The sequence below is a fragment of the Mesoplodon densirostris genome, chromosome 1 (assembly GCF_025265405.1).
Source record: "Mesoplodon densirostris isolate mMesDen1 chromosome 1, mMesDen1 primary haplotype, whole genome shotgun sequence".
In the NCBI taxonomy this organism is placed as follows: Eukaryota; Metazoa; Chordata; class Mammalia; order Artiodactyla; family Ziphiidae; genus Mesoplodon; species Mesoplodon densirostris.
In genome coordinates, this window is record NC_082661.1 from 68,966,503 (window position 1) to 69,027,450 (window position 60,948).

A 60,948-nucleotide genomic window follows, 5' to 3' on the forward strand; every position below is an offset into this window, starting at 1 on the left:
CACTACAACCAATGGAAAAGAAATGCACAGATGGAAGAGTCTAACATCTGAGGGTTCCACCACTTTAAGATGCTGAACTTAGAGCATTAGTCTTCATTGCACTGCCGTGGGGTCCTCCTTCCAACGTTTATCATCTTGGTACTAACAGTCCAGGTACGTCAGCCTTGGGGGCAAGACTGGATAAGCCCAGGCTCCCGGTACATACTGCCAATGTAATTAGCATGGACTTGTCCAGGAAGAAATTAAAACTAAACTCTCTTTTTCAACATCCAGAAAGTAAGACCCTCGCCTGGTCAATCTCAAGTACTCTGGAAGGGAAGAACCCTATTTCCGAGAAGTACAGAAGAAGAGAATCAGGCAGAAAAGTTGAAGATGTCCTAGGCTGTGACATGGGAGGATTGGCAGGATGAGGGTCAAACAAAACCTTCATAGACACCTGTGGGAAAGTCAAAGCCTTAGCAGCCTTCACCTTGGTTCATCAGCACAGTGTCTAAACCACTGTGACACTGGGTTAGACACTGTAGAGAAGGCAGCCGGACAAGAGTTTCAAACACACCTCACTCCTGTTTCTGATTCAATCCTGGAGTTTCAAAAGAAAAGGCAGCACTTCTCAGGCCAGGCTTGATTAGAATTCATGGTACTAAATATAATTCCCAGAGTTGGAGTTTAAGTACTTCCCTCCACCAAAAAAAAAGTAAAAAAAGAAATTCTACCAATAAAATTTATGCTATTAAAAAAACCCAAATGGATCATATTTAAGAGAGAAGTAGACATTTCTTAGAAGCTCAAGTTCTGAAAAGGGTCATTTACCAAACTTAAGGGTAATAGGACAGTTAGATAGTACTGTCCCCTAAGTGATAGGAATATAACAAATTGTGTACCATTAGAAATGCAGTAATTGACATATTAAAATATTCATACAGGAATGGAAACCTAAAATCTCAGTATCCACTTCACTGTGATACAGGAAAGAGATATTGTAGATGTTTGTCATGGAATGTTTCTTAGAAAATTCATTATATCCAAGCCAGATTGAATTTTAGATAAAACAAGAACACAGTGTTATGTCATGGATGGAAAAGAATATTTATAAAGACAAACAAAACCACTTACAGGATCCAATGAAAGTAAATGAATCTCCAGGAATCACAATTCTGAGGTATTTGATTCCGGCAGACATCACTGAGAGGCAATGATGGGACAAAGCATAAATGAGATTAGAGGTCTATAAAGAATATCTTCTCAGGAGAGGGAAAAAGACACCATAATAAGAGTATGAATGTCAGAGACATGAGCTATGGAATCGGAATAGCCTTGCTTCATGTGGACTGAGGTTTGGCGTTCTTCTTGAGTGGTAAGCGTGGCAGAGACTGGTGACATCCTCTAGACCCTTTCTTTGAGCACAACACAGCAGTGAGATGATATTCTAGATGCAAGGAGACATTATATTTTGGAGATACACAAACAAAAATCTCTGTTACCTTTCCTGGCAAGCTGGGAGCTCTTTCTCCTGAATGTGGCTCTTCTTAGACCACCTTTGAGCCACCATTTATTCCACGTGTGTGACCAGTGGCTGAAAGACAATATATCCTGGGTCACATGAGAAAAAGTGCTCTGTGGGCACCATGCACACAATAATAGGTCCCTGATCTGGGTGTTAAGGACATCATCTTCAACCTCTGGCATCCTCTTCCCCGTTCAAATGCAGCTCAGGGCTATGAATGGGAGAATAGATCTTTGCTGGGATGTCTTAGTCAAATGGACATCTCTTAGAAAACCCATCAGTGAGAATAGTCACAGCACATTCCTATGCTTCTGCCATTCCTAGACAGAGTCACTTCTAGCCTAGTCAGTAAGGAGGACACCAGAAGGAGGAGAAAATACAACGTTCTTTTAAAAGAATCTTGAAGATCAGAGAAGTTTGCTCAATCCCATGACCAGACACTCTTTACATGACCCCAGCTAACTGAGTACAACAGGGACTTAAACTTCATACAAGGTGACTCATGAGGAATGTACATGATGACCCTCTAAGTTATAGAAGTAGTCCTGCTTTACTGTTACACTCTATCTAGGACAGCTTGATGTACAGCTGTCTTCTCAATTAGGTAGCAGAGGGAAGTTTAGAAAAAAGAGGCTCAACACAAATCCGCTGAGGATAAACCACCACTCCACTGTCATCTTTCCACTGAAACATACCTTTTTAAAAAGTTTCATTCTGGGACTTCCTTGGTGGTGCAGTGGTTAAGAATCCGCCTGCCAATGCAGGGGACACGGGTTTGATCCCTGGTCCAGGAAGATCCCACATGCTGTGGAACAACTAAGCCCATGCACCACAACTACTGAGCCTACGCTCTAGACCCCACGAGCCATAACTACTGAGCCCGCATGTCACAACTACTGAAGCCCATGCACCTAGAGCCCGTGCTCCACAGCAGGAGAAGCCACCACAATGAGGAGCCTGCTCACTGCAACGAAGAGTAGCCCCAGCTCGCTGCAACTAGAGAAAGCCCACGCCCAGCAACAAAGACCCAACGCAGCCAAAAATAAAATAAATAAATTTATAAAAAAAAAAAAACAATATGGACTATGTGAATACAATTTTAAAAAATAAATGAAAAGTTTCATTCTAAGCTAGTCTGCTAGGATTTGGGGATAAGGAATATATCTCTATCTTCCAGTTTGGTGGAAGATTGCTCTGGATACATAAAATAGGAAGTACTTCTCTTCGATACTGTCTTCTAAAGATACAACTTATTCTCCAACTCAACATTACTTTCACTCATATTTGGACATGGTGGGGGTGGGTGGTGATCATCATAAGGTATCTTATTCAGGAAAGAATCCTAGAAAGAATTCAGCTCTTCATGGTAAACAACCTAGACCACACACATAAAATTCTCCATATTTTATTTATGGGGATCCTTGTGGGACAGAGGGAACAATGCCAAGGTCATACCTATAATAGAACAGCCACATCAAAATGGAAGAGAAAATGTATGGTTTAGCATTGGTGCTAACCTGTTGCTTTATGAACGGTTGAAGTCAGCATGATGTCCTCCTTATTCTAGATGATGGGAAGAAATGGAAAAAACTCAAGTCCCATTGGAGAATAATGTTCTGAAATGGTTGTAATGGAAATTAACCACATCATGAGTAATTTTTCAAAATAGTGGATCTCCTGTAACTGATGACATATCCCAAAAAAAAGAACAGGGTCTAAGTTCTGGAATTCCACATGTGAGCCCATGAGACTATCCAGCATGAGTTGATGTCATCTTGTTTATCTAAGCCAAGTGGAAATTAACTTTCTATAGTGTTTCAGAATATAAAGTTGATCAGTCTTCTGTCTCAACCAGTAGAAATAAGGACCAAGGTCTTAAAGGCCAGAAGTCATTATACTACATCAAAGTAAACAGAATGTAGTTATGGACTCAGCTGCCTGAGAGACAGCAGGAAAATTAGATTTTTTCAGGTTGACTCTGGGAACTCATGGGCCCCTTCAAGACAAGTCATGGGAACACAGGATCCTCTCTGCAACCCCCTCCTCACATCAACTACCTACATATCCTTCATCTGGATCAGGCAGTACAGGGCAGGTTAGTTTAAAAGGACGCCTGAGGGCCTCCCTGGTGGCGCAAGTGGTTGAGAGTCCGCCTGCCGATGCAGGGGATACGGGTTCGTGCCCCGGTCTGGGAGGATCCCATATGCCGCGGAGCGGCTGGGCCTGTGGGCCATGGCCGCTGAGCCTGCGCGTCCGGAGCCTGCGCGTCCGGAGCCTGTGCTCCGCAACGGGGGAGGCCACAACAGTGAGAGGCCCGCATACCGCAAAAAAATAAAAAAATAAAAAAAAATAAAAATAAAAGGACGCCTGAGCAGAAGTCCACCCAGGGAACAAAAAACCCACATAGTGGCCATCAGATGTACGGGGAAGGATATAGCCCCATTTTTCACTGTGTGGTTATTACACTCATCTAGAGCAGGAATTGCAGAAGATGGTATTTGTAAGGAGCCCAGAGAGATATTTACCTTTCTCTTCATCTACCTTATATTCATGCAAGATAGGAGGTGGGATGAAGTGAGAGAGTGGCATTGACATACATACACTACCAAATGTAAAATAGATAGCTAGTGGGAAGCAGCTGCATAGCACAGGGAGATCAGCTTGGTGCTTTGTGACCACCTAGAGGGGTGGGATAGGGAGGGTGGGAGAGAGACGCAAGAGGGAGGGGATATGGAGATATATGTATATGTATAGCTGATTCACTTTGTTATACAGCAGAAATTAATACACCATTGTAAAGCAATTATACTCCAATAAAGATGTTAAAAAAAAAAAAGATAGGAGGTAGAGTAGTCATCATAAGCTCTTTGACAAAGGAATTCTAAGACCAACCAACCAACCAACCAGGAACTAAAAGCAACAAAATTCTCCATATAATTTATGGAGGACCCTAATGAAACAATGTTGATGTCGCCAAAATACATTCAACATTAAAGAGTGAAGGCAGATGAGGAGGAGCAGCTATATCCACATGAGAAGGAAAAATCACTAGTACTAACTTGTCATTATATGAGGGGTTGAATCCCAGTGAAGGGCTCCTTGTGCCATTATAATCACAAACACGAAGGCAGCGCCACCCAGCTCACTCCGCACATCAACAGCTCTGGGCTCCTGGGGTAGGTTAAACAGAGCAAGGTTTTAGGGAAGGGTGCTAGGTTCTGTTGTTCTATAGCAAAGTACCACCTACTTAGTGGCTAAAACCAACACTCATTCATTATATCACTGTTTCTGGAGCTCAGACACCTGGGCACAGCTTAACTGGGATTTCCTCAGGGTCTCACAAGAGGCAAACAAAGGTCATAGCTGGACTGCATTCCCATATGGAAGATTGATTAGGCAAGAGTCCACTTCCAGATCCTTCAGTTATTGGTAGAATCATTTCCTTGTGACTGTCACATTGATCAAAGCCACAAGGGGGAGAGTCTGCTCATACTGGAACCTCTTCCCTCAGGGAAGACTTAGGATCTCTTTAAAGAACTTAATTAGGTCAGGCCCACTAAGTATAATCTCCCTTTTGACAGCAAATACAATACTACTGATCTTAGACCCCAGTTACATTCGCAAAATTCCATCAACCATGCCATACAAGATAATCTAATTATGGTCATTTTCCCTGCTAAGAAGATCTTTACTTAGCCCGTGACAGTGGTGAAAATCACATTTTCTGCTACCCAAGGGAAAAAAAAAAGGCACAGGATATGTGATGTAAGAATGTTGTGACTCAGTCCACAGGACAGAAAATTGAGGCAGACAGAAACTTAGAAGTGACCCAGCTGAATTAACTATTGCACTCCCAAAGGAATCACGTCGGCAAAGTCAAAGTGTGCCCATCTGGGCTATACAGTCTTTACAGCTGAAGGGTGTTGAAAGCTATGTTCAACAAGCCCACACACCCAGATAGTTTACCTGAAGAAACTGCTTCAATTTAACCTTGATGAGCAAGAGTTCAAGCACTGTTGCATCAAATGGAAAAAGCAACAGCACAAAATTCAGCAATGACTGTCATCAGAAGCAGACTATTTCAGTGGGGGAGGAAAGATTGCCTTGCCCAAAAGGCCACCAACATTTGCCCCATGTGTTCTTGAATTCTCGATGCCTTAGGACCCCGATATACCTGAGTATACTGGTACCTAAAGGGAACAGTGCCTCTATTTGGAATTTGTCATGGGATAGCCAGTGGACATGTCTGGGGCTCTCTGTACCTTGATGGGTCTCCATTTCCTGAGACATAGGGTTGCACAAGTCAACTTACACCTTCCCCAGGGAAGATGATCCCAGCATCCTAGGTAGTCTCTCTCCCCCAGTGTCCCACCTGATAGGTGGTACCAATCTTCAGTTTAGCTTCTGATCTAGCTATGTGCATCCTGACAAAGAACTGTGCTCAACAGAATGACACTTACAAACACCTTAAATGGGTAGACTTGAGACAAAGCAGACCAGAGCTCAAGGATTACACTTTTGCCATAAGAAAAAAAAGTTTCCCTCACCCCTCCTCCTCAGACTGACCTTGGTATAGAAGTCAAAGCAATAACAGCTACAAGAACTCCCCATAGCATGTAAGCACAGGGTCTAGTGAGGCCAGGTCCCAAATCATGGTCTCCCTTCTGACTGAACCATAGGGGCTTCAAATGGGAAGATCATAAAGCCTCATTAGACATAATGGGAGCCACCAGAGAAGGTGGAATGTCATAGGACAAGTTACATTCTTTCAAACTAGCATAAGTTGTTCAGATACCATTTACTTAGTGTCAGCAAGACAACAAGGCAGGGGCTTCCCTTGTGGCACAGTGGTTAAGAATCCGCCTGCCAATACAGGTGACACGGGTTTGAGCCCTGGTCTGGGAAGATCCCACATGCCACGGAGCAACTAAGCCCGTGAGCCACAACTAGAGAGCCTGCGCTCTAGAACCCATGAGCCACAACTACTGAGCCCATGAACCACAACTACTGAAGCCCGTGTGCCTAGAGCCCATGCTCCACAACAAGAGAAGCCACTGCAATGAGAAGTCCGCGCACTGCAATGAAGAGTAACCCCCACTCGCCGCAACTAGAGAAAGCCCGCCCACAGCAACGAAGACCCAACGCAGCCAAAAATAAATAAATAAAATAAATTAACTTTAAAAAAAAAAGAAAACAAGGCAATGCCAACTCCATTTCCTGTGTGGGCAGACAAAATTCTTTCTCCCAGAGGTGGCTATTTTGCAATTAATGCTGAGTCACCTTCAATATTAACTTGCTGCTGGTGCCAGAAAACCATGTATCTCAGGAAACAAAGTCAGTGGGTGTTTGGAGGGATGACCATGGACACTGTATGTTTGCCTGATCTGCATATGACAAGCACCCTACTCCACCTGAGAAACACCTTCCATCAAATGTAGGTTAGGGCCATGATAAGAAGCAGCTCTTTGCTGGGACTTTCTAACCCAGTACACATCACTTAGAAAAATGCACCAGGAAGAACAGTCAGGGGACACTCCGTTGCCTTTGCTTTGCTATTCCTAGAGGATTCACTCTTGGCCTCAGCCAGTAGCAAGGCTAATGGAGCAGAGGAAGCCATACTCTTTTAAAGGGCATGATCCCAAAGGTCAGACATCACTTCCCCTCTCACCCAATGGTCAGTATGTAGTTATGTGACTCTAGCTAATTGAAATAAACCAGGCAAATCATCTTATTTGACTATGAAGGAACACATGTGCCTGTGTAAGGTAAGCTACAGGAATATAAGCTCTTTCCCAGCGGCCCCTCTCCTGGACAGCTACTTGTAAAGTCTTCTCCTGGATCAGGCAGCACAAAACAGATTAGATAAAGAGGCTTCCAAGATAGAACTCCAACTGATAACAAAGCACACTCTGCCCATCCCACCTTCCAGACACACCTCATTTTTAAAGGTTTCACTCAAAAGTAGTCTCCTATAACCGGGGGGAAAGAGAGTAAGCCCCACTCCCTCTTCAGTGGAGGAGAATAGTGCTTGAGAGAGGAGGAAAGCAGGTCTCTTCACCGATGCTGTCCCTCCCCCAAAGCCAGTTTCTTCTTCCTAAGTTAATATATTTTCATGAAAGTTAGTCGGTGGGATGGGGGTGGGATGTCAAAAAATATATGACCAAGGGAAAATTCTGAACAACTTTCAGCAAACAGTGAAAATCTCAAGGCTTAAAATTTCCAGATCCTATTCAGCGAAGCTTCCTATCAAGGACAGGAGGAACATCAAAGTCCCTTCCTTAATAAAGAGCAGGAAGGATGCAAAAATAAAGAGCAGGTGAGGAGGGCACCAAATCAAAACAAGGATAATGTGGTTGAGCACTAGTGCAAACTGTTCCTTGTATGAGCAATTAAGGTGGAGATGAGACTTCCTGAAAGAGGAAATTCTTACTCCCTGAAAGATACTGTTTGAGATGTTGGTACAGAGGACACAAGGACATCCTTGTCATTCTACGGGAGAGAATGTGCCTCCACCTGACGGCACATCCCAAGAAGGGTAAACGGCTAAAATCCTGGGTGGGCCCAGGGGTTCCTCCAGCACAAGTGGTGTCATCTTACTGGTCCCACAGACCCACTCCTCCTGGCCACGGACTCCCCAGATGCTCAGTGTCTGGAAAAACAAAGACAGTGCTGTCATCCCAACAGTTAACAGGAAGAGGCTCTCCCATGCTGAATTCCTGATTGTGCTGATTAAGAGATGAGGATTGTGTGTTTGAGAGATGCCTCAGAACTCTTTTAAAGACTTTTTCATCTTTAAATGATGTAGTCCTTTTTTCTCTTTTTCTGGGTGTTTCCCACAGTAATCGACAGTCTTGTTGCAGGTAAGAGCCTCAGTCACCCAGCATAAGCATTTCAGGAGGCCACTCCTAGGGATGTGGGCTCATGATGACTTGAGGGATTGGAAATGAGCCCCCTGCTCCCTTACCTTCCTGCTCTAGACGCTGCCCCAACACCACGGACAGCTTTGCATGGACAAACAGGACTCCTGTCTTCTACCAGCATTCGTCAGGAACGGTGGGTGTGCATCAGGACAGGGTGCTCCGTGACCTTGTTTTCAGCACATCTGTGGAGGACAGCACCACACAGGTGCCCAGAGTCTACCAGGTGACCCTGTTGTGCTATGTGTCAGGTTCTGTCCTAAAGCTTTCCCCAAAGTCTTCTGAGAGAGCTCAGCTCAAAGCACAAAGTCCTTGACAAATGTGCAGGGATGGAATTACCTCAACCAATGGGGTGGATGGAGTTGGTGGGCGAATCCTTGGACTCCTGTCCTTCCAGAGAGGACATCCTGTGATGCATTTTACGTGGTTCTGCAGAGGGGCCCCACTGCAAATGTGACACAGGAAGAGGTAACAGCTCAATGCCATTCCCATTAGTGGCTGATCTCCCCATCCAGTCTCAAATTCACTTCTTCGACCTGTGGGCTACCTGGGAAAACATCCAAATAAAGTATCTGGCCGAAGACTATGTCTCTTCAGAATTAAGAGATCCAAACTAAGACATTCAGTTCTCCCTTTCTATTTCAAAAATGAGAACTGTTACCTATTCTTTCATCGACATGAGTGATGGGGGTAGAGAGTCAGGAGAAAGAAAAATGATAGAAATAAAGTTCAAGGCAAGTGATGAAAGAAGACATCACATGAACTTGGAATCACAGGAAAGAGCAAGACTGACTTTAACCTCCCCTACCTGTCTGAAACTACCTGGAACCATCTCTCAACCAGACCTGACATTATCACTCTAACTCTGAGCCACTTTCCACTCCATCTGTGTGACTGGTGTTGAAGCCTATAGAACTTGGAGCAAATGGGAATTGCATGCACTGGAGGGACCGGCAGATATATCCACTGTCTGGCCCTTGATCTGGAGGTTTCAGTCATTGACTTCCAGGAAACTCTTCCCCCTTCAAATGCAGCTTAGGACCACAAATGCAAAATTAGTCTTTTTGGGGACGTCCCAGCACACTGATACCTCTTAGAAAATACAGCAGCAAGAACACTCCAGGCACACCCATCTCATTTCTCTCTGCTAATTCTATTGGTGGTCACTCTGGCCTCAGTATTGAAGACATTCAAGAGGGAGGCAGGACCACCACCTTTTAAAAGGTAGGATGTTGAAGGTCAGGCATAAGTCCTGGTCATGTAGTATAGATTAATTACCTGATCCCAGCTAAGGAGGTACAGCAGGGAAAGCATGATCACTCTGGTTGACCCCAGAGGAACAAACATGATACTGCAAGATGAGTTATGGGGATATGGACTCTTCTAGGATCCCCTCCTCAGGCCAGTTCTCTCTAGTCTTCTCCTAGATCAGGCAACATAGGACAGATTAATAAAGGTGGCCAAAGCAGAAATTCGACTGATAAAAGACTCCATGTATCTGTCAGATTTAGGGAAGGAACATACCCTCATTTCCGCATCAGAGGAAGATGTGTCCTTTATAAAAGAGGAATTTGGTTACCTCAGAGAAACAGCCTTTTACAAAGAGACAATTCATTCTCAGCTCACCTACATCATACTTGCGCAAGTGCAGGGTAAGGACAGTGGTGTTTATATCTCTGATCAAGGAAGAATTCTAAGAAGAAACATCCTCATGGCACTATAAGACCTTAACACCAAACAGTTCCTCATGGACATTATCAGACCTAAATTTTTCATATTCTATTAGTGCAGGATCATAATGAGAAAGGAGAAAAGTCACAAAGATACCTCAAATAAAAATAACAGAAAAAGTAAAGCAGCTACATCAAAAGGACAAGAAAAAATGTATGGGGACTTCCCTGGTGTCCAGTGGTTAAGGCTCCATGCTTACACTGCATGGGGCTGGGTTCAATCCCTGGTCAGGGAACTAAGATTCCCCATGCCATGATGCCAAAAGAAAAAAAAATGTATGTTATTACTGGTGCTAACTTTGGTGGTTGAGATCCCAGTGAGGATCTCCCTTCAACAAACTGTGAGGATTTAGGAAAAAGAAACTAAGTCACATGACAGATTAATGCTTTGTGATGTTCTGGGAAATAATCACACCTGGGGTGATTCATCAAAGGGCTTGATAATCAACTTCCAATGGCAGGTGCCAGAAAGTGTGCAGTGTACATATTGAGGTCCCAACTTTGGTCCCATGGGATTATCTAGGAAAGCAGCTATCATCTCACTGCTCCAAACACACCCATATATACTGAGCATGTCAATCTCTAGATACTCAGTCTGATTATACCACGGTAATGTCACATACCTGTGAGCGTTTTCTAAACCCGTATTTTTGCCACTATAATTGACAGACTATCTTTCTTCAGCAAAAGAAGATTTTGCTGAAAAGTCAGTCAGTTGTGTATGAGTGTTTCCAGAGACCCTCCTAGGGATGTGAGTTAGTGATGAAATATAGGAACTGGGAATGAGATTTCTGCTCCCTCATCTTCCTGATGAAAGACTAACAGCCTTTCACCTCAGCTTTGGACAGGGACTCAGGAGCTCTTATCTTCCACTGACACATGTTTCAGAGTGCAAATATGGGTGTTAAAACTTCCAGTCCATTTTGACTCTAAGGCTATCTTCACCTTACACAAGAGAGGACTAAATTTCCATCCCATATGTGACACAACATCAAGGTGACCAGTCACCAGCAGTAGGATCCAGAAACACTAGACAAATGATGACAAAGATAAAGTACAACACGTGATGCTACAGTGAAAGTCTCAGCATGCCCCATCCATATCAAGTAATGATAAGCTGACAGCAAGGCCAGTACAACAGAACTGAAGCATCTTACTAGGAGCCAGTCTGATGTTCACTGAACAGAGCTATCACATGCCCAGACTATGTCACAAGGCCCAGCATTGAAGAATTTTCAAACAGGCTTATAACTCTGTCATCTAAGACATGAGGAAAATTTCAGAATACACACCAAGAGTATATTACAAACTCAAATCTGTTCCCATGGAATCATTAACTAGAACTCCCATCCAGCTAAACTTCTAGGCTGAACTGATCTGGCCCCTTCTGTAAGGGGAGTCATGACACAGCACTTTAGACTCACAGTGGTGTCATCCCTGAGGATCAAGTAGACTCTCAGTTCACTGGTTTATTTCTCAGCAGCTTTAGTGCCAGAGGAACTAAGATGCAGGATTCTTTGTATTTCAGTGGGTCAGTGAGGTTCTAGCATCAAACAGGCTTGTTGGTGAACAGAGCTACCAGGAGAGGCAAACCCTTCACCCTCCTATTGACAGACAGCATGTTCTTTATGAAAAACAGTCTCAGCGTTGTTCATTTTCCTTTTATCATAGTTGTTCCTTAGGAGCTCAGAAAAGCATCACCAAGATAAACCAGAAAGGGGCAAATGCCCAGAAGTTATGACCAAAAGCTGCTTCTACCACCCAAAAAAATGTCTCTGGCTTATGGTTTGGGGACAAAGGTTAGTTATTCCCAACAGCGTGAGACTGTGGGACTGTGATGGTTTCAGCATCCTGACCATGCCTCCCAGAGGAGCCTTAGTTGCACACAACAGAAGGTACAGTGTTGTCCTTGATGAGTACTGTCCCCATCTCCCTGGGACATTCTTAGTACTGTTGGTGCCAAAGGCTTTCAGAAGAAAAAAGTTAGAGGGCATCTAACTCCAACCTGCTAGCATTTAGGTTTTTGCTTCTGGGAAATTTCAAGGAGCAGCACCCGAGACATCCCAGCTTCAGAGGACAACCAGGTATAGTACAAAATAGTAGTCAACCCAGGTGGACATATGTAAGTCAGAAAACAAGTGCTCAGGAAGAAGAGTCATCACAAGAACTCAAAGATCCAAGAAAGTACCTAAAGGACACTGTATCCTAAAAAACTACTGAACCCGTATTCTATTAAAAGATTAATAGATCAAAAAATTGATGTATAGAGTCAATATCCTCAAAGACACAGGGATGGATATTAGCCAAAGAGTATACAAACAAAATACAGATGGAAATATTCAGCATAAATATAGTACTGTGTAAAGATATGGGATCAATAGTAGAATGTATATGGTTGATCATCAAATGAAGGAACTTGGAAAAGGCATGAGGAAAAACAGCTGAAGTGTGGAAGACAAAGGGGCAAAATGTTTTCATATCACTTGCTCAAACACCCTCTCTCCAGGGGCTGCCAGAGTGCAATGGGACAGAACATTCATGAGTTTGTGCTTAGGATCCCATCCATGGCCATAAACTGTGGTTTAATGCACCTAGATCTCCTGAGCACCTGTTGTGCTCAGACAGCTCATCTGACCAAGTCATAGCAAACTTCCTTAGGAACAGCGGGAGGTAATGGACAGTTCTCTATATCATATATTTAGAAAATATAGTTCTATCATTATAAAATGTCATCCTTATTAATGGGAATGCATATTTAGATCTAGATTCTAACGAGAAGTCAGGACAAAGTGTGGAACGAAACCATGCTTAAATATTAGCATTTCTAAAAACTAAAAAGGAGACTTTGAATATCCAGGGTTGAATTCATGATGGAGTCCATCTTGGAGCACGGAGGATCACACACATTATTACGGAAACCTGAGAATAGCTCTTTTCTTCTGAAGTCATTAATGCAGAAGAGCCACGGGACTGGGTTTACAGATGGAACCCATCCATTTTTAGGGAAGGAGGTAAAAGGGAAACACACCCAATCTCAACAATGAGGAGGGTCCTATGGTCCCTGATGAAGAAAGGTACCTGCCAAATGATGTGTCTAAAGGCCAGCAAGCCACAGACATTGTCCCTGCATCAGAGGAAAGCATCAGGCAAGGAGTTTTCCTAACTGGTCAAGTCCATCAATTCACCTGAACCAACTCAGCCCCGCACCAACAGGGAAAGTCAGGGCTGGTTCCATTAAGAGGACACACCTGTGTCCTGGGAACCAGGGGTAAAAAGTGAGGAACATGAATATTCAACACCAAGGGAAAAAATACTTCGAATTTGTATTGCTGTAAAATACCAATAAAATAGTTAATCCTAAAATGATTTTCCTAAAGTGATTTTTTTAAAAGGCCACATGAAACATACTTTCAATCTTCACTCAGATGGTATAGAGAGAAAGAATGCTAAGACCATACAAGGAAGACTCTAAGGCCACATCCTCCTAAAATTGTAACCACTTGAGATTTTGACCCTCTAAAGAATAAGGCTGAGCATTTAAAGAATATGTCCACAGGGGTGTCAGCAATGGTGAATTATAGTTCACACAAGGAAGCTGGAAAATGGACTTTTGAAATGCCTTCTCCTATCAAGGATTGTTGAGTCAGATCTGAAATCCTACAAGTGTTGTAGCATCAAGAGGAGAGGGAATCTTTGAAGCTGAAATTTTTGGAAGCAGCACCTTCATCACCGCTTGGGTTGTCACTGCCCTAAATGAAGAAATGCAGAGGTAATTCTGTCTTGAGACAGAATGTCTTCATTTTCACTCACCTCCCCTTTCTCCAAAGAGGCCCTCATAATGCAAATTAGAGGGTGGTTCAGTTCCTTAGAAATTTGTGTCCTGGGTCCCCCTCCAGGGCACCAGGCATGTGATACAAGCACCTATGGCCCTTGCTACTCTTGGGCAGCTCACTTGCACTTTCCGAGGTTATGACAGACTACATCAGTGTAGCCAGATGCTAGTGAAAAGTTCCAACTATATGTTATGGTATAGGAAATACATTGTCTGAATGCTTATCATCTTTCTCAATTGAATTGCAGATGTTGATCTATATATGACTGAGAAATCAGGGCTGATTTATCAAATGATGTAGAACCAAAATATATGATGAGATTAATGGCTATAGTGAGGACTAAAGAAAAGCAGGAATATCCAGTGTTAGGTTTACTGATTGAGTCACTCCTGAAACACAGCTGACTCTGGGGAGGATTAGAAAACCCTAAAACATCTCACTTTCTCATCTAAGATAAGGCATTACTCAAAGAAAACTATAGGGTAAAGTTCTGCGGTAGAATTATCAAAACACAGCTATACTTCTTCCAGAGAAGGCAGCACAGGAGGAACTGTCCAATCACAAAAGGTGAGAATTGGTATGAGATTGTTGTCTGAAGGCCAGGAGAACTGTTTGAGTATCAAGGAATACCACCAAACAAAAATTTTCCTAGTTTTACACTCAACCCATGTGGACCATCCTTCAACAGGATGGTAGTCTGGTACACATTCTAGGTGATCTCATTCCTCTAAATGTTTTCAGTCACAGTAACAAAACCAATGCAGAAATGAAACTCATAGACCAAGGAAGGTTGTCACATAAACGTAGTACTACATTAGGATACTAGTCCTATACCAAGGAAGAGAGCGCACTGCCAGGGCATCAACTTTCAATTACTGAAAAGCCAACTCTTAGAGCTCAGGGGTTATGAACCTTGGGGACAGACCTATGTGATCCAGACCCATGATAAATACTACCCTGTAATCAACAGCCAGTGACCGTGTCTAGAAATATATTGGAGCTAAACTCTCTTCCAGAGCATCAAAAAAGTGAAAAACTTCACCTGGACCTTCACAAATACTCTTGGATAGAAAGGAGCTCTTCTGACACATCAAGAACAAGAGGTTCAAGCAGACAAGTGTTAAAGGATGGCCGAGACTGTGTCCAGCAGGGCTGGCAGGATGACAAGCACACCCCAAAATAAAACCTGGGTGAGCAGTCAAAGCAAAATAGTTATGGGAGGCTTCATCTAGCGACTTCAGCACAGTTGCTAGTCCAAGTCTGCCCTCAGGTGGGACACTGCAGGCAGTGCAGCAGCAGAAGGGTTTCAAACCTATCTCACACGTCCTTCTGATTCAATCCTAGGAGGTTAAATAGAAAGCAGCAACTCCTAGTACAGGCTTCACTAGAATGCTTGGGGCTGCAGGAGGAGGTGCAATGTCACAGTGTGGAATAAACCCTTCCCTCCACAGACGAGTAATATTTGCTCATATTCAAGGGACTGACATTTCTTAGAAGCTCAAGGAGTGTGGACCAGATTCACTAATAAAAAGAATATCATTGATCATAAACTAATACTCCTAAGTGAATAGGAATATAATGAAGTGTATTCCTGGAAGGAGAAGAGGGTGTCCATAGAGCTAAGTGTACACCATTAGAAATGTAGTCACTGATATATGAAAAGACAACCCACAGAATGGGAGAAAATATTTGCAAATGAAACAACTGAAAAAGGATTGATCTCCAAAATGTACAAGCAGCTCATGCAGCTCAATATCAAAAAAAAACCAAACAACCCAATCCAAAAATGGGCAGAAGACCTAAACAGACATTTCTCCAAAGAAGACATACAGATTGCCAACAAACACAGGAAAGGATGCTCAACATCACTAAACATTAGAGAAATGCAAATCAAAACTACAATGAGTTGGACTGGAAGAATCAACATTGTGAAAATGACTATACTACCCAAAGCAATCTACAGATTCAATGCAATCCCTATCAAACTACCACTGGCATTTTTCACAGAACTAGAACAAAAAAATTCACAATTTGTATGGAAACACAAAAGACCCCAAATAGCCAAAGCAATCTTGAGAAAGAAAATGGAGCTGGAGGAATCAGGCTCCTGGACTTCAGACTATACTACAAAGGTACAGTAATCAAGACACTATGGTGTTGGCACAAAAACAGAAATATAGATCAATGTAACAGGATAGAAAGCCCAGAGATAAACCCACGCACATATGGTCACCTTATTTTTGATAAAGGAGGCAAGAATACACAATGGAGAAAAGACAGCCTCTTCAATAAGTGGTGCTGGGAAAACTGGACAGCTACATGTAAAAGAATGAAATTAGAACACTCCCTAATACCACACACAAAAATAAACTCAAAATGGATTAAAGACCTAAATGTAAGGCCAGACAGTATAAAACCCTAGAGGAAAATATAGGCAGAACACTCTATGACATAAATCACAGGAAGATCCTTTTTGACCCACCTCCTAGAGAAATGGAAATAAAAACAAAAATAAACAAATGGGACCTAATGAAACTTAAAAGCTTTTGAACAGCAAAGGAAACTGTAAACAAGACAAAAAGACAACCCTCAGAATGGGAGAAAATATTTGCAAATGAAGCAACTGACATAGGATTAATCTCCAAAATTTACAAGCAGTTCATGCAGCTCAATATCAAAAACACAAAAAACCCAATCCAAAAACAGGCAGAAGACCTAAATAGACATTTCTCCAAAGAAGACATAGAGATTGCCAACAAATACATGAAAGAATGCTCAACATCATTAATCATTAGAGAAATGCAAATCAAAACTACAATGAGATATCATCTCACACCGGTCAGAATGGCCATCATCAAAAAATCTACAAACAAAATTGCTGGAGAGGGTGTGGAGAAAAGGGAAGCCTCTTGCACTGTTGTTGGGAATGTAAATTGATACAGCCACTATGGAGAACAGTATGGAGGTTCCTTAAAAAACTAAAAATAGAACTACCATATGACCCAGGAACCCACTACTGGGCATATACCCTGAGAAAACCATACTTCAAAAAGAGTCATGTACCACAATGTTCATTGCAGCTCTATTTACAATAGCCAGGACATGGAAGCAACCTAAGTGTCCATCGATGAATGGATAAAGAAGATGTGGCACATATATATAATGGAATATTACTCAGCCATAAAAAGAAACGAGGGCCTCCCTGGTGGCGCAAGTGGTTGAGAGTCCGCCTGCCGATGCAGGGGATACGGGTTCGTGCCCCGGTCTGGGAGGATCCCATATGCCGCGGAGCGGCTGGGCCCGTGAGCCATGGCCGCTGAGCCTGCGCGTCCGGAGCCTGTGCTCCGCAACGGGGGAGGCCACAACAGTGAGAGGCCCGCATACCGCAAAAAAAAAAAAAAAAAAAAAAGAAACGAAATTGAGATATTTGTAGTGAGGTGGATGGACCTAGAGTCTTTCATACAGAGTTAAGTAATTCAGAAAGAGAAAAACAAATACCGTGTGCTAACACATATATACGGAATTTTTTAAAAAATGTCATGAAGAACCTAGGGGTAAAACGGGAATAAAGACACAGACCTACTTGAGAATGGACTTGAGGATATGGGGAGGGGGAAGGGTAAGCTGTGACAAAGTGAAAGAGCGGCATGGACATATATACACTACCAAACGTAAGGTAGATAGCTAGTGGGAAGCAGCCGCAGAGCACAGGGAGATCAGCTCGGTGCTTTGTGACCACTTGGAGCGGTGCGATAGGGAGGGTGGGAGGGAGACGCAAAAGGGAGGGGATATGGGAACATATGTATATGTATAACTGATTAAATTTGTTATAAAGCAGATTCTGGCAGACAACTGAGAGGCAAGATGGGGACAATTCTGAATGAGAAGAGGAATCTATAAGGAGTCTCTTCTCAGTAGAGGAAAAAGACACCATCACAAGAAGATGAATGTCAGATATAAGCAATGGAATTGGAATAGACTTGCTGTACTAGGACTAGACTGTACTTTTCCTGCTTAGTGGAAACATTGCCATTCTTCTGGAATAGGTGGATATGTCTGCAGAGGCTGGCGTACTATGACATCCTATAGAATTTTTGTTTAACACAATACAGCAGTGAGATATTTTACTTTAAAGGAGACATTACGTCTAAAATTTAAGATTTACAGGAAAGAAGCAAGGCAAATCTCCCTACCTTTCTTGGCACACCTAGAGCCTTCTCTCCTGATGTGGCTATTCTCAGGCTAACTCAGAGCCACTATCCACTCCACCTTGTGGCCAGTGGCTGACGACGATCCATCCTGGGTCTTATGAGAATGAGTGTTCTGTAGGGACAGACAGATACATTCAGTGACAGGTCCCTGATCTGATATTAAGGACACTCTTCTACCTCTAGAACTGTCTTCTCCCTTCGAATGTAATTTATGGGAGAGTAGATCTTTGCTGGGATGTCTTAGTCAAATGGACGTCTCTTAGAAAACCCATCAGCAGGAATGTTCAAGACACACTCCTCTACTTTTGCTCCACCATTGCTATAAGGGATCACACATATTGCCTGGTCAGTAAGGAGGACATTAGATGAGAGAGGTGAGACCATTAAGGGAATAAAATCTTTATAATGGAGGTCAACAATTAGATGAAGAAAATTCAAATGTTAAGAAAGAGAGAAAATTAAAAGAAATATTTCAAGAATACTCTGAAAAATAAAGGGCATGAGTATTCAACACCAAGGGAAAAAAATACTTCAAATTTGTGTTGCTGTGAAATTTTAGAATACCAAGGATAAGAGAAAAGTTAATGCCAAAATAAGGGAAAAGACCACATGAAACATACTTTCAGTCTTCAGACAATAGTACAGAAAGATGGCTAGGACCATGCCAAAAAGACTCTAAGGCTATATCCTCCTAAAAAAATAACCCCCTGAGATTTTTACCCTCTAAAGAACATTGTTGAGCATGTAAAAAAACATATCCACTGAGATGCTGGCAATGGTAAATGATTCTTTACTCAAAGTAGTAACAAGGAAAATTTACTTTTGAAATGCCTTTCTCCACCAAGGTTTCCTGAGACAGATCTGAAGTTCTGCAGGTAACTGAGCATCAAGAGAGGGAAGTCTTGGGCTTCCCTGGTGGTGCAGTGGTTGAGAGTCCGCCTGCCGATGCAGGAGACACGGGTTCATGCCCTGGTCCGGGAAGATCCCACATGCCATGGAGCAGCTGGGCCCGTGAGCCATAGCCGCTGAGCCTGTGCGTCCGGAGCCTGCACTCCGCAATGGGAGAGGCCACAACAGTGAGAGGCCCACGTACCGCAAAAAAATAATAATAATAAAAGAAAATAAATAATAATAATAATAATAATCAGCTGTTGTGAGAGCTGAAAAGGAAAATATCCAGTGTTGGATTCCTCATCTAGTCAATCTTGATTCACACTGGACCACTCAGAATCACAAAAACCTGAAAACTATTTTCTCTTCTAAAACATTAATCAAGAAGAACCACAGGACTGGGCTTACTGGTGGAACAATTTCTGATGGAAAACACCCATTCTTGAGAAGGCAGTACAAGGGGAAATTGCCCCATCAAGAAAAATGAGCAGTGTTCTGTGGGCCCTGGGGAAGGCAGGCACCTGCCACATGACTTTTCTGGGGGCCATGAGCCTGCATTGTTCCTGCCTCACAGGAAAGGGTCAGGCAAGCATTTTCCCTAAGTGGATAAATCCTTCAATTCATCTTCAGTCAATTCACCCTGATAAGAAATGTCAGGACTGGTTCCATGAAGAGGACACAGGTGTGTCACAACAGCCTGGCAACCTAAGATGACCAGGGCAGAGGGGGAAATGCTATCTTTCCAGAGATATGATCTACCAGGGGCTCAGCCATGCACACAGTGTGGACATTGCCGACCCCTGAGCCTCAGCCCTTCACCACCCAGCAGAGAGCCCATGGCACAGAGTAAGACCGAGATCTGGACTCACATGTGTGGTACAGGGAGGTCACCTGAGTGACCCAGGCTCACAGTAAATCCTGCCCTGGTCATCAGCATCCCTGGGGGCAAAATGGAGTGCTCTCTCCCCCAGAACAGACAGGTGGTAAGAAACCCCACCTGGACCATCTGAACCACCTAAATACTCTGGCTTGGAGATGACTCTCGTATAGGCACCAAAGACTAGGAGTTTCTGGAAGACATGGGTCAATGAAGGACCTAGGCTTTGACCCCCATCATCCCAGCCCCTGCTGGGCAAACACTACACAGCTGAGGGAGAAGCCAGAGCCCAGCACACTTGGCCGAAGCTTCCTCTAGAAGCAGCACAGGGTCTGGTCCATCCAGGCCTAGGCCTGCCAGGGACTGCCAGCGGGAGAAGGAGTTCACCACACCCCCTTTTTCCTTCTCATGCAATCTTAGGAGTTTTAAGTGGGGGAGTGGGGGAAGGCAACTTGACCAGACTAGGTTCACTAGAATTAATGGGAGCTGAGGAAGGTATACTGTCAGGAGAGAAGAAATTCTTCTCATTAAAAAAGCATCAATTGTTCCAATTCAAATGAGATGTAGACATTTCTTAGAATCTCAAAGCTGAAAATACTTAAGAAAACTAAATATTAATGAAATAAAGATTTTAGATCACATTCCCCCCTAAACAGCAGAGGTATATAGCAATGAAATGCAAGAGTTGACGTATAAAAGTATTTACATGAATGTGGAAATCTAGACCTGCTGATCTCCATCACATGCCAACAAGGAAATCAGTTCTCGAATATTTACAATATGTATCATAGAATGATTCATGACTTGTAAGGGAGATCTGCAATGAGGTAGATTTAGTTGTACATCCTTAGTATACTCTCATCTGTTTGTGGAAGAGAATGAGTCACCCTTGAATACAATGAAATTTTGTTAATTTGGGGCATCCTAATATATTAAATACAGGCAGACATTGTGGGAGGCTGAGATGGGAACAAAGCTAAATGGGATCTAAGGAGGTATAAAAAAGATTTCCCAGGGCTTCCCTGGTGGCGCAGTGGTTGATAGTCCGCCTGCCGATGCAGGGGACATGGGTTCATGCCCCAGTCCAGGAAGATCCCACATGCCGCGGAGCGGCTGGGCCCCTGAGCCATGGCCGCTGAGCCTGCGCATCCGGAGCCTGTGCTCCGCAACGGGAGAGGCCACAGCGGTGATAGGCCCGCGTACCGAAAAAAAAAAAAAAAAAAAGATTTCCCAGAAGAGGGAAAAGTCTCCATCGCAGGAAGATAAAACAGGGAGCACCTTGCTGTAAGCAGCCCTGAACTAGTCCCTCTTCTGCTAAAAGGGAAATCCAGGAGGTTGGCATCCCCTGGAAGGATTGGGCTGCCCAGTGCCACACCCTGACCCTCTCTGTCCCCTTGTTTTCATACAGAATCACATCTCAGAATCGCAGGGGAATAGATGGCTCGGGGAAGGGAGTAACTGCAAAGAACACGGCAGATAGTGGGTAAATGGCCAGACTCTTGACCCCAGGAGGCACAATTATGAGATGCATTCCACATGGCACCTCACGGGTTCCAAGTGGGGTTGAGTACCAGTCACCTGTATAGGTGACCAACTTAATAACAACCCCTTCAGAACTTACTCCCTTCAGCTGGTCTCAGGTTTCCCCCTCCTCTGGGATTCCTGGGGATCACTTCCAAATAAACTACCATAAAGTTGATAACAGCACGCCCCAAGGTTGTTAACATCCTAATCCTGGGAACCTGGAAACACATTATGTTACACGGCAAGGGGGAGTTAGTCAGAAGAGGAAATTAATTTTGTTAATCAGCCGACCTTAAACCAAGGAAATTATCCTGGATTATGCACCATGGGCCCAATGTATTCACAAGAGTGAAATAAGGCGAGTGAGAGTCAGATTTCAATATTCACTGCCAACTCTGAAGTTGAAAGAGGGTCAAGAATCTGAAGATGAAAGAAGAGGCCACAAGCCAGCAACTTCTGGGGGCCTCTAGAAAGTGGATAAGGCAGGGAAACAAACTGTCCCCTGCCACCACCAAAAAAGCTTAAAACCTGCCAATACCTTGACTTTACCCAAGAGAGGCCCATGTCAAACTCTTGATCTCCAGAATTCTGAGATAAAATTTGTCTTCACTTAGGCCCCTAACCCGGTGGTCATTTAGTTACACAAGCAATAGGAAGTTAATACAGTGCCTGTCCAAAATTGGTATTTCAGGTTCTACGTTCAAAGGAATCCATACTAGCTCACTAAAGTTTATTTCAAATAATATTTGAAAGCCTCATAGCAACATATCTTCCTAGCATCCCAACCTACAAATGAAGGTATGAAGAGTGTTCAATTTGAGTCTTTCAAGGCATTTATACCTATGCATTTGACATTTAAATTATTAAAACTTATATGCAATAAATATCAAATATTCAGTATTTCTATGAAAGGAACTAAATACATAATTGAAACCCTCCCCAAAAGAATTATGTGGGCCCAGATAACTTCCTTGTAGGATTCTACTACCAGTTCATCTAGAAACACGCCACTCATGTAACAAATTATTCACAAGAATAGAAAAAGACAAATTCCTCTAAAGGGCTCTCTTCCCTGACAACTAAGTACATTGTCTAATACTTCTGGTCTATTTCTCTACTTCCCCCGCAAAGAGAACGAGAGAGGACTTGCCTTTCAGAGTGAACCGCAAGGTACCTGCTTCACAGAAGCTATGAATCATCAGAGCTTCCAGAAGAGGTGATAAGTTTCTTACTGTGCCCTGAAAAACAGCCCTGAGTCTTCGCTGTCCTCTCCTAGGGCAGCCGTGGTCCAGGCTCCCTAACTACCTCCCCAAAGACACCTTGAAATCACAACCAAAAAGTGGAAGCCCCGGAAAGCAAAACCGGCAGCTGTTTGCCCATCATGGAAGGTACCACCAGCTCACACTTAGAATCCTGGGCTGTCAGGCTGTGGGGCAAACACTGGGGTGATAGGATCAACTCCGAAACCTGCTCCTTGGAACACTGAAGCCTTCCTGCCCAGAGAAGGTGCTAGTGGTAACCAAGATCAGTACTGTCCCAGACTTTTTGGGACACATTTCAGTTGGTACCAAAGACATCAAAGAAAGGCAGAAGTTTCCACTCTGTGCTTCCTGTATTCAGACCTTCACTTCCTCTGGGTGAATTCCCCAAATGCAGCACCCACGTGACCACTCTCAGAAAATGCCTGAGCTGATTTAAGTCTGTCACCTCCAAGAATGACCTCTGCCCCTCACAAGGTGAGCTGTGCCTAGGAGAGTCCATGATCTGCTCCACAATCCAGGGGTCACATAAGGATGGGGGTCATGGACCACCCTGCTAAAACTGACAAGACAGCTGTTCCTTGTCCAAACATAGAAGAGTTTGGCTCCAGGACTGTCCACATGCAGTTGCTTCCCCAGACCAGAGAGAATAAAGGTCAGAGGTGGGTTGGGGGCAGGATGACAGTGCAGGCAGCCTGTGACAAGTGGACTTCACATTTCAGTCTCTGGAACTAGGCTGCTGAGTAGTTTGCAAGGTCCAGGTTAAGCAATGATCCTGCACAAGTGTGGCACCTTGATGAAAATACTAAAGTGAAACTTGAAGTGCCTCTCACTGCAGAGCAGCTGGGCAGTGACTTTCAGGATTCCAAAGGATGCTCCCGTCACGTGACTCCAAGCATCCACCCACCCCTTGGGAGGTTCTAGCATGTGTTGCCATGGCTTAGTGAATGAGGGCATTCTTCAGATCCACAGGACTGTCATGACTTATATGTAGTATGGTATTGGAGCTGTAATATCTCAACTCTTCTGAAGGGAGATGCTTGCTTTTAAGTATTTTAAGTGACTGCTGACCACTGGGGCCTCCAAAGAACCATCTGGAAATGATTAATGTCCAAGCTAGAAAAACTCTCAGAGGAGAATGTTCTTAGATGATGATGGGACAGATTTACACCTCTCACCTGGAGTTGCTGCCTCTTTCACCAGATAAAGCAGGACTCAGGAATCTTCTTTGACAGCATCTGGTTACCATGCAATTCCTCCCTGGGTAGCAGCTTATGCTCTGGAGCTGGGTTCTCTGAGGGCTATTGTTGAGGCAGCTGGAGTGCTCTTGGTGGTGCTGACCAGCTGCTGCTGACCCATCATTTCCCTGCATAGAGCCCACACCACAGGACCGTCTGCAAATAGAACCCCGAATATACAACTCAGCATCCTCCATGCAAGTCAGGCGGAAACTCAATATTTCTCTTCACTATATGCAAGAGAAGGGCATTTGATTGGACTTAAGGTGAAGTGCACAGTGAAAGATGCTCAAGGCCCCCTACTTTGGCAAAGCCTAGTTCTGTATAAAATTCTTATACATTGGATGAGATTGGTAATTCTTGTGGCCATAAAAGCAGCATTTGAGCCCCATCAGGAAAGATATCAAGACTGGACACTGAGCTGGGAATATCAGGTCAGATTTAGCGCTCAGCCCAGGAATCAGAGCCCCATGTGCCATGCCCATAAGAAGGTCCTCCTCAGTGTACCAAGGTATGCAATTCCGAGAGCCACACACAGGGGTTGCACTCGTGTTCTGGGTCAGGAGAGTCCAGGGGACCAAGCTCAATGAGCTCAACTACATTGTGCAGATAAGGGCTGAGAGGCAATTACCCCAGAGGACCCATCAGTCAGACCCGAAAGTCTCACACATTTCTGAGCATCAAGAGAGGAAAGACTTGAGTCTGGATTTGAGGGAAACAGCATTTTAATAATCCCTTGGGTTGTCGCTGTCCTGAATGATTATATAAGGAAAGCAGAAACAAGTTAATATGACAGTGCTTTCATTTTGAACCCTCACATGTCCCTGCCAAGATTTAAGATAAATGCTCAAGAGCTTCTCACATTTGAGTTGTAGGGTCCCCTCCATGGCACTGGGCAGGGGGCCTGCTGTGCATTGGGCAGCTCATCTGATCCTCTGGGTTAGAGAGAACTTTGTGAGAGTTGCAGGTGGTCAGTTGCTTGGAAAGTAATTTATAACTATCAGCATAAAGTATCATCCTTATTAGTTTGCAGATTTTGATCCAAATTCACTTGTAAATCACGGTTGCTTTATCCTCACTGGACCTAGGAATACATGTCAGGTTCTTGGCTACTGTGAGAACAAAAAATGGGAAAGAAATGAAATATCTTTCATTTCTGTGTTTCTGATCTAGTCACTCCTGAAACATACCAGATGCCTCCAGGATCAGAAAACCTTTAACAAAAAAATCTCTCCTGAAATAATGCAAGCTGCTACTACTCAAGAGAGGCACAACTGATTTTCAGATGGAGGCACTTTAATGAGGAACCCATCTGCTCATCTAGAAAACACTACAAGACAAAAATGCCTGCTCATTAAGTTGCATGGGCACCTAGCACCATCACATGGCACATAACTTCTGGTGGCCAATAGGCTACAGAATCTGTTTCTGCACAAGAACATCAAGCAATGAGCATTCCTAGCTTGACATTCACTCAGTAGTCCCTCAACCCACTCACTGCATTAAAGAAAGTCAGAGCCAGGGTTCCATAGGGGGCACATACCTGTACCAAGTCCTCCAGGCGATTGGATTGCAGCTTCACCTGAGATTAGCTGAGGGGCTGGAGAACAGCCTGATCCATTGGGAGAAAACTCAGACTCAAATCAATGGGTTCCTGACTTCAGGCCTTCACCACAAAGGGAAGAAAACCAAACACCCTGAGTCTGAGAGCCAGAGGTGTGGGAGTTAACACTGATGACACAACCACACACCCAGGTTAGGTTCTGCCAAGGACTGCAAGCAAGAGAAGGGACTTAAGAACATGTTTTTCTCTTCCCTGATTCAGCCATGAGTGTTTTCAGAGGCTAATCACATACTTGAAAGACTGGAAGGAGATATTCATAGGGTACTTTGAAAAGCTCCAGAATATTTCTGGGACTTCAGAAGGCCACACACAGGTACATGGCTGTGCACATACCCAGGAAAGACCTAATAAAGCCCTAATCTCCTACTTCTTGCCAACCTTGAGACTCTCACAGTAGAGAGTAAAGGTTAAGGTAGAGTTACAACTGCCAGATAATTAAAGGTGTGTCTCACATACACAGCACTTCATCCACAACTGGAAGACTTATTGGTCCAAAACGTTTAAGGAACTAGCTGTTTTAATTGTTAAGTGATTAAGGTAACTGAGCAGAGAGTTCAGTGGCTTACCAATTAAGCCACTGAATTATGACCTTGCAGAATTACTCAGAAAAGTCACTAAACAATCAGCAACAACAAAGCCTGGATTAGAGGAATCTAATCTCCAGAGTTGCCAGTAATGTCCATAGTTGCCCATTTTAAATATCCAAGTTAACAACAAATTGAGGCATGCCAAAAAACAAAACAAACAGGCCCATACACCGGGAAAAATTCAAATCAGTAGACACTGTCCCTGAGGAAACTTAGATGTTCTACTTACTGTAAAAGAAACTTAAATCACCTATTTTAAATACATTCAAAAAGTAAAGGAAATCATATGTAAAACTGAAGTATGAGAACAATGTCTCATCAAGTAGAAAATATCAATAGAAGTTTTTAAAGAATCATATGGAAATTCTGGAGTTGAAAGATGCAAAAACAAGTTCACTTGAAAAGCTCAATTGCAGATTCATTCTTCCACCAGCCCATATCTACTAACTTGGAGATGAGTTGATTGAGATTAGTCTGAACAGAAAGAAATTAACAGAGCCTCAGACATCTGTGAATATCAGCATCAAGCATACCAACATGAACATAATGGTAGTCCAAGAAGGAGAGGATAGAGAGAAAAGAGCAGAAAAACTATTCGAAGAAATGGCTGTAAACCTCCCAAACTGATCAAACCTTTGACACATCCAAGAAGCTCAATGAACTCCAAAGTAGGATAAACTCACAACTAGACACATCACAGGCCAACTGCTGAAAGAACATTGAAAGTATCAAGAGAAAAGCAGCTCATCACATACAAAGGAGCCTCAATAAGATTAATGGCTGATTTCTCAGACACCATGGAGACCAGAAGGCATTAGAAGCGCATTGAAAATGTTGAAGGGAAATGACTTTCATGAGTTCCTTACCCAATGACACTATCCTTCAAACATAAATTAATACACTTCCAGATGAACAAAAGCTGAGGTGACAATCCCTTCTCTTGTCCCACTTTCCCATCCTTGACTAGACCAGTTGTGTTACAAAACAGGGTAATTCTAGAGCCCACATTTTCCCAATAATGGCTTCTTTTCAGACTCACAGCATGGGATAACTTGGCTCTCGAATTGATCATCCCCTCAATCTCTAGTTTATTCTTTCACAGAAAGGAATGCCAGAGAAACTGAGAGGAATGAACATGAACTCAAGCAGGCTGGACTGTCTCTGCTGACCATTCCTGCAGGACAGGAGGCATAGTTATTCTCCTCTCAAGAGAGGTGCTAGTTGTGGTAGACAACGTGGTGTGGAAAACTGTTTCATTTGCACGCCCCTTCCTTATGATCCTTTCAAGTAAGAGAGAGACACTTAAGCACTTTGGCACTTGCTCTAAGTAGTCAGACATCTGAGTCAATACACAAGAAGAGATTCGGTTTTAGTTGACTCTATTTAGAGTGCCTGCACTTGGTCCTGATGCAATCGAAGTGAAAAAAAAAGGGACGTTTTTCTGTCCAGGCAAATTGAAAAAACAGGATTACAGTGAGCAAGACTGAGGGTCATTTGTAGAAAAGCTTCATAACTAAAAAGTTCTTTTGGATGTGGCTTCTCTCTTGTATGGGACCATCAAGTTCCTCCTTGCTCAAAGTCTGACTGCTTCGTGTAGTTGGACTGCTCACTCCCATAGAGCAGATGAAGAAATAACAGGGCAAACCCAACAAAGCACCTCCCTGTTTGGAAATCCTCAGTGGAATTTGGTCATTAAACATATTTGAGTCTCAGAGGAGTGCACACGCACAGAGCTGCTTCCACCGACCCCCAGACCTGTGAGGACTAGAACAAAGAGTTCCCGTTGTAGACCCCTGAGGTTTGGGTGCTGGCTGACAAGATTCTCTCACAGACAGCTTTTGAGTCATCCAGCACTGCTGCATGGAGCTGTGGTTCATCTTCAAGTACTAGTTTCTCCCTGGAAGGATGGGTTTAAAGGAAGTCAGCTGGGCACCCAAAACAAACAACTCCTGGACAAGACAGCCTGGCACAGAAGCCCTCTGGACTTTACTGCCAAACTTCATATTCTCTAGAAACCAGGTGGGAGCCTACAGCATTCTTTCACCTATGTATCCAGGATGGAATTGGCAGCTAAACAGACAAGTTTTATACAGAAATGGATTCTTCTGAAAAACATGACCATTTTAGTTTTTCATTTTGTACATCCACTTAAAGTATTTATTCTGGGAATAAACGAGGATTATTGGTCATATAATACTGACTATCAAGCTTTGTTTTTCATGTAAATAGTTACCTGTTGTTTTAGTTACTTAGAGGACTGGTGGATTTCCCAAGATGACATCCAGGCTGGTAAGGTTTTTCCTCAATAAAGTAGGAGGCTTTCACTTGAAAATGCTACTCTGAGGATCTACTATTGGATAAGTGATAGGTTCCACTAGGCATTTTCGCTGGTTTTCTTTCTATGAGAGAAAAAAAGAAATAAACTTGCTGAAAAATGCATCACTTTGTAGAAACAAAGGATTACACTTGAATACAAGTGAGCTGTCTAACTTGACCCTCCTCAGGGACTCTACAGCCAGGGTTGAAGTCATGAGCACGGTCCTGGAATACAAAGGCAGATGAGATAACTCTTCTCTCCCCACCAACATACACAACCTGGAGCAGTGGTAGGCTGAGAAGTGTCTGTAGATGTACCCTCAAGTTTTGAGATTCTACCAGAAGATTATGACCAGCTGCAACTTCCCATGAGAGGCAGGAGGAGACAGCAAAACTCTCAGCATAAGGTAATAAAATTTCCATAGTAAATAGTGCAGTGCAGCTGATTCTGTTAATTTTGTTAATACCACACAACATTTGGTTGTGAACTTAGTTTTACCTTTGGGCAAGACAAGAGAGTAAGACACATTCCAGAGTAGAACAAAGAACACCTGGGATGCAGTAACTAGGCCACACTCCAGTGTCAGCCAAATGATTGAGAAAGGTGGAGTTGACCATATCTGACTTCAAGAGAAAACTCTCCTTCTGGTAAATGTCTTTCCCTATTGTTCCTAGAAGATTCCTGTATGTATTATGGGTCACCCTACCCTTGAAGGGCCCCACCCTGTTATCAAGGTTTTCCCTCCTTTCCTCCCAAGTATTTGGTATAATTAACATGCAATATTATTTTCAGATGTACAGCATAATAATTCAATATTCGTATGTATTGTGAAATGATCACAGTAAGTCTAGTTAACACCGGTCACTATATATAGTTACAGAATTTTTTTCTTGTGATAACTTTACAGTTTACTCTTAGCAACTTTCAAATATGTAATAAAGTATGAAGTATAGTTGCCATGCTGTACATTACATCCTCACATCTTATTTGATAACTGGAAGTTTGTACCTTTTGTCTTTCTTCAGCCGTTTTGCCTATACCATACCTCTCCTTTAGCAAAACATCCATCTGTTTTTTTAAGATTTCAGATATAAGTGAGATCATATGGTATTTTTGTTGCCCAAATTGTAGTTCCCAGGGCTCCAAATAAAACTCTTTGTTTTTTGCAGACTTGAATCTGATTGTTAGAAGCAGGAACCAAAGTGACTCACTTCTACCTCCAGAGCAGCCCCAAATGGGAATAATTCCCCTATAAGAGTCCCTTGGACTCTGTCATGTCTTTGTGATTTGGGTCATGACTTACTCACGGTCCCAGACTCCCATTTTGGCAGAGGTACTAAATGCCTTTACTTGGGTATCCTCTGTTGCAGGCTTTATCTGGAAAGGGAATCCTTCATTGTGGTAAGTACTCCCTTATGGGGAGTTTGGTTTCTAAGGGCACTGCCAAAGGGCAACTGCTGTGCAGAAGTCACTCATCTTAGGTTTAAAACCTACAGGCCCTCCTCTTGTAAATTTGTTGCTTTGGATTTAAATCACCTATGACAACTTGAAACTGTTTGCCCACTTTCGGCTCATTTGAGACTTTTAAATGAGTTTATTTGCATGTTCAATTGGAGAAAAGGTTTAGAACAGGACAAAAAGAATGCAAATCATATTTCAACTGGTATTTTCAGGCCTCCAAACATAATAGTGAATCCACTATTGCTTCTCTCAGAGAAACCAACTCGCAATGATCTCAAAGGATTTCCAAATTGGAAAAATCCTCTGAGGCTTCTGAGAGCTCTCTCTCCTTGGCTTCCTCTGCTTCTTCCTTTTCCTCTCAGTGTCCATCACAAGGCTCTCCTCCTTGCTGTCCATCTGTCTCTGAACTTTTTATAACACTGAGATTGACCCCACCCTACAGAAGGCTAGTCATATTGCCCTCCTGTAATGACAGCCCCTTTTAAAGCCAGGTCCAGTGAGGATGGCCCCAAAACAATCACATACACCCCTTGGACTAAGGCAGAATTATATGCTAAGGACTTCCCAATGTTGAAGAGGATTCCATTGAGTTTGCCAGACAATTTGGCCTCCTCCCTGAAACATATCAGCCTGGCTATTCAGATTTATATCATTAGACAGAACCTCACACACAAGCAGATATATTAACGAACGGATGGAAGATGTTGATTGGAAAGATCTTACTGGTGATATTTCTAGAGTAGGCACAGGGGGACAAGCAGATGTTCAAACGTTGGCTAATAATCTCCACAAATTCCCATTCTATTTCTTAGTCATAATGACTGGCATGTTATTCAAAAATGCATCAACAGCCTGATGAAAGAGTCTATGATCATTACAGCGATTTTGAAAAAATTTTCAAATTTCTGACACTAAGGACCTGACAGATAAGGCTGCCAGTTTATTTAACACTGTCAATTTATTTAACTCTAACATTACAGTAGGATTACAAGATGAATTCCTATCTTGATTTCCACTCAGTTTTCCCTCAAACCACTGACCACACTAAGGAATGTCAGAGTCCGGGTTCCATAAAGAGGACAAGCCGTGACAAGTTCTCCAGGCAACCTGGTTTGCAGCTCCAGGTTCAGCTGAGAGTCTGGAGAACAGCCTGACACATTGGGAGAAAACTCAGACTCACATCAATGTGTTCCTGACTTCAGCCCTTCAGCACACCAAAGGGAAGAAACCCAAACACCCTGAGTCTGAGAGCCAGAGGTGTGGGAGGTGACCCTGATGACCCAGGCCAAAATAAACATTGTGCATGTAATCAACATCCATTGGGTCTTGCCTGGGGTAAGAGATACAAAAACACTCTTCCATAGAAGCAAGAAGGTCAAAAACCTCACCTGGATGATCTCAAGTACTCTGGGAAGAGAAGGAACTTTGAGATCAAAGGATCAGGATTGTCAGGAAGATAAGAATGAAAGGAGGACCTAGGCTTACCCAGTAGGGGCTTGGATGATGAGGGTCCCAACCTGCCCCTCCCTCACCCATATGCATACATCCCTGTAGGCAAAAGTCCAATTAAAATTGCTTTTGAAACATTACCGTTAGAGAGTCAGGAGAGAATCAGGTTCAACCACACTCCTGGATTAGATTCTGCCAAGGACTGCAAGCAGAAGAGGGTTTTAAGAACATGTTGCTCTTTTCTCACTGATTCAACCCTGTTTTCAGTGGGAAGAAAGCACACAAGAAACCAGGTATCACTACAGAGGATGAGAGCTGAAAGAGTTGGAAGAATGTTAGAAGAATTACACTCTTCCCACCAAAAAAAGCAGAAAATGCTCAAATCAAATAAATACTGTTCTAGAACCCAGAGAGAAGGATATTGTTCAAATAATAAATGTTAAAAAGTTAAATTCTCAGATTATATTTCTCCCCATGAACTAAGAAAGTGAGGTGTGTACCACCAGTTGACATTAAACTAATCATGCAGGTCTAGAAACCTAATACATGAGCAGCCATTTTATCCCAATGAAAAAAAAAATGAGTTGTAGATTTCTTTCAACATATGACTTACAAAATCTCATCATCTAAGGCAGATCTAATTAGAGATCATTAAACAATGCACATGCATCTTATAGCAGATTTAAAACACATGAGACTTAAGTAAAACAATACTTAGAATCCAGTGAAAGTAAAATATTATCCCATTATCAGAGTTCTGAGACATTTTTTGTCAGGTACTACTGGGAAGTAGAAATAGAGGCAGTACTTAATCTGAAGAATCTATTTGTAGGAGAGGAAAAGCCACCGTCATAAAAAGATGGATGTTGGGACTTCAGCTATGGAATCATCATAGCCTTACTCCATAGGTACAGAGCCCATCCCTCTTTCTCTGAAAGGAAAGCCTAAGAGGTTTGACATTCTTCTGGGATGAATGAGTGGCAGAGGCTAGGCATGATCCATGCCACATTCTTTGTGCCCACTTGTTTGGGGCACAGCCTGGAGGACAGCAACATGCCTGCTGCCTGCAACCCACTGCGAGCTCCTGATTCAATCTGTTTTTCAGCCCTTTCAAAGTCTCAGAGTGATGCTCAGCGTCAGGCATACTGCACATTCCCCATTTCAAGCAGCCCTGATGGGTGCTCCGTTGATAGGAGCTGCAAAAAGTCATCACTGAGACAGCTCCCAACTGAGTAAGACTCGTTTTGCAGCTCTGATTTCTGAGGAAGAACGGAATTCAGAATCAAAATGAGGAGCCACTTTCAACCTCAGACATCTCATCTCATGGTGCTGAAGAGCAACTTCAACCCCTTGTGATGCCAACTGTTCAAGCTCTGATCTGCCTCCCTCTGTGGGTTAGCCAGAGCACAGAGCACCTCAGAAGCACAGCAATCTTATCACTGAGGACCAAGAGCAAGTACTATGTCCACTGGTTACATTCTCAGTGGAAGCATTTCTGGCTCATAATTGTGCCTCACTTAAGTTAAGCCCAGCACATGGTACTATGGTGGCAGGAATAGTTTCAGAGCTGTCTGTTCCGTAGATCTTGGATTGGTCCCCCACCTTCTCAGAGAAGGTGTTGATGTCGACAATCTGAGGCACTGTCCCCAGCCTGTCTGGAACAACCTTACTTCTGCCAAAAGCATCCATTTAAAGAATTGCAGAGGATACCTAGTTACAAACTTTCTGCATTCAGTCCTTTGCTTCCTCCATGTGAATGTACGATGCTACCCCTTGAGACACCACAGCCTCCTCAGAGCAGAGAGCCAAGTGTTTCAAAACCCTGAGGAGAAGACAGTGCCCTGAGGCAACAGTCAATATTCCCCATGTAATCTAGTTCCAGTGATAATTGTCTGGGGCAAGTTGAAGAGCTAACTTTTCCAGGTGGCAACTGCATAATGAGAAACATCACCGTGAGCACCCCAAGTACTCTAGGACGGAAAAGAACCCCTTATTGAGACAAAGGAATAGAGATGTCAAGTAGACAAGAGCAAAACATCCACAAGGCTCTATCCAGTATGGTCTCATGATGTGCAACACACAATCCCTACACACAGAGACCTGCGATCAGAAGTCAAAGCAAAATAGTTTTGTAAGAATTTTCCCCAATAATGTGAGCACAGTGGAATAAGCACTTCCAGAATGGTAGAGTAAGGATCTCTAAAGATCTTCCTACATAAAAGCAGTGAGCAAAATGACAAAACTGTCAGTTAATTTTTCCAGTATTCTGGAAGTTAACCAGATGCTGGCAACAATCCAAAGTGTTTATTCCAGAAAAAAATGTACCTAATAATTACTAAGAACAGTGAGCTTTTTGGCATTCTAACTTGTCTTTTTCCAGTCTTCTCTCCAATTCCACAGTAGACTTGAAAACCAACAGCCTCACAACCATTGTAACTGCAAAAAATGTCAGCCTATCAGCCTTTGTAGGGGCAAATTGAGTCTGGATCTTCATAATAATCCCTTGCCCTGAAATTAGGACAATTTGACCTGTCTAGCACTACCCAGTAAAAGCCCTATTCTGGGATTGGCTTTAGTTGACCTTACTTAGAGGTGGATCACTGAAAACCGTACTATTCCCAATGTTCTTATCAAAAAAAAATTTTTTTGACCCATCTGGTAATGCTACATCTGTGTTAAGAGATAAGAGGATGATAGGGGAAAAAAAGAAAAAAAAAAACTTGGAAAGAAAGGAAGGAGATGTTCATATGGGCTTTGAAAAAAGCTCCAGCATTATTTCTGGGACTTCAGAAAGCCACATATAGGTGCATAGCTGTGCACACACCAAAAAAAGATCCAAGAAATCCCTAATCTCTTACTTCTTGCTGACCTTGGGGCTCTCACAGTGGAGAGTAAAGGCTAAGGCAGAGTTACAACTGCCAGATAATTAAAGTTGTGCCCCACATACACAGCATTTCATCCACGACTGGAAGACTTGTTGGTCCAAAGCATTTAAGGAAACAGCTGTCAATCGTTAGATGATTAAGATAACAGTTAAATGGCTGAACATGCAGAATTAAGATCTTGCATAATCAGTCAGAAAAGCCAGGAAAACAAACCCTGGGGGTAAAGGAATCTGATCTCCAGATCTGTCCATCATTTAAAATATCCAATTTAACAAAATTGAGGCATACAAATAAATATTCTCATACACAGGGGAAAATTTAGTCAATAGACACTGTCCTGAGGAAATCCAGGTTTGTAATTACCATAAAAAAAAACTTAAGTGAGTTATTTTAAATACTTTCAAAGAGGTAAAAGAAATCATGTGTAAAGGAACATGAGAACAAATGTCATATCAATTAGAGAAAGTCAACAGAAATGATTTTTAATGAACTATATAAATTCTGGTGTTGAAAAGTATAACAAATTCACTTTGGGGACACAATAGCAGGCATGAGCTGGTAGAAGAATGAATCAGCAAACTTGAAGATAGGTTGATCGAGGTTATAGTCTGGGAAAATAAGAAATTAACAGAGCCTCAGACACTTATGAATATAAGCATCGAGTATTCCAGCATATACATAATGGTAGTCCAAGAAGGAGAGAAGAATATTTGAAGAAATGGCTGTAAACTTCCCAAGATGACCAAACATTTGACACAACCAAGAAGTTCAATCACCTCCAAAACTGGATAAACTTGATCTACAGGTAGACTCATCATAGTCCACCTGTTTAAAGACAGAACCTTGAAAAGAGCAAGAGGAGAGCAGTGCTTCTCCTACAAGGGAGCCTCTATAAGATTAATAACCTATATCTCAGAGATCATAACCTTGAAAAGAGCAAGAGAAGAGCAGTGCTTCTCCTACAAGGGAGCCTCTATAAGATTAACAACCTATTTCTCAGAGATCATAGATACAAGAGGGCACTAGAACCACATGTCCAAAATGCTGAAAAAGATTTTCAAACAAAAATTCTTTATACAATGAAACTATCCTTCAGAAATGGATTATCACTTCCAGATAAACAAAAACAGATAACTGAGGTGAAATCTCTTCTCTTATCCCACTTTCCATCCTTGACTAGACCAGTTGTGGTACAAAACCAGACAGAACCCACATTTTCCCTATAATGGCTTCTTTCCAGACTCACAGCCTAGGATAACTTGGCCCTTGAATTGATGGTCCCCTCAATCAATCTCTAGTTTATTCCTTCACAGAAAGAACGTCAGAGAAACTGAAAGGAATAAACATGAACTCGAGCAGGCTGGAACGGCTCAGCTGACCATTCCTGCAGGAAGGGAGGCATAGTTATTCTCCCAAGGTAGGAGCAACCTGTGGTAGATGAGGGGGTGTGGAAACTGTGTCACTGGCAAGCCCCTTCCTTATGATCCCTTAAGTAAGAGGGAACCACTTAAACACATTGGCACTTGCTTTAAGTTGCCAGGCATCTGTCCCTGGGTTAATATACAAGAAGAGATTGGATTTCAGTTCACTCTAAATAGAGTACCTGACCTGGTCCTGATGCAACCGAAAGTGGAAAAGAGGGAATGTTTTCCTGTCCAGGCAAATTGCAAAAACAACATTGCAGCGAGCAAGATCGAGGGTTATTTCTAGAAAAGGTTCATAACTACATAGTTCTTTTGGATGTGATGTGGCTCCTCTCTTGTATGGTGCCATCAAGTTCCTCCTTGCTCAAATCTGACTGCTTTGTGTAGTTGGACTGCTCACTCCCATAGAGCAGATGAAGAAATAACAGGGCAAACCCAACAAAGCACCTCCCTGTTTGGAAATCCTCAGTGGAACTTGACCATTAAACATACTTGGGTCTCAGAGGAGCACACATGCACAGAACTGCTCCCACCGACCCCCAGACCTGTGAGGATGAGAACGGACAGTCTGTTGTAGAGCCCTGAGGTTTGGGTATTGTTTGCTAACTGGCTCAGAAGCTGTCCATGAGAGAATCTTGTCATCCAGCACTGCCTCGTGGAGTTGTGGTTCCTCCTGAAGTACTAGTTTCTCCCAGGAAAGACTGGTTTAATTTCCACAGTAAATAGTGCAGTGCGGACCATTGCGTGTTAACACCACTCAACGTTAGGTTGTGAACTTCGCTTTTACCTTCAGGCAAGACAGAGTGGGAGACATTCCAGAGTAGAACAAAAACCACCCTGGGATGCAGTAAATAGGCCACCCTCCAAGTGTCAGCCAAATGATTGAGAAAGGTAGAGTGGACCATTTCTGACTTCAAGAGAAAACCCTCCTTCTGGTAAATGTGTTTCTCTATTGTCCCTAGAAGGTTCCTGTGTGTATCATCAGTCACCCCATCCTTGAAAAGCTCCCCCTGTGGTCAAGGTTTCACCTTTCTTCCTATCTTTCCTTCCTGTGTACTGTGGTATTAATAATGTACAATGTTAAGAAAACACTCCCATTTACCATTGCAACAAAAAGAATAAAATATCTAGGAATAAACCTACCTAAGGAGACAAAAGACCTGTATGCAGAAAAGTATAAGACACTGATGAAAGAAATTAAAGATGATACAAATAGATGGAGAGATATACCATGCTCCTGGATTGGAAGAATCAATATTGTGAAAATGACTCTACTACCCAAAGCAATCTACAGATTCAATGCAATCTCTATCAAACTACCAATTGCATTTTTCACAGAACTAGAACAAAAAATTTCACAATTTGTTTGGAACAACAAAAGACCCCGAATAGCCAAAGCAATCTTGAGAACGAAAAACGGAGCTGGAGGAATCAGGCTCCCTGACTTCAGACTATACTACAAAGCTACAGTAATTAAGACAGTGTGGTACTGGCATAAAAACAGAAAGATAGATCAGTGGATCAGGATAGAAAGCCCAGAGATAAACCCACGCACATATGGCCAACTTATCTTTGATAAAGGAGGCAGGAATGTACAGTGGAGAAAGGACAGCCTCTTCAATAAGTGGTGCTGGGAAAACTGGACAGGGACATGTAAAAGGATGAGATTAGATCATTCCCTAACACCATACACAAAAATAAGCTCAAAATGGATTAAAGACCTAAATGTAAGGCCAGAAACTATCAAACTCCTAGAGGAAAACATAGGCAGAACACTCTATGACATAAATCACAGCAAGATCCTTTTGGACCCACCTCCTAGAGAAATGGAAATAAAAACAAAGATAAACAAATGGGACCTAATGAAACTTCAAAGCTTTTGCACAGCAAAGGAAACCATAAACAAGACCAATAGACAACCCTCAGAATGGGAGAAAATATTTGCAAATGAAGCAACTGACAAAGGATTAATCTCCAAAATTTATAAACAGCTCATGCAGCTCAATAGCAATAAAACAAACAACCCAATCCAAAAATGGGCAGAAGACTTAAATAGGCATTTCTCCAAAGAAGATATACAGACTGCCAACAAACACATGAAAGAATGCTCAACATCATTCATCATTAGAGAAATGCAAATCAAAACTACAATGAGATATCATCTCACACCAGTCAGAATGGCCATCATCAAGAAATCTAGAAACAATAAATGCTGGAGAGGGTGTGGAGAAAAGGGAACACTCTTGCACTGCTGGTGGGAATGTGAATTGGTACAGCCACTATGGAGAACAGTATGGAGGTTCCTTAAAAAACTAAAAATAGAACTAGCATATGACCCAGCAATCCCACTACTAGGCATATACCCTGAGAAAACCATAATTCAAAAAGAGACATGTACCAAAATGTTCATTGCAGCTCTATTCACAATAGCCTGGAGCTGGAAATAACCTAAGTGTCCATCATTGGATGAATGGATAAAGAAGATGTGGCACATATATACAATGGAATATTACTCAGCCATAAAAAGAAACGAAACTGAGCTATTTGTAATGAGGTGGATAGACCTAGAGTCGGTCATACAGAGTGAAGTAAGTCAGAAAGAGAAAGACAAATACCGTATGCTAACACATATATATGGAATATAAGGAAAAAAATGTCATGAAGAACCTAGGGGTAAAACGGGAATAAAGACACAGACCTACTTGAGAATGGACTTGAGGATATGGGGAGGGGGAAGGGTAAGCTGTGACAAAGCGAAAGAGAGGCATGGACATATATACACTACCAAACGTAAGGTAGATAGATAGTGGGAAGCAGCCGCAGAGCACAGGGAGATCAGCTCGGTGCTTTGTGACCGCCTGGAGGGGTGGGATGGGGAGGGTGGGAGGGAGGGAGATGCATGAGGGAAGGGATGTGGGAACAGATGTATATGTATGACTGATTCACTTTGTTATAAAGCAGAAACTAATAAAAAAAATAGAAAAAAAAATAATGCACAATGTTATAGTTTCAGATGTACAGCATAATGATTCAATATGAGTGTTGTGAAATAATCATTATAATTCATCTAGTCACTATACATAGTTACAAAATTTTCTTGTGATGGTGACTAAGGTTTACTCTTTTTTTTTTTTTTTTTTTTTTTTTTTTTTTTGCGGTACACAGGTCTCTCACTGCTGTGGCCTCTCCCGTTGCGGAGCACAGGCTCCGGATGCGCAGGTTCAGCGGCCACGGCTCACGGGCCCAGCCGCTCCGCGGCACGCGGGATCCTCCCAGACCGGGGCTTGAACGCGTAGTCCCCTGCATCAACAGGTGGACTCTCAACCACTGCACCACCAGGGAAGCCCAGGTTTACTCTTTTAGTAACTTTCAAGTATGCAATACAGTATTAAGTACAGTTGTCATGCTGTACATTGCATCCTCATGACTTATAACTCCAAGTTTGTACCTCGACTTTCTTCAGCTGTTTTGCCTACACTTACCCCTGACCCTCACTGCTGGCAAAACACCCATCTGTTCTCTATGAACTTTTTTTTTCTTTTTAAGATTCCACATATAATGAGATCATCTGGTATTTGTGTCTCCTGTAGTTCCTAAGGCTCCAAAAAATCTTTGTTCTTTGAAGACTTGATCCTGCTTATCAAGGCACATTTTGATGAGTGCCTGGATTCTGACTGTTTGGCTCCCGCTTCTGACACCACCAAGTCTAAGTGACTCACCTCTACCTCCAAGGGCTGCCCCAGACACAAGTGAGGTGCCTACAACAGTCCCTTTTGCTCCATCATTTCCTTGGTGGCTTTGGGTCATAGGGGTAGGTCATCTTGGTCCAAGCCTCCCATTTTGGTTAAGGTTCTAAGCCTTTATTTGGGTGACCTCTGTTGCTGAGTTTATCTGGAAAGGGAATCCTTCATCTTCGAGAGTACTCAGTTACAGGGAGTTTGGTTTCTAAGGGCACTGCTTATGGGCAGCTGCCATCCAGGACTCTGGCTCATCTTATGTTTACAACTTACAGGCCCTCCTCTTCTCAATTTGTTGCTTTGACTAAGATCACCCATGACAACTTGAAACTGTTGGCCCACTTGCTGCTCATTTGAGATTCCTAAGAGAGTTTATTTGTACGCTCATTTGGGAAAAAAAGCTACAGAACACCACAAGAAGAATGCAAGGTATATTTCAGCAGGAATTTTGAGGGCTCCAAACAAAATAGTGAATCTACTATTGCTTCCCTCAGAGAAACTAACTCAATTATCTCAAAGGATTTGCAAATTAGAAAAATCCTCTAAGGCTTCTGAGAGCCCTCCCTCCCTGCCTCCCTCTGCTCCTTGCTGTTCCTCTCAGTCTCCACCACAAGGCTCTCCTTGTTATCCGTCTTCCTGAACTTCCTTTGATAACACCGAAATTGATCCCACACAGAAGGCTAGCCACATTGCCCTCCAGTAATGACTGCCCCATTTAAAGCCAGGTCCAGTGAGGATGGCACCAAAACAATCATATACCCCTTGGACTAAGGCAGAATTACTTGTATTGCTAAGGACTTCCCAATATTAAGAGGATTCCATTGAGTGTCCAAGACAATCTGATCTCCTCACTGAAACATATCAGCCTGCCTACTCGGATTTATATCAACTAATACATCTGCTTGTGGGAGAGCTTATGTCTAAAGTAGGGATGGAAGCTATTGACTGGAAAGATCCTACTGATGATTTTTTTAGAGTGGGCACAAGGGGACAAGCAGATGTTTAAAAGTTGGCTAAAGATCTCCACAAATTCTCAACTATTTCCTAAGTCTGTTGACTGGTGTGTTATTCAATAATGCATGAGCCTGATGAAAGTGTCTGGTTACGGCTATTTTGAAAAATCCAAAACTCTGGCGGTTTCATCTGTCAGGTCCTTAATGTCAGTCTATTTAACTCTACCTTTACAACAGGGTTAAAAGATACTTTAAGTACCTTAGTTAAACAACATTCCTTAACATGAATTATTCTGAGACCTCGTGAATGTGCTACTCTAGTTGCACAGCTTTCTCAGGCTCTTGCCCAAAAATCTAAAGAGAAAGCTACCAGAGCCATGGATTCTCAGATCCAAGTGGCTCAACTCAAACTTTCAGCTGAAATAATTGTCCACCAAACCAAAATTTGAAGGCTTTCTTGGTACTCCTAAGGATGTATGCCATTATTGCAAGAAACCAGGACACTTTAAGACAGCTTTCATTTGATAGAAGAATTAGCATGGCGGGGGGGACTTCAAGACGGGGGAGGAATAAGACATGGAGATCACCTTCCTCTCCACAAATATATCAAAATTACACCTACATGTGGAACATCTCCTACAGAACACCTACTGAATGCTGGCAGAAGACCTCAGATGTCTCAAAAGGCAAGAAAATCCCCACATACCTGGGTAGGGCAAAAGAAAAAGGAAAAAACAGAGACAAAAGAATAGGGACAGGACTTACACCTCTGGAAGGGAGCTGTGAAGGAGAAAAAGTTTCCACACACTAGGAAGCCCCTTCACTGGCAGAGATGGGGGTTGGCGAGGAGGAAGCTTCAGAGCCACGGAGGAGAGCACAGCAACAGGGGTGCAGAGGGCAAAGCAGAGAGATTCTCGCACAGAGGATCAGTGCCAACCAGCATTCACAAGCCCGAGAGGCTTGTCTGCTCACCTGCCAGGATGGGTGAGGGCTGGGAGCTGAGGCTCGGTCTTCGGAGGTCAGATCCCAGGGAGAGGACTGGGGTTGGCTAAGTGAACAAAGGCTGAAGGGGGCTAGTACACAACAGCTAGCTGGGAGGGAGTCCAGAAAAAGCTCTGGACCTACCTAAGAGGCAAGAGACCATTGTTTCAGGGTGCAAAAGGAGAGGGGATTCCTTCCCTGTCTACCCACAGAGGGCAGAACACTGCCTAAATGTGTTCCAGAGATGGGCGTGAGCCATGGCTATCAGCTCAGACACCAGAAATGGGCATGAAACCCTAATGCTGCTGCTGCAGCCCCCAAGAATCCTGTGTGCAAACACAGGTCATTACCCATACCCACCCTGGGAGCCTGTGCAGCCTGCCACTGCCAGGGTCCCGTGATCCAGGGACAAATTCCCCGGGAAAACACACGGCACACTTCAGGCTCTTGCAACGTTACTCCAGCCTCTGCTGCCACAGGCTCGCCCTGCATTCCAATTATAACTACCATAACCCTCCCTCCCCATGGCATGAGTGAGCCTGAGCCCCCAAATCAACCACTGCTTTAAACCCATCCTGTCTGGGTGGGAACAGAAGCTTGAGGGCAACCTACATGCAGAGGTCGGGCCAAAACCAAAGCTGAACCCCAGGAGCTGTGTGAACAAAGAAGAGAAAGGGAAGTTTCTCTGTGCAGTCCCAGGAGCAGCAGATTAAATCCCCACAATGAACCTGATGTACCCTGAATCTGTGGAATACCTGAATACACAGTGAATCAACCCAAAATTGAGGTGGTGGACTTTGGCACCAACTTTAGACTTGGGGTTTGCTGTCTGTGACTGATTTGTTTCTGATTTTTGTTTATATTAGTATAGTCTTTGGCGTTTGTTATCACTGGTGGATTTGTTAATTGGTTTGGGTGCCCTTTTTTTTTTTACTACTTTTTTATTTTAATTATTTTATTATTTTTTATTTTAATTCTCTTCTTTTTCTTTTCTTTATATTTATCTATTTTTTTATTTTTTTATTACTTTCTTTTTTTCTCCCTTTTCTTCTGAGCCACATGGCTGAAAGGGTCTTGGCACTCCAGCCTGGTGTCAGGCCTGAGCCTCTGAGGTGGGAGAGCTGAGTTCAGGACACTGGACCACCAGAGACCTCCCAGGTCCATGCAATACCAGTCAGTGAGAGCTCTCCAAGAGATCTCCATCTCAACACTAAGACCCAGCTCCACCCAACAACCAGCAAGCTCCAGTGCTAGAAGCCCCATGCCAAACAGCTAGCAAGACAGGAACACAACCCCACCCATTAGCAGAGAGGCTGCCTAAAATCATACTCAGTTCACAGACACCCCAAAACACACCACCAGACGCACCCCTGCCCACCAGAAAGACAAGATCCAGCCCCACCCACCAGAACACAGACACCTCCACAACCCACTGAACCAACCTTACCCAATGGGGGCAGACACCAAAAACAACAGGGACTAGAAAACTGAAGCCTGTGAAAAGGAGACCCCAAACACAGTAAGTTAAGCAAAATGAGAAGACAGAAATATGCAGCAGATGAAGGAGAAAGGTAAAAACCCACCAGACCAAACAAATGAAGAGGAAACAGGCAGTCTACCTGAAAGAAAATTCAGAGTAATGATAGTAAAGATGATCCAAAATCTTGGAAATAGAATGGAGAAAATACAAGAAACATTTAACAAGGACCTAGAAAAACTAAAGAGCAAACAACAATGAACAACACAATAAATGAAATTAAAAATTCCCTACAAGGAATCAAGAGCAGAATAACTGAGGTAGAAGAATGGATAGGTGACTTGGAAGATGAAAGAGTGGAAATAACTACTGCAGAGCAGAATAAAGAAAAAAGTATGAAGGACAGTCTCAGAGACCTCTGAGACAACATTAAATGCTCCAACATTTGAATTACAGGGGTCCCAAAAGAAGAAAAGAAAAAAAAAAAAGGGTCTGAGAAAATATTTGAAGATATTATAGTTGAAAACTTCCCTAACATGAAAAAAGAAATAGCCAATCAAGTCCAGGAAGTGCAGAGAGTCCCATAAAGGATAAATCCAAGGAGAAACATGCCAAGACATATATTAATCAAACTATCAAAAATTAAATACAAAGAAAAAATATTAAAAGAAGCAAGGGAAAAGCAACAAATAACATACAAGGGCATCTCCATAAGGTTAACAGCTGATCTTTCAGCAGAAACTTTGCAAGCCAGAAGGGACTGGCAGGACATATTTAAAGGGATGAAAGGGGAAAACCTAAAACCAAGATTACTCTACCAGCAAGGATCTCATTCAGACTTGATGGAGAAATTAAAACCTTTACAGACAAGCAAAAGTTAAGAGAATTCAGCACCGCCAAACCAGCTTTACAACAAATGCTAAAGGAACCTCTCTAGGCAGGAAATACAAGAGAAGGAAAAGACCTACAAAGGCAAACCCAAAACAATTAAGAAAATGGTAATAGGAAATACGTATCAATAATTACCTTAAATATAAATGGATTAAATGCTCCAACCAAAAGACATAGACTGGCTTAATGGACAGAAAAACAAGACCTGTATATATGCTGTCTACAAGAGACCCACTTCACACCTAGGGATATATACAGACTGAAAGTGAGGGGATGGAAAAAGCTATGTCATGCAAATGGAAATCAAAAGAAAGCTGGAGTAGCAATTCTCATAACAGACAAAATTGACTTTAAAATAAAGACTATTACAAGAGACACAAAAGGACACTACATAATGATCAAGGGATCGATCCAAGAAGATATAACAATTGTAAATATTTATGTGCTCAACATAGGAGCACCTCAGTACATAAGACAAATGCTAACAGCCATAAAAGGGGAAATCTACAGTAACACAATCATAGTAGGGGACTTTAACACCCCACTTTCACCAATGGACAGATCATCCAAAATGAAAATAAAGAAACACAAGTGTTAAATGATACATTAAACATGATGGACTTAATTGATATGTATAGGACATTCCATCCAAAAATAACAGAATACACTTTCTTCTCAAGTGCTCATGGAACATTCTCCAGGATAGATCATATCTTGGGTCACAAATCAAGCCTTGGTAAATTAAAGAAAATTGAAATCGTATCAAGTATCTTTTCTGACCACAACACTATGAGACTAGATATCAATTACAGGGGGAAAAAACTGTAAAAAGTACAAACATATGGAGGTGAAACAATATGCTACTAAATAACCAAGAGAACGCTGAAGAAGTCAAAATCAAAAAATACCTAGAAACAAATGACAATGAAAACACAAAGATCCAAAATCTATAGGATGCAGCAAAAGCAGTTCTAAGAGGGAAATTTACAGCAATACAATCCTACCTCAAGAAACAAGAAACATCTCAAATAAACAACCTAACCTTATACCTAAAGCAATTAAAGACAGAAAAACAAAAACAAAAAAAAACCCAGGTTAGCAGAAGGAAAGAAATCATAAAAGTCAGATCAGAAATGAATGAAACAGAAATGAAGGAAACGATAGCAAAGATCAATAAAACTAAAAGTGGGTTCTTTGAGAAGATAAACAAAATTGATAAACCATTAGCCAGACTCATCAAGAAAAAATGGGAGAAGACTCAGGTCAACAGAATTAGAGATGAAAAAGGAGAAGTAACAACTGACAGTGCAGAAATACAAAGACTCATGAGAAATTACTACAACCAACTCTATGCCAATAAAATGGACAACCTGGAAGATATGGACAAATTCTTAGAAAAGTACAACCTTCCAAGACTGTTTTCTATTTCTTCCTGATACAAACAGACCAATCACAAGCACTGAAATTGAGACTGTGATTAAAAATCTTCCAACAAACAAAAGCCCAGGACCAGATGGCTTCACAGGTGAATTCTATCAAACATTTAGAGAAGAGCTAACACCTATCTTTCTCAAACTCTTCCAAAATATAGCAGAGGGAAGAAGACTCCCAAACTCATTCTATGAGGCCACCATCACCTTGATACCAAAACCAGACAAAGGTGTCACAGAAAAAGAAAACTACAGACCAATATCACTGATGAACATAGATGCAAAAATCCTCAACAAAATACTAGCAAACAGAATCCAACAGCACATTAAAAGGATCATACACCATGATCAAGTGGGGTTTATTCCAGGAATACAAGGATTCTTCAATATATGCAAATCAATGTGATACACCATATTAACAAACTGAAGAATAAAAACCATATGATCATCTCAATACATGCAGAAAAAGCTTTCAAGAAAATTCAACACCAATTTATGATAAAAACTCTCCAGAAAGCAGGCATAGAGGGAAATTACCTCAACATAATAAAGGTCATATATGACAAACCCACAGCCAACATCATTCTCAATGGTGAGAAACTGAAACCATTTTCTCTAAAATCAGGAAGAAGACAAGGATGCCCACTCTCACCACTATTATTCAACATAGTTTTGTAAGTTTTAGCCACAGCAATCAGCAGAAAAAGAAACAAAAGGAATCCAAATTGGAAAAGAAGTAAAGCTGTCACTGTTTGCAGATGACATGACACTATACATAAAGAATCCTAAAGATGCTACCAGAAAACTACTAGAGCTAATCAATGCATTTGGTTAAGTAGCAGGATACAAAATTAATGCACAGAAATCTCTTGCATTCCTATACAGTAATGATGAAAAATCTGAAAGAAAAATTAAGGAAACACTCCCATTCACCACTGCAACAGAAAGAAGAAAATATGTCGGAATAAACCTTCCTAAGAAGACAGAAGACCTGTATGCAGAAAACTAAGAAACTGATCAAAGAAATTAAAAATGATACAAACAGATGGAGAGATATACCATGTTCTTGGATTGGAAGAATCAACATTGTGAAAATGACTCTACTACCCAAAGCAATCTACAGATTCAATGCAATCCCAATCAAAATACCAATGGCACTTTTCACAGAAGTAAAACAAAAAATTTCACAATTTGTATGGAAACACAAAAGACCCTGAATAGCCAAAGCTATCTTGAGAAAGAAAAATGCAGCTGGAGGAATCAGGCTCCCAGACTTCAGACTATACTACAAAGCTACCGTAATCAAGACAGTATGGTACTGGCACAAAAACAGAAATATAGGTCAATGGAACAGGATAGAAAGCCCAGAGATAAACCCACACACATATGATCACCTTATCTTTTATAAAGGAGGCAAGAATATACAATGGAGGAAAGAGAGCCTCTTCCAAAAGTGGTGCTGGGAAAACTGGATAGCTACATGTAAAAGAATGAAATTAGAACACTTCCTAACACCATACACAAAAATAAAGTCAAAATGGATTAAGGACCTTAATGTAAGGGCAAACACTATGAAAACTCTTAGAAGAAAACATAGAAAAAATAGTCTTTGGCATAAATCACAGCAAGATCCTTTTGGACCCACCTCCTAGAGAAATGGAAATAAAAGCAAAAATATACAAATGGGACCTAAGGAAACTTAAAAGCTTTTGCACAGCAAAGGAAAACATAAACAAGACAAAAAGATAACCCTCAGAATGGGAGAAAATATTTGCAAATGAAGCAAATCACAAAGGATTAATCTCCAAAATATACAAGCATTTCATGCAGCTCAATATCAAAAAATAAAAAACAACCCAATACAAAAATGGGCAGAAGACCTAAAAAAAGTTTCCCAAAGAAGATATACAGATTGCCAACAAACACATGAAAGGATGCTCAACGTCACTAATCATTAGAGAAATGCAAATCAAAACTACAATGAGGTACCACCTCACACCGGTCAGAATGGCCATCATCGAAAAATCTATAAACAGTAAATGCTGGAAAGGGTGTGGAGAAAAGGGGACCTTCTTGCACTGTTGGTGGGAATGTAAACTGATGCAGTCACTACGGAGAATAATATTGAGGTTCCTTAAAAAAACTAAAAATAGAACGACCATACGACCCAGCAATTCCACTACTGGGCATATACCCTGAGAAAACCATACTTCAAAAAGAGTCATGTACCACAATGTTCACTACAACTCTATTTACAATAGCCAGGACATGGAAGCAATCTAAGTGTCCTGCAACAGATGAATGGATAAAGAAGATGTGGCATATATATACAATGGAATATTACTCAGACATAAAAAGAAATGAAATTGAGTTATTTGTGGTGAGGTGGATGGACCTAGAGGCTGCCATACAGAGTGAAGTAAGTCAGAAAGGAAAACAAATACCGTATGCTAACACATATATATGGAATCTAAAAAAAAAAGGTTCTGAAGAACCTAGCAGCAGGACAGGAATAAAGGCGCAGATGTAGGGAATGGACTGAGGACACGGGGAGGGGGAAGGGTAAGCTGGGACGAAGTGAGAGAGTAGCATTGACATATATACACTACCAAGTGTAAAATAGATAGCTAGTGGGAAGCAGCTGCATCCCACAGGGAGATCACCTCAGTGTTCTGTGACCACCAGAGGGGTGGGATGGAGACACAGGAGGGAGGGAGAGGATATATGTATATATAGCTGATTCACTTTGTTATACAGCGGAAACTAACACAACATTATAAAGCAATTATATTCCAATAAAGATGTTAAAAAAAAAGAATTAGCACATAAAGGACAGAAAATATCAAAAGCTTCAGTTTTTTAAAATGCAAGTGAAGTATTTAGACATGTGATATTCAAACAGGGTGCTACTATTAGACCCTAACTGCATTGGAGGTATCCTGTCTTTCTCTCCCTGAAACCAAGATATAATTAAAAGGACTTTTAGGATGAGCAGGATACTGTAGAATTTAGATTCCTAATTTCTTTATTATGACTCAGTCTTTATACAGCGTCTTTAAGGCTGAACAAGCAAAGCCTTTAGAGTGGACCAAGGAATCTGAAACTGCATTTGAAAGGATCAAGGATAGCCTCCATGACCCCCCTGCTTTAGGGCATCCCAATTATAAATTGCCTTTCTTCTTTGTACATGAAAGAAGGAAACACTGGGAGTCTTAGCCCAATGACATGGACAGAGACCTGTTGGATATTCAGTCAACAGGTAGATCCAGCAGCCAAAGAGCTGCCTCCCTGTAATGCAAGCAACTGCTGCCACAGCAAACATATTACAGGCTGTTGAGAAAATTGTCATGGGCTCCCCACTGACAGTATGCATTCTCCATTCAGCCAATGGCCTACTTAATCTCACAGTCAGAGTCTACCAGCAGACCAACCTCTTACAAAATCCTTTTGCTGTCCTCTCCAAATGTAATTACTGCTCACTGCAACACTTTGAGTCCTGCTACTTTTCTCCCTCTTCCATACAAGGGAACTCTTTATAACTGCTTGACATTGACCAGTCAGTTGCTAACTCCTCATAGATTTACAGAAGACACCCCTGGATAATACAGAAATAATCTGGTTTACTGATGGGTCATATCTAAAGAACAGAACTGGACATACAGCTGGATATGCTACAGTATCTTTAACTGAAACTATAGAAGCTAAAACCTTATTGGAGGCCACTTCTGTCCAGGAAGCAGAGCTTTTTGCTCTAGCTGAGTTTGCTTTTTAGCCAAAGACAAAACAACTAACATACATACTGATAGTATATATGCCTTTGGTGTAGTTCATGATTTTGGTGTGCTCTGGAAACAAAGGTTTCTTGACCTCTTCTGGGCAGAAGATTTAAAACATGTTTTAAAGAGATATGGGAACATATGTATATGTATAACTGATTCACTTTGTTATAAAGCAGAAACTAACACCATTGTAAAGCAATTATACTCCGGGGACATCCGGGTAAGATGGCGGAAGAGTAAGACGCGGAGATCACCTTCCTCCCCACAGATACACCAGAAATACAGCTACACGTGGAACAACTCCTACAGAACACCTACTGGACGCTGGCAGAAGACCCCAGACCTCCCAAAAGGCAAGAAACTCCCCACATACCTGGGTAGGGCAAAGCGGAGAGATTCCCGCACAGAGGAGCGGTGCCGAGCGGCACTCACCAGCCCGAGAGGCTTGTCTGCTCCCCCGCCGGGGCGGGCGGCGCTGGAGCTGAGGCTCGGGCTTCGGTCAGAGCGCAGCGAGAGGACTGGGGCTGGCGGCGAGAACTCAGCCTGAAGGGGGCTAATGTGCCACAGCTAGCCGGGAGGGAGTCCGGGAAAACTCTGCAGCTGCCGAAGAGGCAGGAGACTTTTTCTTCCCTCTTGGTTTCCTGGTGCGCGAGGAGAGGGGATTAAGAGCGCCGCGTAAAGGAGCTCCAGAGACGGGCGGGAGTCGCGGCTGAAAGCGCGGAGCCCAGAGACGGGCGTGGGACGCTGGGGCTGCTGCTGCCGCCGCCAAGAAGCCTGTGTGCGAGCGCAGGTCACTGTCCACACCGCCCTTCCGGGAGCCTGTGCAGCCTGCCACTGCCGGGGTCCCGGGATCCAGGGGCGGCTTCCCTGGGAGAAAGCACGGCGCGCCTCGGGCTGGTGCAACGTCACGCCGACCTCTGCCGCTGCAGGCTCGCCCCGCACTCTGTGCCCCTCCCTCCCGCCCGGCCTGAGTGAGCCAGAACCCCCGAAGAGGCTGCTCCTTTAACCCTGTCCTGTCTGAGCGAAGAACAGACGCCCTCCGGCGACCTACACGCAGAGGCGGGGCCAAATCCAAAGCTGAGACCCAGGAGCTGTGAGAACAAAGAAGAGAAAGGGAAACCTCTCCCAGCAGCCTCAGAAGCAGCAGATTAAAGCTCCACAATCAATTTGATGTACCCTGCATCTGTGGAATACATGAATAGACAACAAATCATCCCAAATTGAGGAGCCAGGAGTCAGTGCTGTGCCTCTGAGGTGGGAGAGCCAACTTCAGGACACTGGTCCACAAGAGACCTCCAAGCTCCACATAATATCAAACAGCGAAAATCTTCCAGAGATCTCCATCTCAACACCAGCACCCAGCTTCACTCAACGACCAGCAAGCTACAGTGCTGGACACCCTATGCCAAACAACTAGCAAGACAGGAACACAACGCCACCCATTAGCAGAGAGGTGGCCTAAAATCATAAAAAGTCCGCAGACACCCCAAAACACACCACCAGACGTGGACCTGCCCACCAGAAAGACAAGATCAAGCCTCATCCAAGAGAACACAGGCAGTAGTCCCCTCCACCAAGAAGCCTACACAACCCACTAAACAAACCTTAGCCACTGGGGACAGACACAAAAAACAACGGGAACTACGAACCTGCAGCCTGCAAAAAGGAGACCCCAAACACAGTAACATAAGCAAAATGAGAAGACAGAAAAACACACAGCAGGAGAAGGAGCAAGATAAAAACCCACCAGACCTAACAAATGAAGAGGTAATAGGCAGTCTACCTGAAAAAGAATTCAGAATAATGATGGTAAAGATGATCCAAAATCTTGGAAATAGAATAGACAAAATGCAAGAAACAGTTAACAAGGACCTAGAAGAACTAAAGATGAATCAAGCATCGATTAAAAACACAATACATGAAATAAAAAATACTCTAGATGGGATCAATAGCAGAATAACTGAGGCAGAAGAACGGATAAGTGAGGTGGAAGATAAAATAGTGGAAATAACTGCTGCAGAGCAAAATAAAGAAAAAAGAATGAAAAGAACAGAGGACAGTCTCAGAGACTTCTGGGACAACATTAAACGCACCAACATTCGAATTATAGGGGTTCCAGAAGAAGAAGAGAAAAAGAAAGGGACTGAGAAAATATTTGAAGAGATTCTAGTTGAAAACTTCCCTAATATGGGAAAGGAAATAGTTAATCAAGTCCAGGAGGCACAGAGAGTCCCATACAGAATAAATCCAAGGAGAAATACGCCAAGACACATATTAATCAAACTGTCAAAAATTAAACACAAAGAAATCATATTAAAAGCAGCAAGGCAAAAACAACAAATAACACACAAGGGAATCCCCATCAGGATAACAGCTGATCTCTCAGCAGAAACTCTACAAGCCAGAAGGGAGTGGCAGGACATAATTAAAGTGATGAAGGAGAAGAACCTGCAACCAAGATTACTCTACCCAGCAAGGATCTCATTCAGATTTGATGGAGAAATTAAAACGTTTACAGACAAGCAAAAGCTGAGAGAGTTCAGCACCACCAAACCAGCTTTACAACAAATGCTAAAGGAACTTCTCTAGGCAAGAAACACAACAGAAGGAATACACCTACAATAACAAACCCAAAACAATTAAGAAAATGGGAATAGGAACATACATATCAATAATTACCTTAAATGTAAATGGACTAAATGCTCCCACCAAAAGACACAGACTGGCTGAATGGATACAAAAACAAGACCCATATATATGCTGTCTACAAGAGACCCACTTCAGACCTAGAGACACATACAGACTGAAAGTAAGGGGATGGAAAAAGATATTCCATGCAAATGGAAACCAAAAGAAAGCTGGAGTAGCAATTCTCATATTAGACAAAATAGACTTTAAAATAAAGACTACTAGAAGAGACAAAGAAGGACACTACATAATGATCAAGGGATCAATCCAAGAAGATGATATAACAATTGTAAATATTTACGCACGAAACATAGGAGCACCCCAATACATAAGGGAAATATTAACAGCCATAAAAGGAGAAATCGACAGTAACACAATCATAGTAGGGGACTTTAACACGCCACTTTCACCAATGGACAGGTCATCCAAAATGAAAATAAATAAGGAAACACAAGCTTTAAATGATACATTAAACAAGATGGACTTAATTGATATTTATAGGACATTCCATCCAAAAACAACAGAATACACATTTTTCTCAAGTGCTCATGGAACATTCTCCAGGATAGATCATATCTTGGGTCACAAATCAAGCCTTGGTAAATTTAAGAAAGTTGAAATCATATCAAGTATCTTTTCCGACCACAATGCTATGAGACTAGATATCAATTACAGGAAAAGAGCTGTAAAACATACAAACACATGGAGGCTAAACAATACACTACTTAATAACGAAGTGATCACTGAAGAAATCAAAGGGGAAATTTAAAAATACCTAGAAACAAATGACAATGGAGACACGACGACCCAAAACCTATGGGACGCAGCAAAAGCAGTTCTAAGAGGGAAGTTTATGGCAATACAATCCCACCTTAAGAAACAGGAAACATCTCGAATAAACAACCTAACCTTGCACCTAAAGCAATTAGAGAAGGAAGAACAAAAACATCCCAAAGTTAGCAGAAGGAAAGAAATCATAAAAATCAGATCAGAAATAAATGAAAAAGAAATGAAGGAAACGATAGCAAAGATCAATAAAACTAAAAGCTGGTTCTTTGAGAAGATAAACAAAATTGATAAACCATTAGCCAGACTCATCAAGAAAAAAAGGGAGAAGACTCAAATCAATAGAATTAGAAATGAAAAAGGAGAAGTAACAACTGACACTGCAGAAATACAAAAGATCATGAGAGATTACTATAAGCAACTCTATGCCAATAAAATGGACAACCTGGAAGAAATGGACAAATTCTTAGAAATGCACAACCTGCCAAGACTGAATCAGGAAGAAATAGAAAATATGAACAGACCAATCACAAGCACTGAAATTGAAACTGTGATTAAAAATCTTCCAACAAACAAAAGCCCAGGACCAGATGGCTTCACAGGCGAATTCTATCAAGCATTTAGAGAAGAGCTAACACCTATCCTTCTCAAACTCTTCCAAAATATAGCAGAGGAAGGAACACTCCCAAACTCATTCTATGAGGCCACCATCACCTTGATACCAAAACCAGACAAGGATGTCACAAAGAAAGAAAACTACAGGCCAATATCACTGATGAACATAGATGCAAAAATCCTCAACAAAATACTAGCAAACAGAATCCAACAGCACATTAAAAGGATCATACACCATGATCAAGTGGGGTTTATTCCAGGAATGCAAGGATTCTTCAATATACGCAAATCAATCAACGTGATACACCGTATTAACAAACTGAAGGAAAAAAACCATATGATCATCTCAATAGATGCAGAGAAAGCTTTTGACAAAATTCAACACCCATTTATGATAAAAACCCTGCAGAAAGTAGGCATAGAGGGAACTTTCCTCAACATAATAAAGGCCATATATGACAAACCCACAGCCAGCATCGTCCTCAATGGTGAAAAACTGAAACCATTTCCACTAAGATCAGGAACAAGACAAGGTTGCCCACTCTCACCACTCTTATTCAACCTAGTTTTGGAAGTTTTAGCCACAGCAATCAGAGAAGAAAAGGAAATAAAAGGAATCCAAATTGGAAAAGAAGAAGTAAAGCTGTCACTGTTTGCAGATGACATGATACTATACATAGAGAATCCTAAAGATGCTACCAGAAAACTACTAGAGCTAATCAGTGAATTTGGTAAAGTAGCAGGATACAAAATTAATGCACAGAAATCTCTGGCATTCCTATATACTAATGATGAAAAATCTGAAAGTGAAATCAAGGAAACACTCCCATTTACCATTGCAACAAAAAGAATAAAATATCTAGGAATAAACCTACCTAAGGAGACAAAAGACCTGTATGCAGAAAATTATAAGACACTGATGAAAGAAATTAAAGATGATACAAATGGATGGAGAGATATGCCATGCTCCTGGATTGGAAGAATCAATATTGTGAAAATGACTCTACTACCCAAAGCAATCTACAGGTTCAATGCAATCCCTATTAAACTACCACTGGCATTTTTCACAGAACTAGAACAAAAAATTACAAATTTGTTTGGAAAAAGAAAAGACCCCAAATAGCCAAAGCAATCTTGAGAACGAAAAACGGAGCTGGAGGAATCAGGCTCCCTGACTTCAGACTATACTACAAAGCTACAGTAATCAAGACAGTATGGTACTGGCACAAAAACAGAAAGATAGATCAATGGAACAGGATAGAAAGCCCAGAGATAAACCCACGGACATATGGTCACCTTATCTTTGATAAAGGAGGCAGGAATGTACAGTGGAGAAAGGACAGTCTCTTCAATAAGTGGTGCTGGGAAAACTGGACAGGGACATGTAAAAGTATGAGATTAGATCACTCCCTAACACCATACACAAAAATAAGCTCAAAATGGATTAAAGACCTAAATGTAAGGCCAGACACTATCAAACTCCTAGAGGAAAACACAGGCAGAACACTCTATGACATAAATCACAGCAAGATCCTTTTTGACCCACCTCCTAGAGAAATGGAAATAAAGACAAAAATAAACACATGGGACCTAATGAAACTTAAAAGCTTTTGCACAGCAAAGGAAACCATAAACAAGACGAAAAGACAACCCTCAGAATGGGAGAAAATATTTGCAAATGAAGCAACTGACAAAGGATTAATCTCCAAAATTTATAAGCAGCTCATGCAGCTCAATAACAAAAAAACAAACAACCCAATCCAAAAATGGGCAGAAGACCTAAATAGACATTTCTCCACAGAAGATATACAGACAGCCAACAAACACATGAAAGGATGCTCAACATCTTTACTCATTAGAGAAATGCAAATCAAAACTACAATGAGATATCATCTCACACCAGTCAGAATGGCCATCATCAAAAAATCTAGAAACAATAAATGCTGGAGAGGGTGTGGAAAAAAGGGAACACTCTTGCACTGCTGGTGGGAATGTGAATTAGTACAGCCGCTATGGAGAACGGTATGGAGGTTCCTTAAAAAACTACAAATAGAACTACCATATGACCCAGCAATCCCACTACTGGGCATATACCCTGAGAAAACCATAATTCAAAAAGAGACATGTACCAAAATGTTCATAGCAGCCCTATTTACAATAGCCCGGAGATGGAAACAACCTAAGTGTCCATCATCGGATGAATGGATAAAGAAGATGTGGCACATATATACAATGGAATATTACTCAGCCATAAAAAGAAATGAAATTGAGCTATTTGTAATGAGGTGGATGGACCTAAAGTCTGTCATACAGAGTGAAGTAAGTCAGAAAGAGAAAGACAAATACTGTATGCTGACACATATATATGGAATTTAAGAAAAAAAAAATGTCATGAAGAACATAAGGGTAAGACAGGAATAAAGACACAGACCTACTAGAGCATGGACTTGAGGATATGGGGAGGGGGAAGGGTAAGCTGTGACAAAGTGAAAGAGCGGCATGGACATATATACACTACCAAACGTAAGAGATAGCTAATGGGAAGCAGCCGCATAGCACAGGGAGATCAATCAACTCGGTTCTTTGTGAACGCCTGGAGGGGTGGGATAGGGAGGGTGGGAGGGCGACGCAAAAGGGAGGGGATATGGGAACATATGTATATGTATAACTGATTAAGTTTGTAAAAAAAAAAAGGAACACTGAGGGAGAATTCTCCCAGTGGGCATAAGTTCAATCAGTACACTTGATCATTTCTTATGAAATGAGGGGGTCTAAGATGGTATTCAGAATCCCATGCATTAGCAAATGGGTTGGCTGGCTGCTCAGTGTCCTGAAAGCATAAAGATTAGAAGATTAGAGACAAGGAGGTCTGGGGAAGAGGCATGTAGAAGGACCTACGGGAATAGGCACAAGGCATAAGTTGTTTGTTTGTTTGTTTGTTTTTTAAATCAAAAGGCAGTACCTACCAGATCATTCATCACAGAAGATGTGCTCAGTAAGTGGACAGGATGACTTGTCCAGAAGTCAGCTGGTTTCTGTGCTCAGCCCCCTAGTTGCTTTGCAAAAAAGTCTAACCATTTCATGGGTCAATATCATGGCTCCCTCTCAAAGCCAATCTAGCTACTGCCATTGTTTTAAAGCTGGCCTGGCAGCAACAGAAACAGATGTTAAACTTCCATACAGTGCCACCCAGCCTCTTGTTGGCAAGGTGATTACATCTGACCTCTCCCCTCCTGAGAGAAGCATCCATCCTTCTGTGATAATTATTCTGGATTTGAATTTGCCTTCCATGCCCTGGCACTTCCATGCACAGTGCCTGTGTTAGCACCATTAGGGGCTTCCAGAATACCTAACTTACTGCAGAAATGCCCATATTAAGTCACCTGGAACAAGCAATCCATCTTACAGAGACACATGATTACAGAAACCTTGATTTTATCATATATTAACAAGAAGCTGCCAGACCAGCATGTCATTGAAACGCCCTCTTACGTGTCCAGGTAAAGAACCAGTTTGATGATGAACTGCAGAGACGGTGTGTTCTGTAAGAAACCCACCACACAGATCTCCATTTAGTGCTGCTTGGTATGGAGCACAGCCAGCAAGAGCCTCCAGCTAGCTGTCAGTCCCCCAAGGGCAGCCCACATCCAGGGGCCAAGTGAGCCAGGAGTAGAAGTCCCAGCCTTATCAGTCTGCTGTGGGATGACTAACAGAAGATGCCTGCCATGGCACTCTCCACCTGGTTCTTGGTCCATCTTCCATCCCAGTCTGACTTCTGCCTAGACCTTCCTTTGCCCCTCTGATCAACATTATATACTCCAAACCCTTGCATTCCTAAGTCAGCATCTCAGAGTATCCTTTCCAGGAAACTCAACCACACAACCACCATGAAATATCAGTAGCAGTAGACTCAACGTGGTCCAATGGGTGTAAGGAATCATACTGGTGATTCCCGCTTTCATAGTCCACCTGAGTTTGCTAACAATTCAAGACAGGAACTGCAACTTGAAAGCATCATGCTCATCACAATGGTGTTGGTGTACTTTACTAGCAAACTAGTGGCCATTAAATGATGCCGTGTCTCCAAGAGCTAGAATATAGGTCTGGGAACCAAGGAGTGGAATTAAGTTTCTCCCTTGTCTTAACACCCAGTGACCCAATTGGGAAATTTGTGCTTTCCATCCCTACAAGTTAAGTTCAGCAGGTCTAGAGGTCCTAGATCTAGATGCTTATACCAAGGGACACAAACAGTGCTCTTTTGCCAGCAGACTATCAAGATTTTCTGCTACATGAGAGGAAAGGGGAAAATGATTCATTGGAATGTTGCTTGGTTCTTCCACACCCAATGTTAAGCATAAATAAGCAATTGCAGCAAACATGGCCTGATAAGGTCACCAGGGGTTCAGACCTCTTAGAAGTGAAGGTCTTGGGCACTCACCAAAATAAGCAACTTAAACCAATGGAAGTGTTGGCATCTATGGTTGAGAGTAGAAGGAGATAAATATTACATCTTATAATGATGGTCCTTATAGACAACCTGCAGCAGTGATTGAAGATCTGGGTGCTCATAGCTGCCCATCACAGGTAGACATAGAGGTATACCACACAGCTCTCTTCTCGAAAGCGCTTGCTGTCCATCTGTGAGGAGCATGGCTACCCAATAGCCTCCAGCTGTTAGCCCACATTCTTAGAGTGCTCCAAGCCAATGATGGAGGGAGCCTAGCCATTTCCATCCAGTGTGGGATTCCTCAAACTGGTCCTCTGCTCCAGAGCTCCCTGTGGGACTGGCAGAAAATGTCAGGGACACATTATGGTCTGACAGCTCCCTCTGCATAATCCTGCCTCTTCCCCTTTTACACAGGTGTTATCCCCCAGTAAATCTTCGGCATTCCTAATTCTCTTGGCATATGCTTCCCAGAGGATAACAGTACAACCACTGTAGAGCATCAGCAGCAGTCTACTCAACATGGTCCAAAGGGTAGGAAGAATCAGGAATGTGATGCTTTCTCCCAGTCCACCCAAGTTCACCAGCAGCTTCGGGAGACCTCTCCAGCACATCCATGGCTTCCCCACCTCAATGCCCGCATGTGTTTGCCTGACTACTTTCTTTGGTACTACGGGAGCTCGCTCTGCCACAAAGTGGAAACTACAAGGGAGTTAATGTTCTTGAGGGTGCCCACTCCCCAGCTAATGAAGGAGAGATAGTCACTGAGTGACTGTCAACCACCCCATCACATAGGGGTGTTACCAGATGAGCATTACACAGTACCATATATCAGAGGCTCCCCAGCAGGATTGAACCCCAGATGCCCATAGAAGTAAACCCACTTTAACACAACCTTGACATTCTCCTTCCCCAGTCCTGCTTTCCTCACTCTCACTTATGCTTCCTGGGATCACCTACCACCCGTATCCTTGTCTCAGCATCTGCTCTCTGAGAAAGGCAAACTAAAAAGTCTGAATTTTGTGAGATTACAGTCAGATTGAGCCCAAAATTCAGTGACACTCTGTTAGGAATGAAGGTTTGTGTCCCCCCTTCCCACCCCAATTCACATATTGAAACACTAATTCCAGTGTGAAGGCATTAGGAAGTGGGGCCTTGGGAGGTAATTAGGTTTAGATGAGGTCATATAGGTGGGGGCCCCATGATGGGATTAGTGTCCTTCTAAGTGAGAGGAGACTGGAGTTCCTTTGCGTTCTACCTTACGAAACAAGAGAGTCATCTGCAAGCCAGGAGGAGAGCTCTCACCAGGAAGCCAATCTCCTGGCACTTTAATCTTGGGCTTCCCAGCATTTTCATCCCTTTAGACCCAGCAGGTCTGTAGCTTTTCAAACTTCCCTTGCCTCCACCCGATCCCAAAAGGCTGCAGTGCTTCAGCTACACTCTCCCCAGTAGTGTTTCCAGATTCACATCTCTGCTTCTCTGGAAGAAGTCTGGCTCTCAGTGAAGGTGGCCACTGAACAGGGGTGGAGATTGCACTGATGGAGAATGCAGCCTCACCCTCCCTGGCACTGAGCAGAGGTGTGTGTGTGCCTGTCCCCAAGCCCTTCCTGTTCCTCCCTGAGTCTGATCCGGGAGGCTCCAGGAGTCCTGAAGGATCTCTGTCTGTCTGATATCTAGCCAGGCCTGGCCTATGGAATCTCGACCTGGGAGCCTGGGGCTGGGCTCTCACTCCTGGTTCTGGTGTCAACAGAAATCCTCTTTCTAGAGGAAGCAGTTTACTGGCAAGTTAAACCATAAGCTTAAGAAATTTCTCTCAACAGTAGAGGAAGTCTGGATAGATTTAGATTTTCCTGAAAGCCTAGCTATTGAAATGTAGTTGTGGACCACTGGGTGTGTTACCAACGTGCGATATATGTAAAGTATGTTTCAATAAACACTTTAGGCTTTGCTAGAATCACTACAAATAGTTGCTGGATATCTATATGTGAGTCATGAAGTTAGAATTTTATGGTTTACCCCTGTACCTTGAATACTCAAAAATCAAAGATTTAGATTCAAAGTAAAACACGGTAACTGCTACCTCAGATTACTGTGATTTGTCATGTTAGGCTTTTTGAATTTGTAGAAAAAGCCTAACTGCTTCTTATATCCTTTAACAATTTCTGGTGCCTTCGTCAAGTTCAATTTTAAAATCATGGTTCAAAGGGAAGTTTCAGGCTTTATATTAATATTTTAGATAAGAATTTCTCATTACAGATGAAAACTTATACCTGAGGCCACATGAGTAACATCACGAGGTGTTCACCATCTACAGGATTCTGAAGAAATGAGCTTACCTGCTTAGTGCAGGACACTGGGCGAGCCAGATCCCAGGCTGTCCGGCAGGAATGGAATCAATTACCCTTCAAAAGGTAGGTGAGCTTGGTATAGGGGGAGGCAAGTCACACAGGATCAAGATTCCTGGAAGGAAAATGGGGCAAGAGCAAAGATGTTTAGGCAGAGGAAAGATTCCGCACTGATATCCTCAAAACCCATTCTTTTTTTTTTTAATTAATTAATTTATTTATTTTTGGCTGTGCTAGGTCTTCGTTTCTGTGCGAGGGCTTTCTCCAGTTGTGACAAGCGGGGGCCACTCTTCATCGCGGTGCGCGGGCCTCTCACTGTCACGGCCTCTCTTGCTGCGGAGCACAGGCTCCAGACGTGCAGGCTCAGTAGTTGTGGCTCACGGGCCCAGTTGCTCCACGGCATGTGGGATCCTCCCAGACCAGGGCTCGAACCCGTGTACCCTGAATTGGCAGGCAGATTCTCAACCACTGCGCCACCAGGGAAGCCCCCAAACCCATTCTTGAGTCCCCAGAGTTTCCCGCCTGGCTGCTGGCTGAGGGGAGTCCTTTGGCACCACCTGGTGGCCTGAGGGCATCACAGCAGCAGACATGGAGAGCAGAAGCCTGTGGAAGCTTGACATTCTGGTCTCCCAAGCCCACCCTGGGAGATGCTATGCTCCCTAAGAATATCAGACCTTGACCTAGACAACCGAAATCTTGGAACACCCTTAAAACCTACTCAGCACTAGGGTAGGCCTGGGCACATCTTTTCTCTAGCTGCATCTTCTCTGCTGGCCCTGCATCAGGCTCAGGGCTGGGCTAGCCCTGGCTAGGCTCACTACATGACCTCCTGGCCAGAGAGCACCAGAACACAGACCGCTAAGGAGCTCCCAACCATGTCCAACTTGAAGCAGCTGGCTGAGCCAGAGATGCTGTTCACAGGCAGCAAGACGTGCTAAGATGAGACAAGCCCATCTCTGGAGAAGCTGGAAATGCGTTCTCTTTAACATGAAGGCACCCAGTCACATCAAGCTAAGCAGGGCTTGGGAGAAGTCCTCTCCCAGATCCAACCTGCAGGTGGAGTGGTCCTGGTGACCAGGGCCTGACATTAA

The 60,948-nt window shown here is 42.6% G+C and overlaps 1 long non-coding RNA gene across 1 annotated transcript; it reads right to left on the reverse strand.

Annotated features, from left to right (window-relative positions):
- Window positions 1-23,930: 23,930 nt before the first annotated feature.
- Window positions 23,931-59,953, reverse strand: LOC132481630 (uncharacterized). The gene is made up of 3 exons (XR_009530835.1): window positions 59,849-59,953; window positions 28,429-28,594; window positions 23,931-24,140 (listed from the first exon to the last, which is right to left on the reverse strand). It is a non-coding gene; the product is annotated as an uncharacterized LOC132481630 (long non-coding RNA).
- Window positions 59,954-60,948: the final 995 nt, after the last annotated feature.